Genomic DNA, 72,089 nt, shown 5'->3' with positions numbered 1-72,089 from the left:
CAATCATGTTTGTCTACTTTACAGTCTGTTGTATAAGTGTGAAACACTTTAAATAAGCTTGCTTCCTGTTCTTTACTTAGCATTGAAACTGTTCCTTTATAAACTCATTCATATTTTGTGTGACTCCCCCTTTCGAAGATATTGCTCTTCTCCCTATCTACTATCATGCCTTCTGCATTAGGGCTCCTCTGGCCTTGGAATCAAAGCAGATAAGATAACAGCAGGTCCCACCTTTCCTCCCCTGGAGAAGCACACCACCTCCTTCTCTAGCGTTGTGCTGTTTCCTTTCTCCCCAGCCTGTCTTTGAAGCCTACCTTTTATTCTCTCTCCCTCCCGCCTCCTCTGACCTTGAGGAGCCAATCATTCACCCCTCCCCATTAACCCAATAGCCTCTACACCTGGGTCTTGTCTGGCCAGTCTTGTTGGTTTCCCAGGTGTTCCTCTTTAATCATTTGCTGGCTGACTCCAGTAGATTTTCTTGGCTACCTTAGGCAGGCAGCTTGTTCTCTGGCACTTTCCCCCCCCCCTCTAAGGCCCTCTTGGCCCACAGTCATTCAATAGGACCTGACTAAGGACCAGGTAAGTAGCCCAGCTCCAGGGCCTTGGTGGAGTGGCCTAGCGTCTGGATGTTTTGTAGTTTTCATTTGCAAATGCAAAAATAAAAGCAACTTTAAACATTGCAAAGTGTGCTTTTATGTATGGCCCAAAAAAACATCCCCTGACTACATATTGAGTGGCAAAGGGAACAGACAGGAATGATTGTTGTATGTAACCATTCCTGTTGTACTTGTTGCTGCCACTGCCCCCACTCCTGTCCCTCTCCTTTTCTGGGTCACATTTATGCAGGTGCAATGAAATTGCGGTGCCTCGTTGGTCTGAAATGCCTTCTTTCCCCTCCCTCTCCCAGCTGAACTGTGCTTCAACACTTCAGTCTGGCTCAGCTGAGAAAGTTCAAAGCCTGCTAAAGGGCTAAAAAGAAAGGAATAACCTGCTCCAGGCCATTTTGGAGAATGAAGGTTAGCTCGACAGCCCTCCTCATTGCTGACACATGGATGGTTTGCCTGTAACCCCCCTGTGCTTTCCCTGATAAGGAGGTGTTTCTTTAATGTGGCTACTCAGGGAAAAATATGAGAGTCCCACAAGTCCCATGGCTTAGAGTGGTAAGCTGCAGTACTGCAGTCAAAAGCTCGCACGACCTGAGTTCAATCCCAATGGAAGTTGGTTTCAGGTAGCCAGCTCAAGGTTGACTCAGCCTTCCATCCTTCCGAGGTCGGTAAAATGAGTACCCAACTTGCTAGGGGTAAAGGGAAGATGACTGGGGAAGGCACTGGCAAACCACCCTGTAAACAAAGTCTGCCTAGGAAATGTCGGGATGTAACATCACCCCATGGGTCAGAAACAACCAGGTGCTTGCACAGGGGACCTTTACCTTTTGCACAAGTCATTCCCATTGTCCAAACAGGATAAAATCCCCATGTGGAAGCAGGCAAGCATCCCATATTCTAATATAGAACTATGAATGTTTAGACACATGTAAGTGCCTTCCGCACAGCGCTTTTGTTTCGCATTCTCTTCCCTAATACAGTGAGTTTGGTTTTGCTTTGTTTTTTGCTTTCACACAACAGAGGCTCCTGTGACATCATTCACTCTGGCTCAAAGAGAAACATCAGAGTGGCTGCAGGTGAGCATCTGTTGGACTCTTGGCCCACAGTCATTCAATAGGAGTAGCACAGCCCACAACCGGACGAGGCTCTTTATAGATATGATAAACAAGCCCTCCCCTAAAATATCCCACCAGGTTGTTTTAATATGCGCAGATACAGCATAAATCAAAACATGCACACAATATGGAAGTGTGGAAAGGGCCAGAGCTGAAACACAAATTCACTGGGGACACCGCGGACCAAACTGTCACAAAATATGAGAGAATGTCCTACAGTGTAAAATATGTTCTGTCTGTAACCCAGTATAAATAATGAGCCTCATCTGTTCTGTTGAAAGGGAGTATCCCAACACAGGCTACTTCTGAATGCGCTTAATACATGACAGGTAATTGTTGTTATGCACTGCTTTGAAGATGCAAAGCATTGCATTCTGAGAGTGCCAAAGCAGAAGTAGTAACTGAATGTGTCACACTAAACTAGAGCAAGCATGAGAGCCAGCGTGGTGTAGTGGTTAAGAGCAGTGGACTCTAATCTGGTGAACTGGGTTTGATTCTCTGCTCCTCCACAAGAAGCCTTGGGCTAGTCAAAGTTCTCTCCGAACTCTCTGAGCCCCACGGCCCCCACTTACCTCACAAGGTGTCTGTTGTGGGGTTTGAGACTCCTTGAAGGTAGAGAAAAAGTGGGGTATAAAAATCAACTCTTCTTTTTCTTCTTTAATGAACTGAACTGGAATGCAAACTTTGCTTTTACACTGGCTTGTTCTTAGAGCACCCTTCTGATTACTAGGGAGGGGCAAGGAAGGGCTCTTCCTTGTCTGATATGAAGCAAAGACTCCCAGTGAATTCAGTGTCAAACCTTTTAGCTTCAAGAGAAGAGCTGCCTCAGTAGACACGTTTGTTTAGTTCCAGCGTCTGGCCTTCAGCTTTAGACTATGCATATGGAGGAAGTCAGGCCATCTTGTGTAAGATCTTTCTGAAAGCGACCAGGAAAGGGTTACCTTATGTGAATGTGCCAACACATTATGAAACCTCAAGATTTGAATAAAATCATCCAGAGGTTTTAGCATACAGATTTTGAAACTGACAAGGAAGCCTCTGAGTAACAACTAGGTCCAATGGGGTGTTGTGGTGCAGAGGGAGGAGTTTGGCTTAACAGACTAGAAAGTCTTGTTTCTGGGAATACCTTTGAGGAGTTGCCTTCGTGAATATTTCAATCCCTCTGTGTTACTATTTCAACAAGTTGTAATTTTGTTGTGGACTAGATTTTGACCTGCCTCTGGCATTACCTGATAACACCACCCAAGCAGCGTACTGGTAAGTTCTTTGTCTAGCATTTTTCTATGTTAAACACTATTTGTTTTGTCTTTGGTGAGGGTCGTTTTGATGATTTGCTTTTTGCATTTTGTGTGAAAACAATGTGCTTTCTAAGTATTTTGTGATGAATGGTTTCCAAATTCAGCCTCTGCTGGTCTTTAATTATGTGGTAACTTAGTTATAGAAATGTGTTGCTTCCAGTTTAGCAACAATTTTTAGGGTATGTTGCTCTGCAATTTAAATTTATTGAAGAGTAATGTCTCCCAACTAAAGAATTCTGGGAACTGTAGTGTGTGAGAGAAACTGGTGATATTCAGGGGACTGTTCCCACTAAGTCCTTCTGTCCTGCATGAAGTCTTTGGATCATATTTGCTGGGAGTTCTTTGCTTCCCAGGCATGCATGGGCTTAATTTGAATTAGGGTCACTGTGATCACTGAGAAGGTGTTTCAGCCTTCCTCCTAACATAAGAACATAAGAAAGGCCCTGCTGGATCAGACCAAGGCCCATCAAGTCCAGCAGTCTGCTCACACAGTGGCCAACCAGGTGCCTCTAGGAAGCCACTAACAAGACGACTGCAGCAGCACCATCCTGCCTGTGTTCCACAGCACCCAAAATAAAAGGCATTCTCATCTGATACTAGAGAGAATAGGTATGCAGCATGACTAATATCCTTTCTAACTAACAGCCATGAATACCCCTCTCCTCCATGAATATGTCCACTCCCCTCTTAAAGCCCTCCAAGCTGGCAACCATCACCACATCCTGGGGCAGGGAGTTCCACAATTTAACTATGTGTTGTGTGAAAAAATACTTCCTTTTATCTCCTACCCTGTTTTCTTGACTGTTTTCAATGAATGGGTAACAATAAGCAAATATATAAACATTTTTATAATTAGTGTTTTATGGGGAAATATATTGCTATATTTTAACTTTTTAATCAATGTTAATCCCTTCGTATATCGACATTGCTGCTCAATGACCATAATAAATTGAATTGAATTGACTTGAAATGGCCTCAGAGAGCTGCTATTTGCTCCATTTGGGAATCTAATATATAATGATGAGTACACATAAGGTTCCCCAGTAGGGCAAATAGTGACGCCTGGGCCCATTTCAGGCCTGGAAAATGATGTGTACATAATTCCAGATGGGGTCTGTATATGCCTGCAAAGCATGGAATTCCCTGCATACGTGTGATCCAAAAGCTTCATAGCAGCCACATGGGACTTTTGTAACATGAGAATTGTTCCTAATAACAAATTCCTAGTGTCTTCACAAAGGCACAATGTCAAGGGTTCTTTGGGGAGACCCATGACAATCAAACTATTTACATTGGCTTAAATATACAGTGTACATTTTACCCCAAATAAAAAATAAAAACTGTTCCAAGGCAAAACTGAAGATGGAGTAACATGCAGCCTAATCTCATACCTATATCAATATATCTGTTTTCATCCCTCAGAACTTTTATCCCCCATCTTCTTTCTGTTGTCTTCCTCTCATATTTTTCTGGACAACCAGGTGCTAGGTCATAACCAGTAAGTTCAGATGAGAAAAGTGAGGGGTAAGCAGGGGAGACAACAATATGCAGAAGTAAATAATTGCATATGGAAAGGTCCTAGTAGCTGGCTGCCAGGATAGCATTTAATAGCTGGGAGGCACTGAGAACATGTCTGTTGCGACCAATGATGAGCAATATCAGAACTTAATCTAGTGGCAGTGGCTGTATGGCATTTCCTTTTCCCCAAAAGATCCAAATACCCGCATTCAGAGTCCTTTAAGTTCAAAATTAGCAGAGAATTTCAGACCAAGATAAAGTGTCGCACAGTATAATTTGAAACCCAAGCACATTTAAGCATGAGTTGAAGTTTACTGGTTATTAGGGAGCAAACCTGTAGTGGCTTTCACATGGTAACACTGGCTGATTTCACACAAAGGTTCTTCTCCTTTTCAGCAACTCTAATCATGTACTTTTTTTGTTTCCATATGATGATTTGTCCCAATTAGTATTGTAAATGTAAATTACCACAATGGGACACCCAGTACCTTCCAGCAATTAGCACTACCAGAGGATTCAAGTAGTATGTTATTCTGGAGCAAAAGTATGTTGTTGTTTCTTTTAAATTAGTATTGCGCTATTCTTGAACATTGCTACACCTGCATGAAAATATTTTAAAAGTGGGCAGAGATTCATGGTGTGACAACAGTGTGTGTGTTTGGGGGGGGTGCATTCCATATATGATGTGAAAGGGAAACCACGGCTGAGAAGGGTGAAAAATGAGACTACCCTGTGTTGAATCTCTGGGGCAAGTGTGAATTGAGCAACAGTTGCACTGGCAAAAGGGCTACCTTGGAAAACTTCCTTGTGTGGAATCAACTACGGTCACAGGATGATCAGCATGGCAAGGAAGTGGTGAGGGTTTCTCAGTTCTAGAGAATAAAAGCTTGAGATACAGCTACATCTGCAACTACAATATTTGGCAGAAATCCAGAAGAAATATAATGTAAGGTAGGCCTTCTTTCTGTTATAACTCATGATCCTTTGACTGAAATTGCCAAAGCACACACAGCCCCCTTTCTTCCTCTCGAATAGTTGCATCCATTCCACACCCACTGACTTCAGCGGAATTAGAAGGGTGTAACTCTGTTTAGGATTGCATTGTAGCGCCATTATGTTTTGCCTTTGTCACCGGCCCAGTTTCTCCATGTGATTCAGATAAGAATCTAGCGACTGCTGAGGCAACAAAGTCAAAAGGTATCTTTGGGTACACCCTCTCCTGAGGCACTGCAATCAGGAAATAAACTCAACAACTAGTACAACAATTAGTAACTAGCGCTTTCATATAAATTAGATGGGCAAGAACATGCTGTCTACAAGGTTCAGGACTTAATGCATCATTTCCCCCCAGTCATCATTATCTACAGTGGTAAGAAGACTGGACACAAAAGTGACTGTGAGTCATGGCAGACCAATTTGCTTCCAAAAGAACCAGGCCCGACTTTTATTTATTTAGCTAGTTGATTTCTATCTGTATCTTGTGTGGCTTACAATATGAATGAGACTAAAATACTATTTCAATAAAATAGCTCATAAAACAGAATAAAAATTAATACTCTAGTACATGATACTAAGTGCAGAAAATATTATCGTAGGCAGTAAAATTACAGTAATAAGATTCAGCCATTTCAAAAACCTCTAAAAACTCTGACAGTGCATTAAAACCTCAGTTAACCTGGAAAGATGAGTGTTTAGATTTATCTGGAAGATGAACAGGAAAGGGAGAGAGTTCTAGCTTGGGTGGGCGGGGTGGTGGTGGTACTACTTCTGAATAAGTCCTACCATGATTGTCCAGCAGGTTTGGCTTCCACAGTAGGAGCTCATTGGTGGATCACAAATCCCAGGCAGGTAGATGTGGATGGAGATGGTCATTCAGTGACCTAGGACCCAAACTGTTGAGGGCTTTAAAGGTCAACACATGTATCTTTATTTTAACCCTGAAACAGCTATTGTAATATCAGTGGAAACATGTTAATATCCTGGCCAGCATATTTTATACCAAATGATGTTTCCACATTATGTTTAAGGGCACATACACTGTAGAACAGTAGTCCAATATGAATGTTACCAAAGCTTGAATGATTGTGCTCAGATCCTCTTTCTCCAGGAATGTTTGTAATTGACAAACTGTCTGAAGCTGGTAAAATGCATTCATGTTTACTTCTATCATCTGCTTATCCAAGGACAGTGATAATTCAGCACCCTCAAGCTGTGAACCTACTTTTTCAAAGGCACCATCCAGGACAAGTTTGACACTTATTCCTGAGTCTGTGCTTTACTCCTAATCTACAGCATTTCTGTCTTGTCTGGATGGGCATCACTTTACTCTGCTCTGGTTAGACCTCACCTAGAGTATTGTGTTGTTTTGGGCTCCTCAATTTAAGAAGGATGTAGACAAGCTGGAACGTGTCCAGAGGAGGGCAACAAAGATGGTGAGGGGTCTGGAGACCAAGTCCTATGAGGAAAGGTTGAAGGAGCTAGGTATGTTTAGCCTGAAGAGGAGAAGACTGAGAGGGGATATGATAACCATCTTCAAGAACTTGAAGGGCTGTCATATAGAGGATGGTGGCAAGTTGTTTTCTGTTGCCCCAGAAGGTTGGACCAGAATCAATGGGTTGAAATTAGATCAAAAGAGTTTCTGTCTAGACATTAGGAAGAATTTTCTAACAGAGCGGTTCCTCAGTGGAACAGACTTCCTTGGGAGGTGGTAAGTGCTCCTTCCCTGGAGGTTTTTAAGCAGAGGCTAGATGGCCATCTGTCAGCAATGCTGATTCTATGACCTTAAGCAGACGATGAGAGGGAGGGCATCTTGGCCATCTTCTGGGCATGGAGTAGGGGTCACTGGGTGTGTGTGTGTGGAGGGAGGTAGTTGTGAATTTCCTGCATTGTGCAGAGGGTTGGACTAGATGACCCTGGTGGTCCCTTCCAACTGTATGAGTCTATGATTCTCTAGGAATCACCAGGAACACTATGGTTTCAGCTGGTTTGCCCTCATCACTCATCCATAGGGTTGCCAACCTCCAGGTGGTGGCAGGAGATCTCCTGCTATTACAACTGATCTCCAGCCAATAGAGATCAGTTCACCTGGAAAAAATGGGTGCTTTGGCAATTGGACTCTATGGCATTGAAGTCCCTCCCCTCCCCAAACCCTGCCCTCCTTAGGCTCCACCCCAAAAACCTTCCGCCAGTGGCAAAGAGGGACCTGGCAACCCTACTCATCCAGACTTTTATTGACTCCTGATGCTGGCCTAGAGTGGCCACTACCTCTCTAGATTTTGTTGGAAAGGAGATATAGAGTTGGGTATCCCTGATCTGCCATGAAGCTCATTGGATGCTGGCCTAGAGTGTCCACCACCTCTCTAGATTTGGATGGCCTTGGGCAAATCATTCTCTGTTTCAACTTCATCTAACTCAGTGAAGGCAAAATGGGGAAGGGAGAACACTGGGCTGGATCCTACAATATGTCAGCAGAAGGTGCTGATGGTCACAAATCTTGTCCATGTTCCCTCCCTCAAAGCAAGTGAGTTTATTTCTGGGGTTGTAGGACCCTCATAGAGTAATAGCCATGTGGGTTGGAAATCTGTAGTGAGGAGAAGGAACAGGATGGTATCCCTTGTCCTGTCTTTACTATCTGCAGAGCTCTGCTGATGGAAGAGGAACCCCCCATGAACCCTTTCTCCTTCTTTACTGCAGGCTTCAAACTCATATCACTATTTCAGAGTTTAAAAGAACTACAGGAAGAAAGGGGATATAGGAAGTCCTTGTGTCTGCAGATCAAGGTGATCTGATACCATGACGAGTATCGCCCTGAGCTCTTTGAAGGGAGGGCAGGTTAAAAATGTACTAGACGGATAGGTATCAGTCATCATACTCATGACACATCAATTCACATCCGCCCTGTGTTTTTATGTAGATGCTAAACGTCATACAAATGGAACCTTCTGAACACCCAAGGACTTTTGAATCTTGACAAGTAGAAATCAGGACACTGCCATTGGTGAGATAGAACAGGAAATGAATGAAGAGGCAGTCAAAACTATGCTGAGCTGACCTGGTTACGGAGATGCTTTATTCAATGGGCAAAAGGAGGCAGCCACCCAGAGCCCACTACTGTCAATGCCTGTAGCAATGCCCACTCCCCACCTTGTAAATTGTAGGGAATGACATTGTTGTGTGCAGTCATAGGGAGGAAGTGAACAGCTAGCTTGGTCAGCTGCTCTTGAAGCCATGTCTGTACTACCCAGAGGGCAAGATGGACTGTGACTCAGTAGACAAGACTCACTTCTGCCGTTGGAGGAAGCCTTGTCTCTCAGCAGGTTAGAACAGGAGAGCTCTGCTTCAGGAAGTAGAGCACTCTGTTGGGTCACAGTGTCCTTATACTCAAGATATATTGGTGGCTGGGAAGATGGCAAAGATACCACTTCACAGAAAAGCAGTGGGACTAGAGATTGCCCCATACCTATCATAAACTTTCCTGAAAAGGAAAGATATAGAGAAAGACAAATGCACCTCCCTTTCAGGAAGTTCTAACATATGTGGCTTTTTAAAAAAATGACTTTTAAATAGGGTTGCCAACCTCCAGGTAGTAGCTGGAGATCTCCCGCTATTACAACAGATCTCCAGCCAATAGAGATCAGTTCCCCTGGAGAAAATGGCCGCTTTGGCCATTGGACTCTATGGTACTGAAGTCCCTCCCCTCCCCAAACCACGCCCTCCTCAGCCTCCACCCCAAAACCTTCCGCCAGTGGCGAAGAGGGCCCTGGCAACCCTACTTTTAAAGTGAGACACAACCTCACCATTGGCTCTCCTGCTCATTCTTCTCCTCTCTTTCCACAAGCCACTCACCCCTCCCTTCTTTCTTCCCCAGCCATCATGCCCTCTCTCCCCTCTTGCTTTCCTCCCAGCTTCATTTGCCTCCCCCCCCCCCAAAGCCGGCTTCTTCCAAATCTCAAAATCCCTTCCCTCCCCAGACTGTTCAATCAGACCAAACACCCTTTTTACCATTCTAGTTGCAATGCCACGCCACTCTCTGCCTCTCCCTCCCCCTGCCCCCTTCCTTGTCTCTGTTCATACATGCATGGGTGGTTTTGGCATGGCCTAGCTAGGGATGAATGGACAAATCTAATTAACGTGGCTGCTGCCACTAGGAATTATTTTATTGCTTTTTATCGCATTCCCGGATTTGTATAATTGCATTGTAGCTTTCATTTCCCTGAATATTTCCCCAAGTATACACTTACCTATGCATAGGGTTGCAAACTTCCAGGTACTAGCTAGAGATCTCCTGCTATTACAACTGATCTCCAGCCAATAGGGATCAGTTCACCTGGAGAAAATGGCTGCTTTGGCAATTGGACTCTATGGCACTGAAGTCCCTCCCCTCTTCAAACCCCACCTACCTCAGGCTCTGCCCCCAAAAACCTCCTGCTGGTGGCAAAGAGAGACCTGGCAACCCTATCTATGCATAAGATCACAAACAAGGAATGAAGAGGTTTGTGCATGATGATATACATACGTCCCTTGTTTCCAGGAAACAGTTGTGAAACAATAAATTGCTATAGTGCCTGCCTTTCTGGATTGGTTGTTGATTTGGACTTGACCCCTTGCCTGCCTCCTGCCTTGTTGTTGCTGATTTGGATTTTACACCTGGTTGTGCCTGAGCTTTTGACATTGCTGATCCTGTCGCTGGCCCAGGTGATAAAAGGTTAGGATAGAATTCTCCCATTTTTGAAATCCATACGAAATATATAAGAATGGGGAGAAACAATAGTTTTATGCTGACTGAAGCACAAAGGAACTGCCCTCTTAGAAAGACTGACCTTGAAGATAACGAGACAGCATACAGTTTATCGGTTCTTGTAGGTTATCCGGGTTGTGTGACCGTGGTCTTGGTATTTTCTTTCCTGACGTTTCGCCAGCAGCTGTGGCAGGCATTTTCAGAGGAGTAACACTGAAGGACAGTGTCTGAAGGACTACTGAGAATTAAACTGCCGACAAAAAGACATTTAAATTCTCTCTGTAATGTGACATTTTATTCTGTACTATGATGTAATGAATGTTACAATGTGATGTTAAGTAAAGTGTTTTAAATCCTGCTGTAGGCAGGAACTCCTTATAAGGTAACAACTACAGAATTGCCAACTCAGGATCAGAATTAAAATCTCACATCCAAGGATCAGATAAGGAGCAAAGAGAGAAAAAGATTCTGATCTTGAAAGGTATAAAAAGAAGGAACTTTCTAGCCAAGAGTTAGAGCTCCTAACAAGTTGGTACACATACTGACTTGAATGGATCTCTCCATCCCTTACCTGGGATGTAAAGCCTTGACTCAGAGCCATGATTCTTGCATGGACTGCGGAGTCCCTATCACTTAGAAAGATTTCTCTAAGTATCTAGCCTTTATGTATGCTGGATGCTTACAGATTTCACCAACATTTACAAGTCTCCCTGTAAGATTGGAACTCCCTCAGGGGGATTCATTTCATGACAGCCAGCCCTTGCTAGGACTGGAGGTCAGAACTGAATGCCTGCAGGCTTCTCCATTCTATGAATGGAGGCTCCTAGAATCCATCAACCTTAGTATGGAGTCTAAGAGTTTGGATCTTTCCATATTTGATATGGAAACACTGAGGACTCATTGATTCTAGCAGGGATTGATGTGATCTTACTGAAAGATCTATATAGCCTAATATTGGCCTCCCAGTCTTGACAGAAAGAAGATTGTAAAAAGTATAGTCTCCTTTACACAGAACCAGGACTAATACTCTGAGCATGCATCAGAGATTTCTCTAGTTGAAAGAGAGATTTCTGAACATTGTCTGAGTAGGAGTCAGAGGGCTTCCTAACTGACAGGGGATCCTCTGCACTCAGTTCTTACACAGAACTCATTAGTCTTTACATGGATTTAGGATCTTACATTGAACTAAAGGTTCACACATAGATCTTTCTGATATTTACAAAATCAGAGAGACATCAGAACAGAGTCTTATACAGAACTCTGGAACATTTACATAAGCCTTAAGCTATCACATAACTACAGATAACTGAATAACTTCAGTAGAGCATAAGCTGTTACTTACTTTTAGCTTTGCAAACACACTCCTAATTCTTCCTGATCCTAACATAGATCAGAGGCCTTTTCATAGGCTGATAACATATAGAGGAATTCTATGAAGTTTCATGAACTTAGTCCTGGCATGGACTGGACTTCCTTAAGAGCTCATGTCTTCAGATCTGACATGAATTCATGGAACCAGAGGTTTCTCTAACATTCACACATAAACTAAAAGACATTACAATATTAAATAACATATAAAGGTTTACACATCCTTAACATGAATTGGAACTTTTCAGATCTCTCCAAGCCCTGTTGTGCTGGGGAGGTTTGTGAAGGACATGACTGAGTAAAGTATGTCTTTATAATATTTTAGATAAGATGCTTGTAACTATAACATGTTCATTGCACTAACCATATTATACAATATTTCTGTAACTGATTTATTTCCTGAATGACATATTATTACTATTTTAAGAATAGATACTCTCATATAGAGGCATGTGTGTGTAAAGTGCCTTCAAGTCGCAGCCGACTTATGGCGACCCCTTTTGGGGTTTTCATGGCAAGAGACTAACAGAGGTGGTTTGCCAGTGCCTTCCTCTGCACGGCAACCCTAGTATTCCTTGGTGGTCTCCCATCCAAATACTAACCAGGGCTGACCCTGCTTAGCTTCTGAGACCTGACGAGATCAGGCTAGCCTGGGCCATCCAGGCCAGGGCCATATAGAGGCATAGAGATTGTTAAAGACTGCTTGCAACATAAACATGTTTAAGACTTACAATGTCTGTACTTATAACAAGTTTTAGAACTTTGTAACCATCTACATGCATATATATTATGTACAATAAATTGTAAATACATTCACATTCTTTTCATAATGTATTGGGGCAATTCAAGAGAAAGCTTACTTCGCAAGAGGTAAGAAGCATTGAGTCCTGTCTAGTAGGTGTCTGAATAAGATAACATATTCCTTCTCAGGAAGGGGTCCATTCTAAGAGCATAGGCATTGAAAAGCATTGACCCGCTTCAATCCAGCTCCCTGTATTGTGAAGCTGGTTTAGCCTGACCTGGTCCCAGCTGACTCTGACAATCTGAGAGCCAAACTAGATGTAATGGTGGCCATGGGGCCAACCCATGCCCCCTGATGCCATTTTAGAGGAGAATCTAGCCATTTAAAAATTTCTGTGAGGGGCTGATCCTGGTTGAGATCTTGCCCCCTCCCCTTGTGCCTTAGGATTTCAAAAGGTGTGGAGGGGGAAGCAAGACTGCTTGTTGCAGTCATGCTGTGGCCCCAATCAGGATTGAGCTCTCACAGCAACTTTTAAAATGGCTTAATTCTCTTCTAAAATGGCATTGTTGGGCATGGGTTGACCCCATAGCAGCCGTCTACTTTGGTCCTTAGAATGGGAGAAAAGGATGAGAATGTGGACAGTCACTGTGCACAATAGTTCCCTCTTGGTTCTGGCTTCTCATCTTTTAATTCCTTATAATGGAAACTGGGTAAAACGCTGCGAAGCATCAAACAACGAGACCCTACTGCTTATTGGTGTTGCTCTTTGGGGGGGTTTTTGGTCCCTTCTCTTATATTCATTTTACCCAAGAGAAACTGAACTTGCAAAAACCACAAACAAGCAAAAAAAAAAAAAAAAAAGGCCTTAACCCAGAATATATTTTTGAGTGTCATTTCCTCTTGGTGATGAAACCAGGCAGTTTCTCCCTTCCTGCACAGCTGCATTTGTATGTAGTTATCTTTGTCTGAAAAAGGGACACAAAGCCCTATGAAGGTGTTTCTCCACAAGCAGTTTTGCTTTTCTTTGTTTAGGACATAGAATACACAGCCGAGCAACCGCATGATGAATAGGAGCTGCTCCTAAGTCAGATTTGCTGAGGAAGCTTGTGATGTGACTTCACTATATCCAGCCCAGGATGTGTGACTGATCTTCTGAGTGAGACACACTCCATATTCCCCTTTTTTGTCTTTCAGGAACCTGATTATCTTTGAAACAGAACAACAATACAAGCTTCTACGCATAGTTACTAAAGGTAAACATTGTATGTTAACATTACAGGTCAGTTGGTGGCTTTTATTACTGTTTGTTTCTGACTGGTAATGGCTTTTAACTTCAAGTACTTATTTACTCTTATCAATAGAATTTCTGTTATTTACTGTGAGGTTCCATAAAGCTGTAATGTTTAGGAAGAAGGGTCAGTTCTTTACAGCAGGAAAAGTCCCTTTAGATGTGAATCACCTGACTGCCCTTAGGCCAAAAATCATGACTATTACTGTGAGAAAAAACAGCTCAAAATTAGCTGAAGAATCTGAGCAATGTGGATTTCCAGGTGCATCCTGCATCACTAGAATGGTCTATTAAATAGGAGAAAGTTCATAAATTTGTCTTCAAGTGACTGTTTCTAGGATTGTCATAAATGGCAGGTTGGAGTGAAGGAAGAACATATTTGCTTCAACCTAAAACTGATGGTGATAGTTTGTTACAGCTGAACACCATGGACTGTTTAAGATCTAACACCAAACCATTAGGCAGTGCTATGCAAATTAGTCCTATGGTCATGTGTTCTTCACCATGCATGATATTACAAGTGATTTCTGATTTTGCCCAAACCATAGTTTGATGTTACATCTGAACCAGCAAACAATGGTTTGCTGTTCCTTACCAATCCAGGATTGGAAACAAGCATCAAGCTATGGTTTGCAACCCTGCTTTGGAGGAAAAACACAGCCTCTTCCTGCATATATATCTCTTCCTTCCATGGAAGGGCCAATGAAGTTGGAGCAGGGCTTCTAAGGTAGGATATGTGTCACTGTATGGTCATGCAGAGGGACCATCACTTAAAACCACAAGATCCATGATTTTAGCTCCTCCCACTGGTACTCATAAATCAGCCAGTGTGGTGTAGTGGTTCTAGGAAACTAAGATCAAACCCCCAGTCTGCTATGAAAGGTCACTGAATGACCTTGAGCCAATTAGCCTCTCAGCACAATATACCTCACAGGCTTATTGTTGTGAGGTTAAAATGGAGGACAAGATGATGTTATTGTAAGCTTCTCTGAATCCCTATTGGGGTGAAGATATAAATATCCAAATAAAATCCTATACCCTTGGCTTTGTTCTTACAGGGTGCTGTAGAAATTATGCCCGTAAAAATTCCCCTGCAGCATTAACCCTCTCGTTTTCACTGTTCTTATGTGGGATGGGGTCCAAAAAAGCAAATTTACCACCAAAGTTGGACTCACTTGGTAGAGAAATCACCAGAAATAAATATCAGCTGAGATATATGGTAGATGGCGATGGCATGGGGCCATGGTGCTCAGCATTAATCCAGCGATTCTCAAACTTTAGCAACTAAAGCACTCTCATTTTGGTTTAAAATCTTTCATGGATCCTCAGATGTTCCCTTTCCCCCTTGTTGGTGCCCAACATATACCCAAGATTGAAGTGCCATGTTGTCTTATAGAGTCCAATGAAGACAACTAGGAGGAGGTTAAAAAGAGCAACAGTTCTTTATTTAGCTAAACACAGACCTGGGGGTGAAATAACCCTCAAATAAGATGCAGAGTTACTCACCCGAGAAACAAAGGAAAGTCAGTATCATTTATGCATTCACATGGGGCAGGCCCATGGCTGCTGACAAGCAGATTGATACACAAAAGCACCAATGCACATTAAGTGTCTACTTCACTCTAATTAGCATAACCTATAGATACTGGCCGAAGGCTGTCTCTAAGCAAGTTCTAGTCTTGTGATCTTAGTAACTAGAAAAGGATGAAGGTAATTCAGAGCTCTCTACTGGTGAAAGGCCGTACCAAGCACAGAGAGCATGATTTGTTGGTTCATGGCTCCCGGATGCCAACTTCCCAAAGCTTCCATGTGTGTGTGTATGAATACATAGTGTTCTAAACCAGCCCTTATATCTGGGCATTACAAGATCCCCTTTTTAAAGTGCACACTGCAAGCCACTAGGAGGCCTATGTGCTCTTGCATCCTCAAAACAACACAGATAATCAAATCAGCTATTATTTAAAAGCAAGTGTAAATAAAATGTCTGTATTGTCTGTTCCTGGCCTACAAGGTCAGATATCAGAAGAGACTCTGTGCCAGGGACAGTAGGCAACTTCCTGTTTAATCTCCTAGCAAAACAGGGGTGAAAAGGGGTATGGGAAAACTTTCAGAGTCACTCATAGAAACAGGAAAAAAAACTAGTGTCATACAAAACCTGAGCCTCTGGTATTCAATTCAAAATCACCATTGGCTATAATGGTCTATGGGTGCGGTGTGGTATCTTTCTTTCTGCATGCTGACATACCACAAGATGCGGCCTTATAGTGAGTCCTGTCATTGGTCTATCAAAGATGGCATTATTATTTTTATTATTATTATTTTATTACATTTCTACCCTGCCCTCCAGAGCCAGAGGCCGGGCTCAGGGCAGCTCACAAGAATACCGCATATGATTAAAAACAGAACAAAAACATTAAAACTATAGTTAAAATAGCCCAATACAATTCTGATAAGTAAGGGAAAAAATGCCCAGTGGCACCAAAAAAGCAAATATCTGACTACAGGCAGGCGAGCAAGTGGACAAATCCCAGCATGGTCTAAAACAAGGGGGGAAGATCAGCTGGGGGGGTAGGTAAAAGGTAAAGGTCCCCTGTGCAAGCACCAGGTAAGTCCTAACCCATGGGGTGACGTCACATCCCCGACGTTTTCTAGGCAGACTTTGTTTACGGGGTGGTTTGCCAATGCCTTCCCCAGTCATCTTCCCTTTACCCCCAGCAAGCTGGGTACTCATTTTACTGACCCTGGAAGGATGGAAATCTGAGTCAACCTTGAGCCGGCTACCTGAAACCACCATCCATTGGGGGTGGGGGGTAGGGAGGCCAATATTTATAGGGAGAACAGTAGCTGGCCTCAACTATAAGCCCAGCTGGAATAGTTCCGTCTTGCAGGCCCTGCAGAATTCTTGAGGATCTGACAGGCAGTAGCTGTCTGGATTCTCAGGCAGAGGTCTTTCACATCATTTACTACCTGATCTGGAGATGTGGGGAATTGAACATGGGACCTTCTGCATGTTCTACCACTGATCAGATTTACTTCAAGCCATGGCCCACCTTTGCTGTACCTTCCATTGCCTGGAAAGGCAAATTACAAACAAGTGAAATAAAAGAATACATTACTGCTTTAGAAGAATGTATGGTTTTATAGACCACATATTACAGTTTGACATGAAATTACAGAACATCAAATGGTGAATCCGTTCCTGACCAATGCAATCCTCTGTGATCAACCTATTTGTTATTATTTGGACTAGTCAACTAAGCTTGCATTTTGCCCATTAAATGTTGACTTTAAAATACCATCTCTTTTTGGAAAACAATTATAAACTGTATCCATCAGAGAATATAATTTTAACAGCCTATCTTGGTAATTGTGGGTTGTGGCAGGCAGCTACATGGCCCCCTACTCTTCAAAAGAAGGGAAAGCCGATTCTTTCCCCTGTGGTAGAGAGTTCTTGCCCCCACTCCAAGAATGTACTTACAAAGGACTTATAGATTACCCAGATTGCCTTTGTGGACTCCAGTTTGGGAAATGCTGCTCTTGACCAGTGAAACTTCTTCACCAGTCTGTCTCCACACTGTGATGGCACCAAATAAATAAATAATATTCAGAGAAATCTAATCTTGTTCCAGGCTAGAATCTCCCCTTCTGTCCCTCCCCAAGTTCAGGAATTTGTGTTTGGTTTTTCATATTCCTTGCTCTGGACCCTTACTAGTTCTAGCTCACTTCCAATAGGGCCAATGTCAGATTCTGACATTAACTCTGAGAGGTAGGTGGGAACTTGAATAAAGCTAGGGAGCCCAATCGTTCTTCTCCAAAAACCTCTAAAACAATAAGCATAGCTCCCATCACAAATGTGTGGGGGGGACGGGGGGGGACAGGTCTCCCTTCTGTGTGTGGTGTTCTCATTATGTGTCTTAAGGCAGACTTCACATGTGATTTTTTCCCCTTATACGGAGTTTATCTGTGTGTAAAACAGCCCTTATTATTTGACTGGGCTTATTTTGGAAAATGCTCATTTCACTGCCTTCCTACATGGATCCAAAGTGAATGATAGAATAGGCTGTGCCTGTTTTGTAAACTCTCTTTATTTTTGCAGACACAGCAATGAGCAACTCAAATTCTCCTGTTCCAGTTCATTCAGAAGAATATCAAGGTACTATGAAAAAGAAAAATCAAGATACTATCTGGATAAAAGAACTATTTGTGTTGCTCAGTTTAGCACAAACTCCACACAGCAGTCCATTTGTCCCTTGAATATCTTTACCTAGTGTAAACCAAGTTAGCAAAGGCAGAGTTGACTGCTTTGTATGCTCCTCTCCCCAATGTTTTGCAGACTAGTGAAATGTCTCCTCCAGTTTTAAAAAGTGTGGCCTAGTTCACAAATGCCACTCTTCCTTGCCTCCACAGACGGAGGGGGGCTTCAACACAACATCGTTATGCAGATGTTCATCTTCTGCTTTTCCCCTGCCTCATGGCATTCCCCCCCCCCAATCTTGCTTTGGTATAATCTTTTCAGAAAGATTACTGAAAGCAGTTTTGGTCACCATGTGGACAGAAAGATGTAGATTTTGGGATTCCTCTCATTCATCAGCACAGTTAATACACAACAAGAAATTGCCCCCATGTATAAGCAGCTTTTAAGTGTTTATCAGCCCTTCTGTTGGTATGCACATTTGAAAGAGGAAGATAGTTTTAAATGTACTTATTCTAGGTTTCTGAATCTGGACATGCCTTAGAATTGATTTACAATCAAATTTCAGCTTACTGGTGTGTCACAGTGCATGTGTATCTTCAGTCTATAACCATCTATAAAATTAGTTATTCTTGATTAATGCATGTTTGTTTCAGTTTAATCAATTTTGTGAATACACCACTATTTGACTAAAGTAATGATTAAATATCCATACTGATAGCTACTCCTGCCCTCTGTTAGGGTTGCCAACCTCCAAGCGGGGCCTGAAGTTCTTCTGGAATTATGGCTGATCTACAGACCACACAGATCGATTCTGCTGGAGAAAATGGCAGCTTTGGAGAGTAGACTCTGTGGCACCACATCCCTGCTGAGCAATTTCCCCTCCCCAAACTCCACTCTCCCCAGGCTTTGCCCCCAAATCTCCAGGCATTTCCCTACATGAGCTGGCAACTCGCCCTTCTATGCACTTGACATTTAGGTGGTAAAACTAGTAAGATATCATTTTAGGTGCACAACGGAAGTCACACAATTTGCGCAGCAGAGCAATACAACGACTAGTTCTACTGCCTTGTTGTTCTTGTTTCATGAGCTATTATCATGGTTTCTGATTTTAAATAGTGCAACACATACCTTGGCCTTGAATAATTAGATAAGGAGTTTCTGCTTTCTTCTTGGCAAACTACTGAACAATATGAGTATATAAGGACACAGACACACCACCAATAATTGATGGGAATCGTAGCACTGGTTAGTATTCGTACGGTTATTAATGAGGCATTATTGTTTAATCAAGGAGCCCCAGACTTGTTGACACCATGGACACTTTTGGAATGTTGACAAAGAGTAGTGGGGCATCACCAGAAAATGGCTGTCCTGGGACTGGGAAACTGGACTGAATACAAAATGGTCACTGTGGAAGGGAGAGCAATAATAAAAAGCTGGTAGTTTCTAAGTCAATGATGGAGTGTTTTTCGAATGAAGTACTCCCTGCAGATCTGAAGGTGATGCTTCCTGGGGTCTTCTAAAGGTCTTCAGTGAGGTGGAGAAAGCCAGGGCTGGTCCTTTGGAGGAGAAGCAAGTGGACACCCACCAATACTTTGGTAGGCACCATGGTATCCACAGGTTGACTCAATAAAGGAAGCCATAGCCTTCAATTTGCAAGATCTGAGCAAGGCTGTCAAAGATAGGACATTTTGGAGGACTTTCATTCATAGGGTCGCCATGAGTCGGAAGCGACTTGATGGCACTTAACACACACACACACACACACAGGTGCCACAGTAGGGATCTCTGGTTTAAAGCAACAGCTCAGTTAACAGCAGATGTGGGAGTACCTTCCTTGCTCAGTGCTCTGTGTTCACCTGCACAAACCTTTAATTAACCACCGATGGTATAATTTCTTTCTATAATTTTACAGATGGGAAACGAAAACGAATTAAAAAACCGAAATCTCAAGCAGGCAGTGAAGATGAAAGTTCTGCGGAGGAGCTGGCAACGCAGAGTCAACCACAAGGTAGCAAAAAACTACTTTTATTTGTCCAAGGAATATGGGGCCAACCTAGATGATTGCCTCCTGATTATAGGGTTGCCAACATCCAGGTGAGGCTTGGAGATGGTGTCAGGGATGCTCTAGGCTGATCCTCCATTGAGCAGGGGGTTGGACTAGATGGCTTGTATGGCCCCTTCCAACTCTATGATTCTGTCTCTAGGAATTACACCTGATCTCCAGAGATCAGTTTCCCTAGGGAAAATGACTGCTGTGAAGGAAGAACTCCATGGCATTATATCCTGCTTAGGTCCCTCCCAAACCCATCTTCCCCATGATCCACCCCCAAATCTCTAGGGATTTCCTAACCCTGAGCTGGTAACCCTTCTTGTGGCTTAACAATAAATTTGAAATGCAGCATTAGAGACTGGGATTGGATGCAGAAAAAAATGGTAGGGGTCCCCCTTCCTTCATTTTTCCTATCAAAGTTTTTCTCTCCTGCTTTCTAGGGTTGCCACTATTTCTGAGTTCAATTAAATAACTGTTTCTTGTTTGATTTTCAGCCCATTCCTCAAAGCCACCACGGCCGGGAATGGCTTGGCTGTGGCAGTGCCATGGTGCCTCCAAAGAGGTTTGGCGACTGCCGCAGCAAGGAAAAAGGGCTTTTGTTAAGGTTAAAAAATAAAAAATGGGAGGAAAGCCCCATAGCAAACAGCGAGGCTGTGCCAACAAAAACCTGGAGCAGCACCACTGCTACTGAAGGGGGCATTTCTGATCTGAAAGGGGTTAGGCAGCTGCCTACCGGCAGCTCTGCTCCCCAAAACGCCCTCAACCCTGGGACTCCGGTATGAGGATTTGCCCTGGCAGGACGCTGGCGGGAGACCTAGCTGGCATCCCTGGCTGTGCTGCTGCAGCAGTGCCGGGGGGCTGGCATTAGTGTCCCAACGCTTAGTGCCCATGCCAGTCTTGGTGGTGCAGGTGGCACAGGTGCTGGCACAAGTAGCACGGATGGTGGTGTGGCCCTTCTGCACCTCCTAAGCACTTTCAGCCATGAAGCTCAGGAATGGGCTGTTTGTTGATAAACCAAGTCCAGTTTCTCTTCCCAGTCTGTTAAGGTGCTGGATACTTTGAATTCACGCTACTTGCAAAAGAAACCCAGTTTCAGCAGCACACTGGATAACCCAAGTTCAGCAGTAACTGGATTATAATTTGCCATTTAAAAGACATTGCCCCACACTAATAGCACAATTATTGTTTTTTAACTTTGTGATTTGTACAGTTTTAATGGATTTTATATTATACCTGCCTTGGGTCCTGAGTTAGTCAGGAGAAAGGCTAGCATATAAATATTTAAAATAAAGAATACAAATAATAATAAATCTAATTTTCTCCGCTATAGATATATAGAGGTGGCAAGAGCCCAGAAATCCCATCCCTGACCTGCTGCCTCTCCACTTGGTGATTCTGCTCCTGCTTAGCAAAATCTGGTAGTTTCTGAGTCTCCCAGCTAGCCAACTGAGAGACGACGTGAGATTTAATACTCATAGCACACCACTGAAAGATCTTCCAGGAGAAATCCTTTTTCACAGAACCTCCTCCTGCACGTTGATATAATAGTAGCAGAGAGTCCAGGTGCTATTTCTCAACAACATACCTTGAAAAGGTTTCCTTGCTTTTTACCAGAAGCAGGACAGAATACTAAACAAATGAATATTGTTAACTGTTCTGTATTTGTGCATCATTTTAGATTCATCCAAAGAAGTTATTCCATACTGTGGATCAGGTATGTACTCGGAAAGAACATTTGTAGCAACCTAATTCTAACCAAGCACTAACAGAGGCCAAACACTGGTTTTAAAGCTGGATGGAGAACAGTTTGGAGGACAGAACTGGCAGGCTTGAAGGGGCAAGACACCTCCTTCCCTGATGTGCTTTTCTTCTATAACAAAGCCTTGTGGGGAAGGGGACACCATTACATAGGTCTGTGTGTAAGTTAATACTTATCCCCTAAAAGATACATATAAAGTAGTAAAAAAACCTATAAAAACATATTACTTTCTAAATAATCACTCTCTTTATGATCCACCAGGTTTTATAAGTACTGGTCGATGTTTGTTTGTTTGTTAAGAAGGTGGTTTTTTAATGTTGTATTATTGTAAATTTTATATATACACACACATATACACACACACACACACACACACACACACATAAAAATAAAGTAGTAAAAGTCAGTATGAGAACAAAATGTTGGGATGCTCAGTGAAAATGTTTAATGCGTGTATTCACAATTTATCATTAAGTTCAGTACCAGGCTTAATGCTGTGGGAGTTCTAAAAAAGAACATAGACTCAACTTTCAGCCCTGATTGGTCAACTGTTTAAATAAAAGTTTAAGTCATTGTTATTTTATTTATTTATTTAAAACATTTATTAGCCACCTTTCTTCCTTACAGCGCTCAAGGCTGCTTACAAGCTACCTATTACCCAACAACACCTGAATAAGTTAAAGAAATAGGGTGGACCATATCATATACTGCTTTCCCACACATACAAAATGTTTTCCTTGTACACTTATCACTTATGTGTACCATACAGATACATGTACCATCTCACCAGGATTAGCTAAGAGATCCCTGCCTCTTGTACGTGCATTGGTGAAATACATTTGCTGACATGTAATGTATGAAGCACCTGTGACTGCAGTGTTCCAAAACACAAATAGCTATATCGAGAAATAAAAAAGAAATGAAGCTTGAATGAGGCATCTACATTTTTCTTGCTGCTTTTTGACATTTTAGTCTTTTGTTGCTCCCTCTGGTGGTCACTGAAACTTATTTTCAGTCTTTGTCGAATACTGGGGATTAGATAAATAAATCACTTGCTAGGAAGGTTTGATGAGTGAGGAGGAAACGTTTGGCAATACTCTGATATTTGTTTCTGGGGGGGGGGAAATCTCTCTCCTTCTGTGCCTTGTCATAAATATGACAAATGTCACTGAAGCTTTTTACCCCAAGGAGATGCCTTTGTTTGTAATAGAATATTGTGTTGTTCTTTTTCAGAGGTTATGGGCAGAGATGATGCAACTGCAGATGGTAAATATAAATTGCAGAGTGCAAAGATGTGTTTTGTTAATAACATGTACCTTTTAATTTTCATATGAATATTATTGCCAGTTATTGGTCTGGAATATGAAAGCGTAAACATCGAGCCATCTGCCTTGTAGTGACTCATTTTATCTCCTTTCAGAAAGGATTCCAAATATAAAAACAAAACCTGTAATGATCCTACACTGGATGTTTACAAAGGGAAGTCTCATTGATCATATTCTCACACTGGACTGGGCAACTAAGTCATGCTTGTCTTTGTGATGGACCCTTCCCCTTTCTCCAAATAAGTCAACATTCACTTTGTTGTCTCATGGAGAAATGCCTGCAATTTTGGAAACCAGTAGTCTTGTTTGCTTACCCCAGTTCAGATCCAGTTGTCTTCAGAGTCAAGTCAGGGGTTAAATAAGCTCCATCCAATATGTGTCCTTTACTCCTTGTAAAGAGCCCTCAGTGAGCAAACTTAACAGACAGGCTATGTACCACTGTTAGTCATACAACGTGCTGCAAATGGTTAGAAAAGGGGTATCAGAGGGGCCTAACGCACTCAGTATATACCACTTTTTAAAAAACGTGTTATCCAGGTTAGAGCGCACCTCCGACCTCCCATTTCGGCTTGGAAATGCTTTGGAAGCACCAGACATCTGTTTTTCCCCAAAATGCCTATACCACGATGTATTTCGTTATGTCGTTTCAAAACCGGCAATCCAAGGGGTGCGTTCAGTTACATTCACTATTCAGTTCTCCTCCCCTCTTTTTGCAACACCCAATGAAAAGCCTTTCTCCTCCCATCCCACCTTCCCCCTCCCCTCCCGTTTGCATCCACCAATCATTATTGTTACTTAATCTCCCCCCCCCCATAAATGCTTGAGGTCTTACAAAGGAACACGGGAACGTTGGAACATTAGATCAACCATTTTTATTTGTGCAGGGTCCCAATCAAACATTTCCCTCATATGGAATGTCTTTGAAGTGGATTTTGTAAACGGTCCATGGGCTTGAGGGGAAAGGAATGCAGAGGAGGGCGAGGGCTGGAAAAGTAGTGAAATTGCTGCGAGCGGCAGATGGGGGAGGGGGAAGCAGCAGGAGGAGGAAGGGAGAGAGACTGAGGGATAGAGAGAGTGCCCACACACACACACAAGTCAGGGCTCTCCGGCTGGCACAGAGTTTCTCCCCGCCTGTTCCTCTCTTTCTCCCGTTGCCGGGGTTGAGTGTGCCTCCCTGCTCTCAAAAAAAATTTTTTATGTGCTCGTCCCAACGAAAAAATGCAAGATTGTTGGACCAACGCCCCAAAAGATGGCATCTCTGTGATTAGCACTGTGCAAGGAACGGCTCATTTTGGTTTTTTTGTGGGGGGGAGGAATGCCTGCATAGGTTGTGATTAGGGTTTCTCTGCCGTGCAAATGAGGCAATTCTTAATGGCGTACAGCGCTCCTTCGGATCAATGATATTGCGCATGCTTGGGGAAAAAAGGGGGAGGGGAGGCGGGGAAGGATCAGCGACGTAGACATGATGCAGTGCTCCCCCCATGCTCCTCCTGTCAGCTTTTCCGACTATTACTTTGAAGGTGCGATATGACGATAAACCGTCTTGGGAGCAGTCTTAACAGGCACGATGCGATCGGAAATGAAGAATACGCATCCGAAACACACACACTGAGCACGATGATAATATGCTGTAAATTGTTGGTGCGTCAAGCCCCAGAGTGTGTGCTTCAAACACTAGTATTATGCCATGTAACACTGGGAGACAACAGGGAGCTAGCTGTCTTATGCCCATCATACGCCCATCATAGTTTATTTGATTCTTCAACAGATTTTAGAATTGGATGATTTACTCACAGAGTATTGTTGTTATTATATGAGAAATGTCTGGCCTGTTATGGTTACTGAATAATGGTCTTCAGCCAGTAGCCCCTGGACCAAATCAGGTGGTCAGCTGAAAAACAACCCACCTTCACCTTTCCAAATTACTGTCTGCACCCAAATGGTTCTCCTTCACTTAATTATTAGCCAAACAGGTAAGTGAAAGATAACTAGGATATCTGGAGCCCAAATACAGGGTTAGACCTAGAAGATGGGAAGGGGATGTTTAGAAATGGGTATGAAGTGGTATGTTGATGTACAACATTTATATTTAGCCTCAGATTGGCTGAGGGCAAATGTAGCTGCTACCAAGCTCTCAAAGAAAACTAGCCAAATAATCAGTTGATCACATTGACATGTTGCAACTTCAATCCATGTACTTAAGTTAAAATCATTTATAGCTCTGCCAGGCTATTATTTTTAATTCAAATTTAATTTTCTGTAGTGCCTGAAACGGGTACCTGCCACTTGACTGAACATCCAAGATGGTGGATACGAAAAGATGGTAAGAATTTAACTGCCTCCAAACTTAAGATGGAAACCTTGCTCAATACAAACCATAGCTAAATCACAGAGATCTGTTTAAAATATTCAGCCCTGGAATTCTAAAGTAAGTGAAGAGCATGTATAGAGTGCTTTGCTATTACCATTATATAATCAAACGTAGATCATAGACTAAGTATTTCCAGATAGGAAGTCTTTAGTAAATGAACACTAAATATGCTATACTGTTCTTAGCAATTAACCTCTGAATATGCTCTTAACTTGGCATCTCTAACCATGTGTAAATAAAGCATATTCCCCTATGTTAAATAATATATATGGCTAAGAGGTTTGCTGATTCAGTATTCCAGCCTAGAAGTTAATGCATCTGGAAAAGATACATAAATCATTTATTTTGAGTGCTGTTAGCAGCATGTGCCTTTATTCCCTAAACTACTTGGATGATGAGAGCCTCCATTCTTCCCCAAAAGGAAAGCTTTATGTGTTCATGTATTTTTTGAGGTTTCAGTCATTAAATTGTGTCTTTGTTTTAGATGTTGCCATTTAATTTTTTTGTGTTTTTCCCCAGATGAATTCTTTCATTTTGTCATTGTTTGCTTTGCGGTTGGAACCTTATTAGTTTGCTTTTACAAATATAAAGGTAAGTGAAAACTGTAATGTAGTGATTACAATTCTGGTGAACAATGAACAAAATTTACCATTTACATGTTCTAATTTTTAGACTGGACAGTTTCTGTTGGTGTTGGTTTGATTACCTTTGCAGCCCTGGAAACAACTGGAATATATTTTGGCCTAGGTACGTTTTTTTAATATTCCGTATTATATAGCAAACTAAGCTACTGATGTCTGAGGGCCAGACTAGATGTGATGGTGTCCATGGGTCTGACCTGTGAATGTTGTGAGATTCCCAATCCTGATCAAGCGCCCCCCCCCCCTCCGCCTGCCTTTTCAAGTGCCAAAACTGTGGGAAGGGTGCAGCCATTTTGGCACTTGAAAAGAACACCTCATCCTGATCAGGATTGGGCCCTCACAGGATTTTTAAAATCTCTTTAAAATGGCATCACATTAGGCTGGCCCTGGGGCTTCACTTTTTAAGAGATTGATCATAATAGAGCAAAGCTCTGTTTTATTCCATTTGTTTTCTTCTGTTCAGCCAGACTGGCATCCAAGGTGGTTTACTTTTTAACCTACAACGTAAATAATGGCAAAACAGTGGAAAGCTGTCTGACAGATGGGAGGAGCAGAATTTCACTTTTAGAGTGAAGAGAGCCTTTTGCCTTTGCTAGGATGAGACGCAAGCAAGGAGGGTTAGGGTTAGGGGAAGACAATGGTGGCACTTGTCTCGCTAAGCCTTCTATTGACCCTATCATGGGTGATCTAATTGAATAACTCAAAAATGTAACATTCTGGTGGTGATGATTTGTACTACTCATGTTTTTCTTCCTGGTTATGTAAAAACCCTCAACTAATTCATTTTGTTTTTGTTTTTTCTATTAGTGTGTCGTATTCGTGCTCTCATGGATACTTTTATGCCCCTGCTTAGGAGAGTCAGACTACCTGGTAATAAGATATTCTTATTGTGCTTTCACCCAATTCCACAATACATCTGAGGATTCAGATTTAATGGTTATTTTTACAATTAATTTTTAAAAGCTCTCCGTCTGATCTTGAGAAGAAGGGAGGGTGATGAAGAGGCAGGGAAAAGACAAACTCAGAGGGAAAAGGAGAAACTCAGAGGGAAAAATGAGAATGCAAAAAGATTGCTTCCGGGAGTGGAGTTCCAACTCCATTCCTCATGGCAGCTCTCAGGATCCTAAGAGTGTTGTATGACATGCATACACCTGCAAGGTCCCACCCAGTTTAAATATTTATGGTGTTCTAGCTTGCTAACGCACCGGGACAAACAAATGTAGGAAATGAGATTCAGGCAGTGGAGAAACTGATGGTCATCACACACAGTTCTCGTACTGTCTCTTGCTCAGGTGTAGGCATGTGAGAGAATTGGTACAGCAAAAGGCTGTATTTGATCACTCTCCTCTTCACTCTGCAAACACTGTGAGGTTAGTTCCACACAGAGGTTGTGCTCTGGTTTGGCATACAAACTTGAGGGCATTGACATGACGTTACCGTTCAATTGTCCACTTTGTTTTGTCCTTCCTTTGATGCTTTCTGTCACCTGGTTTGATAGATGGCAGTCAAAGTGACTTTGCATACCATTGTGGATGGGAAGGTGCACATTTTTAAGGATCTCACCCACATTGGGGCCATTTTCCTTGCCTCAGCCTCCCACAACCACCACTTCACCCACAACCACCAGGACCTCTGAACACTGGGAATTCAGGAGGTGGTAGATCATTGCAGTAGATTTTTGTAATATTGTTGTACTGATCTAATAATTGCTGATCATTTTAAAAGTTTGATAAAAGCCCTCTCGTGATGAGGGTTAGTGGGGAACTGCCAGCCAGGGGGGCAAGGAAAGTGTGGGGAAAACTGCCAAGTGGAAGCTCTGTTGGCCCTGTGATTGACCACTGCTAAGAAACAGCCTGAATTAAAAATGACACATGAAGCCACAGTAGCCTTACACTTGTTTACATACATGCATGCGTACACAAGCACTCTTATGAAAGCAGCAAAGAGAGATCTGGAATAGCCAGAATAGAAGATCAGGTCTTTTCAGTGGTGGTGGTCTCAAAATTACATGCGTTCAATCCATTCTAGTAGTACTTTTAAAACAGGCAACTTCCATCTTAATGTTAAACTGGTGTGGCGTAGCAACCAAGCATGTGAGCTCGGAAACTCCTTCAAATGTCACTGAAGTCCCTGTTCTTTCAGGCTGCATTCAGACAGCAAACGAAGAAACAAACTCCCTCGTTCCTTCCCATGTAGATTGAACATGGAAGTCTTTTTAATTCTAATTAGTTCTGATCCCCTAATATAGATGCCTGACTTACCAGGGTTAGTTTTCTTCCCAATAAACCAAGATTCTAAACTACAGTTGAATCCTGTTTAAGATTTCCTTACTGAGAAGGAAATTAACCCAATTAGTCCAGCTGCTTCACATTTACATAGAAGACTAATAGGGAGAACATCTGTCATCAAGGGCAGTGTACTTTGCAAGAGGAGGTAGGGTGAGGATATGATCTTGGCTATTAGCAAGGAGGACAGGAAGGCAGCATGGTATAGCCGGATCTCGTCAGATCTCGGAAGCTAAGCAGGGTCAGCCCTGGTTAGTATTTGGATGGGAGACCATCAAGGAATCAGGGTTGCCATGCAGAGGGAGGGAATGGCAAACCACCTCAGGTTAGTCTCTTGCCTTGGAAACCCCACAAGGGGTTGCCATAAGTTGGCTGCGAGTTGACGGCACTTTAAACACACATTAGTAAGGATCTTCCTCAATGCAAACCAAGACTTTTCTGTGGCATCTAAATGCAGCCAGCCTCAGCCTTTCCATCTCACAGACGGGGAAATACTGCCAACTTTATACTGCATGTGTATTGACCATGAGAAAATATCCACACACACGTATAAATAAAAACTGGGGATAGCTGTAATGAAGACAGGACACATGGACCTTTTTCATGCATTAAATGCATATTTAAACATTGTGATGTGTGAGCTGTTATTAGACAACTAAAAAATAACTGTTTTTCACTGTGCTGCCAAAAGCCCCGATTGTTTCCTTTAAGCATCTAAATTGGAGTCCCGAGTCCAAGCTTCTCAAACATTGACCCTCTACTGATGATGCCACAAAAGTTTTGATTTTGTAATTTCATCCTCTTTTTTCTTTTATTAAAAATAAGAAAACAATAGGGTTAAAGATACGCTCATATTTCCACAAAACATATTTATTTGTAATAGTGATACAGCCATTAAACAAGGTGGTAGCACTGCATTACCAAACAGTTGAAATTAAGCTTATGACAAGACTTTTTCCTTCTTTCGGTTTTTACCATGTAGGTTTCAAGAAAATGAACTGAAGATTTCAAGAGAGCTGAAATAAATGTCTGGGCTTAACGCTAACAAGGTGTTTGAAAAGCTGTCATAATGGCTAATATACAACAACTGTGTATTAAACATACAGATGTGGTTTTCTGTCACTTGGGGAGAAGAAAAACAGCACTCCGATGGCCTTCTCCTTGGTGTAGAATGTGATAAAGAGATAATTACTAGGTCTAAAAATTTCATTCCTTTTTTTGTTTTATAGATGGTCTGGTTCCACATAAAGTCTACTTTCTTCAATGTAGCTGACATTTATTAGACCCTTAGTAGCCTATCTCAGCATAGTTTCACAAACAAACCTTTGACTGTCATGTCATTCCTGTGTTACACCTAAAATCTCCCCTCATCCAAATACTTGCACAAGAGGGTCAGTTTGAGTGAGGGCTATCAAACAGAGGTGGCTTTAGAGTGTTATGTGAGGCAGCTATTTTTACACCAATGACGTAGACCATTTTCTTAGCCGTTTGGGCTCTTGTGGAAATAAATCAGCCAATCCACAAACTGAGCCAATAGAGCAGCCCACCATATATGACCCTTGGAGAAAATGGCCTCCACTTGCTTTTAGTGTCTATTGATTGAAGTACAGATTCTTCTACTATGCTTTATGATATGGGGGCAGGGGCAGGCTAGGTTTCATATACTCCATCATCTATTTTCTCAGAACCCACCATGAAAAGATTCAACCTTCCAGACTATCAACCACAGAGGATATGGTGTAGGAGTAACTAGCAACAACAGCCACCACTGCACGTTATAGCCAAGGCCTACATTGCAGGAATTTTATTTGAAAGGGGAAGCTATATTAAGCAGTTTCTTGAAGTTTTGTTCGTTTCAGGAGCGTTATGGATGTAGCTACTTGTGCTGCAAACATTAGGGCTTACCAATCTAAAAATCAGTGCTCTGACAGTTTTGTAGCACAAAGTAGACTGGTGTACCCACATGTTTACAAGAGTCAGGTGAAGGTTAATCCCTGAACACTAGATCACAGCATGTATAAATCAAAATCAGATAAAAAGGCACATCAAATGCTATGCTATTCATATAAAAAAATTAATGTCCTTTTATCCAATCTCACATCTCCTAAATCAGTAGGTATTATGCTGTGGGTGTGGCAAGGCATCCAAATGAATTATCCTGATTGCCTTACCCTGAACTTCTGACTTGTTGACATTCTTGTAGATCTTCTTTTTTTAGTCAGAAGTCAGCAGACTGCACCCAAACTGCATTCACCCATGGTCAGGGGCTGCTAATCTTAACGTTTTAAGTGTAAGGTTAATTTTGTAAAATTTGCTAAAGATACTCAAGAAAGAAAATTGAATTTAAAAATTGCTTTCATTGCTCCAGTACACGAGAAATAAAATGCTCACCTAAATGAAGGCTGCAGAGTTTGTTTGTTTTTAAAAAAGGAACTAATACTTATTATGTTAAATTGTGGAAAATGGATACTAGTCCTGATGCATACCTATTCTCTCCAGGATCAGAGGAGCATGCCTATTAAGTGCTGTGGAACACAGGGAGGATGGTGCTGTTGCAATTGTCTTGTTTGTGGGCTTCCTAGAGGCACCTGGTTGGCCACTGTGTGAACAGACTGCTGGACTTGATGGACCTTGGTCTGATCCAGCATGGCCTTTCTTATGTTCTATGTTACATTGAGAAGTGTATGAAACTGAATTAGTATTAATTGTATGGACCTTGCCCTGCAAAAAAAGAAATATTGCTTTCCTCTGACTGATAGTTTGCCAAGTGGCTGTCTGTGCAATCAAATGCATAGGATTCCCATGCAGAATCAGCTTAACAGCTTTCTAAAACCCTAGCCGGTCAAATTGCCACTGGATCCTCTTCTCTATGCATTCTGGTTCTTCTCACCTCCCTATGCCATGTAAAGAAAAAGTGATGTGCCTCCAAGGGCAGGTCTAACAATTGAAAACAGCAGATACATTAGTTTGCCAAAAGACAGAAATTCTCTGTGGGGAAAACCAGATTCGTAGCCACCTGTAGTAGCTAGTGGGTAACCCTCCTGGTGGGCACCAGACTTGTGTCCTTCAGCCCTCACATAGATGGGGGCACACACATACAGAAACTAAGCAGGCCAGGCTTTGGATGGGAGACCCCTAGGAATCATACATAAAGCTGGTTGGAGAAAAACCAGGATGTAATGAATAATAATGAGCTCTCATTATTATTATCTCATGAACTCTGCATAATTCCTGCCTCTCCCAGTACTTGAGACTGTACCCTCCTTCTTGCTCCAAGCATGTAGGGACAGGCTAGGAACAAACACGAAGGCTCAGAAACACCCAAGGACATATTGTCTATGGGGAAGGCTTGCTTTAAATCAGAGCTGGCTGAGCCAGACTGCAAGTCCGGATATTCCAGCTGACCGCACTGATGTCAAACAAGCAGGGCCCAGAATGAAAACAAGGCCCTTCTTGGCTTTTCTACACCAGCATGTTTTGTTACGCTCAATTTGCACAGAAAGTGTGCACAGTTCAGCATTCAGAGGAAAAAGGCAGGAACTGCCTGCATGGGAGAAAAGGGAATTAAGAAAATATGGAGCTAGAGCAACAGTGGAGGAAGGGCACAGAAGGAAAACAGTCTTGCTGTGAAATACATCAAATTGGACGAAAATACATGTGAAGGAAGAACCAAATTGTAATTTTCTTTACAGAAATGTGACAAACACTTTGGATTGGATCCAGCGTGAGGACCATGCAAGGACTGCTGATCTCTCTGGCTTCCCTGCACACACACTCAGTGATTTCAGACCACCATGGAGTAGCAGCCACACGAATCAGAAGATGGCAAAATCACTCCTTTTTTCCTCAACTGTGAGCGAAGCTCTTCTCTCACAAGAGGCAAGAAGGAGCGATTTCACTCTCTCCCTCCTCCCCACTGCAGCCTCCCAACCCACATGGCTAGTACTCCATGCGCATCCTGTGACACCAGGAATAAACTTAGAAATGGTTGATGGATGGGAAACCAAAGAAGACCAAGAGCCATTATCACCTTCTGATGATGGATTGCAGGAGCAAATCATTTATCTCAAGTGGTGTATGTGAATTCTTCAAAATGAAGTGTGTGTTTAGAATGGGAAATGAAGTTGCACCAAAAGACACATCTTGTTTGAGGTAGGTAGGAGAACCAACTCAAACACAATTCTCAAGGATACTGAGCTGCAGTGGTCAGTGTTCTAAGTCTGAATGCAGGAGAACCAGGTTCAAATCCCTGCATTTGACTCACAAAACTCACATGGGCTTGAGGAAGTCACTACCTAACAGCCTCATCTACCTGTCAGATGACTGTTTGGATAACAGAAAAGAATTGTAAAGAATTTGCAAATGCTGAATAGTGTCCTTGAAGTCTGGCAATTAGAAATTCCGGGGGGTGGGAGAGAATCCTGAAAACTGTGATGTGGCTGTTTTGTCCCTTGTGTCAGTGTAAGCGTGTAGCTTTCTAAATATCCCTCCACTCCAGTCCAAAACAGCTAGCAAAATGAGCAAGCACTATTTGTCTCCCGAAACTTTAATTTTTTATTCAAATTCTCTGTCATTAAAACTCTGCATTATCATTTTAAACATGTGTTTGAAACTTAGCAGTACTTCTGCCCCACCCCAAACACTGCTCCAGCATAGCATGGCGGGCCTACAATTGAAACTACTCCGCATTTCTTGATTTGGACACTGCCATCTTCACAGCCTGAATAATGGCCTCCTTATCGATGCCAAACATCCTGAGCAGCTCAGCTGGCTTTCCGCTTCTTGGTATGTGGGACACTGCCAAGCGACTGACGGTGATCCCAGGTTCTCCAACTACAGCGGCACAGACGGCATCTCCAATGCCACCTAAGGAAAGATGATGTCCAACAGATAAGTCCAGATTCTTGGTAAGCAGCTTAATGCTGCTGTTTTAAAAAAACGAATCAGTTTGAAAGGCTCAGAAAGCACAGTTGCTTGCTCCTGTAAGAAGCTATTCCTTAAACCAATCTTTCTTCTAAGAATAAGATTAATGCTTCAGAGACCCAATCTTGAGTGATAATCTTCATGAATCCATGTAGGGCCTTAGGACACAAGAGCTGTCAGAGAAGATTTAGTGCCCTAAAAAAAATAGTGTAATATGCTTCCAACCTTAAAATACTTGGCTGTATTTTTTTTAAAATGCTGATGGGATGCTCCATCCACTAAAGTAGGATAGATGGTTGCACAGATGTATGGAGGATAGATTTATCAATACATCTAATTCTCAAAACAGCCCCTTCTGTGGGCACTTAAATCCCGAGACTGGGGCCATGAACAGACCAGACAGATCTGTCTATAAACCTGAGAGAAGCCCCAGGTTTGTGGAAAAATCTAAGAACACACACTGGGGAGGGGGGAATTAAAACCCCCTCCAAATTATAAAAACAGTGCCTGCAGCTTTAATAAAAGAATGCCCTCTGTGGCCACCTCTAGGCAACCACAACAGTAATGCAAGCCTTCAAGAGGAATTTTTGGGCCTCTGAGGGAGGACTCATTAGGGGCAGGCCCAGCAGCAACAACTGGGCAACTTCCTACCACACGACTTGCATGACTCAGCCAGGCCCAACTGCTTGCTACTGTTCAAGAGTGGCCACCGCATGAAAGCCAGAGTGGTGTTGTATTAAAGTTTCAAACTAGAATCTGGGAGACCCAAGTTCAAAGTACCACTCTGCCATGGCTCAACTGGGCCCAGTCCTGGTAGCCAGCACTGCAAAACTAGGCCCAGTGGCTGGCACTATGCAACATGGCCAGAGATTTCCCAGCTGCCAGGAGAAGGGCAGGACAGAAACCTGAAGATGGGAGATAGACAAAGGTAGGTTGACTGATGGATGAGAAGGAAACCGGGAAAGAGGAACTAGTGGAGGAGGAAAAATGAGATGCCCTCACAAGTCTTTGCAGGTTCCCCATGATAGCCAAATAGAACTTCAAAGTTCAGAGGCAGAATGGGGACTGTTTTCTGCAGGCCTTGCTTGTGGGCTCCCCCATGGCATCTGATAGTCTATTGTTGGAAACAAGATGCTGAACTAAATGGATTATTAATCAGATCTAGCATGGTGGCTCTTATGTTCTTGTTTTCATGAACAGAGCCACATAACCCACTTGTGCTTGGATGTCTCTATGTCTCCCCCAATCCCTTGCTAATATGATACAACACACATGTGTTGTACTATATTAGTGGAGTTACAGAACTGCAAGTTACCTGTACCTATGGATTTATATACTGAAAATACCTTGTTTTGTTTGTTGGCTTACCTTCATAATAATGGTCTTCCACAGTGATAATTCTGCCTTTGGTTGCTCTTGCATTTTCAAGTATGGTTTTTTTATCCAAAGGTTTTATAGTGAATGGGTCAACTACTCTGATGGAAATTCGCTCTGGAAAAGGGGAGTAGAAAGCTTATTATGTAGTAGGCTCATCAAAATAGGTTAGGAAAACAGGAAACAATTGAAAAACCTATAACATTCAACCTTTCATATAAATACTTATTTCATGTATTCTCTTGGAAACGTGAATATTTGGGTTCTAATGATGACAGTATGGACAAAATCTGGGTTGGAGAACCTAGAAAGCAGCTCATAGTATCATGAGGACATCGTTACGAGCCTGCTAAAAGGAGAGCTGTCCATTAATTTACCCAAAACAATAATTGTATTTATATTTATTATTTATTTAGCACTGTGTTTTGTAATCATCTTTTTCTAATAGGCTACTGTCCTGTGGACTTTCCCTGGAGAGAATTTCTAACAATTCAGCAAAGGGCATCTTCTGTTATGTTAGTGAATGTGAGGAAAAGACATAGCTTGCACTCTGTACTGTGCTAGTATTGTATCATGAATGACAGCTTGCACACACTTCTCAAAGCAGTTCAATATGCTTAAGAGTCTATTTACCCTTCTTCAGTTGTTCAGCTGCAGCAAGCGCCTCGTGCAGAGTCACTCCTGCTCCGATCACTGTAACCTGATCATCCTTGCTCTTGAATACTACCTGAAAACAAATGTTAAAGACAAATTAGTGGTAGTTCCAGGGTGATTTTTTTAGGTTGGTTAGAGAACTTAATGATAAAGGTATTCTTGCAAAAAAGTATTTCATTGATTTTCGAGAACAGATGGTATTCACCTTGGCTTGTCCAACATGAAAGTCCTCATTGCTGCTGTAAATCACTGCATTTTCTGGACGACTGGTCCTTATGAAACATATGCCCTGTTTTTTTAAAAAAGATCACAGGATGGATATCAAGAGGAGTCGTACTAGACACCAAACAGAACTTCCAAATCAATCTTTTCCCATTCAGCTTGTACCTCAATAGCAAAAAACACATGATTTAGTTCTTCTGGGAAACAGCATGTTTGAATATGCCCTCCCCCCAAAATTCCAAATTTGTGGAAAAGCAGAGTCATAAAGAAGAGTCCTAGCCTCATCTTCTACAAAAAAGGATAGTTTTATTAAAACAGAGCATCCAAATGTTCATTTCCCCTGCAAGCTGCAGTCCCAGAAGTATACAAGTTGGATCCTGCAGGTTTTTCTGCCCATTAAAGAGGGAAAAGGGGTCCCTTTTAACCACCACAAAGACTATGCCATGGTTTATCAGACCTGCATGGACAAAAGGCAGATCGGTCAGGAGTTACAGTGACAGAAAGCTGAAAACCAGTAAGGTCCAACCCAAACACTAGTATACCATAGTTTGCTTTAACTACACAGATGGTTATTTTCTAATTGCATTTTTACGAACTGCCACTGGAAAATTCATGAATTTAGATACTGTTTGTGGATGCACACATAACTTTAATGGAGAATCTTAGGATGCCAAATATTGTTCCACGTATTGTTTATTCTTTCAACAAATTTGTAGAAGAGGATAAAATTAATTGCCCTGAATATATTCTAAGGAAATGCAATTTCATAGTTCTTTCTACAAAAATCATACAGTAACCTTCTAAGTAGAGTTCACAGGAAAAAAACAAGAGATAAGGGCCTTGGGGAACAGGCAGGGAAAAGGGGGATAGAAGACCAGGAGAGGTCACTGAGCTTGTCCTGCTGCCTTCCAGAAGAAGCGGAAAGCTTAAGAGGTGTGATGTTTAATCTCAAAATGGGAAACCTGGCTCCTAGGTTTTGAACTTGACAGGTTCAGTCTACGTTAAATAATGAAGCGAAGACGGAAGTCAGACCATGCCCTGAAAGAGGCAAAAGTGTTTCTTGAAAAATTAAACTTCAGTAGGGTTACAGCAACTGGCATCCGAAGAGGAAGAACTGGCCTTATTCCCATTCAGAAGATGTTCAGTGATTCTATCATCTGAACTGCAAGTTTAGCACACCTTTCAATCCATTCACCTCAAGTCAGAACATGGATTTTTTGCACACCATTTTGAAAGGCCTTGAATATAATGACTTCAACAGCACAATCTTAAGAACACTTTCCTGGGAGTAAGCCCACCAAGTAGACCTAATTAGGATTGCACAGTAAACCTTTTTACGTTAATGCACTTGCAAACAGTTTCAGACCTTAGTATTTGCAGCCAGTTCAACTGCCTTTTCGGTAGATACAGCATCACTAGGGTAGAAGACCGTTGAATTAGGAACGGTACGAAACATGCCCAGATCTTCCAGAGCCATCTGTGAAGGTCCATCCTCACCTAGAGAGTCATGGTTGAGAAAATGTCAATATAAAATTGAACTGATGCCTCCTTGGGGTACTACATAAAGCAAATAGTATCTAAAACAAAGAATAAGGCACTCACTGGCATGGAAGACTACCTACCATCTTCTCCTTAAACTTGGAACTCTCTAAATAGCAAAGAAAGAAGATAGAAGGAAACTAAAAAGAAAGAAAACTAGGGTTATAAAGAAAAATCAAAAAGAATGCAACAGTAAAACAATAACTAAAACAAAGAGTACAGAGCCAAAAGAAGAAAACATAATGGGAGGTAGGTGAACATATACACATAAGAACATAAGAAAAGCCATGCTGGATCAGACCAAGGCCCATCAAGTCCAGCAGTCTGCTCACACCATGGCCAACCAGGGATATGCAAGTACATGTTTTATACTATGCAGTCAAATGACAAAAAGTGTGAAATAACAGTGTGTCAATCCTATGAAGAGCATAGATGAATTTGGAATTCAGTATGCCCTAATACAGCCAGAGGGCACCAAACATCCTGTGTGCTTTACAATGCAAGAGAACAGTACCAAGTCGGATGGACTAGTAACCCCTTCCACCCAGTCTGCCAACCCCAGAAAGCCACTTCTAGCCAAGGCTTGCAATCTGGAGCCTTTTCTCAGGCTTGCTATCTTTTATTATTTATTTTAATAATTAGTACCCTACTCTCTCCTGCAGAGGTTCTCAGGATTGCTTGCAGGAAATTAAAACTAACATAAAACCAAACATATCAACAAAATGCCTTGTGATCTAGCATGTCTCTACTGGAGATGATACTCTTCAAAATGTTAACGATTTAACCTGGATCTCCTTCCAATGGTAAAAGGTCAAGGTAGTCCCCTGTGCAAGCAATGGGTCAATACTGACCCATGGGGTGATGTCACATCCCAACGTTTACTAGGCAGACTTTGTTTACGGGGTGGTTTGCCAGTGCCTCCCCCAGTCGTTTATACTTCCAATGAAGAACACAGAATTAACTGATAGTCCCCCTGCTGGTTGTCCTGATTGCTGCATGAATTCTATAGAAGCGAAAAAGCAAGTCACAGGTTTACCTCGGAGAATTATACCATGCAGCAACCCCATGCAGTTAAAATAAGTCATCACTGCACATTACACTACAAAATAAATGCCAGAAAGTTACTATGCTTAAAAAAAAAGAATCTACAGCTAGCAGACAGAGCAAGCAACCTGAAATACTACAGCAGCAACAGCAAAGCAAAATCCACAATCAAAATTCTTGAATGGGAGCCAGTCAGTTCAGGCTTTGCCAAGGCATCTGTCTGTGTTTGCAATGCACATATTAACTTCCCAATTAAAAAAAGAAATGTCCACTGAACTCCATAAAGCTTAAATTGAATCTACTTTTTTTGGGAGGATTTTTATTACTATTTACAAATACAAAACCACATGTCCTTGAAAAAGCTATTTAGTCTATGCTGCTCACAAAGGCTTCGAGATTGAGGCCATTTATGCAGACATCTGTTACATAAAAGTGTTCACAGTATACACACAAATACATTCGTGAAAGACTATGCTTTGCTGTATTGGTTTTCAGTACAGTCAAAGCATCCTGCACATGACAGTTTCTAGAACATGATGGAATACACTTGGATGCATTAAGTCTCTAATCCGCTATTGGTTTGCCTCCAGCCTATAAGAGGCTATTGAGTCGCAAGGTTTTTTGCATTTTTGATCTGGGGCATATGGTGGCTTGCCTGTCAGAAACATATTTTTCAAACTGCAGAGGAAGAAGTGTCTCCCCCTCCCCCTGCAAACAAAACCTGCATATACGGCCCTGGTATCTCAGGATAAGCAGCAGCAACAATCAACACGCTGTCTCCCTTTAAGGTTGCGTAACTAGCTGCAGGAGCCTTGAAGGGACAAAGAGGCAGCTAAACTTACTACTTGCCATGGCACCGCTCAGTGACCAGTTCTTGCTGTGTCAAGAAGTTATAAAATTATAGAGTTCCTTTTCCTTTTATCCCTTAGAAGCTCCTTGATCAATTGATCTTGAGCAGCATATATCTAGTGTTGGAAGGATATAAGGACTGAAACAAATCTTGCCACTGACAATGTAGCCTTGGGGTCCCTATCGCTTAGTAAAAAAAGGCATTATGTCAGTCACAGAAGCATTGGATTTGTATATTAAAAGGGGGGAAATATAGTGCGATCGAAGTTCCTCGTAAAAGTGGCATTCCAAAAGGGCATGGGCTAATGTGTCAATAGAGCCAGAAAAGCAAGGGCAGATTCTGTCTGAGTATGGTATATTCAGAATTCTGCCCTGCATTACCATAGAAGGGTTAGCATTCAATCTAGCCAAGCAAAAAGCTCTACAGAGACGAGGAGTTGTCAGATAATATGTATAGGCAGGCAGACCACGTGGAGGGGGTATTCCGAAGAACTGGGATGAACAGACGCGATGAGCACGAAAAGTAGTGCTGTTAGAATCAAGCTCTTTAATGCACTTTTTAATTTTGGTAAAAGCTTCAGTTTTCCCAAGATCTAATAACATATCCTGCAAGAAGCCCAACAAGGACAGTTTCTCATCTAAGATTTTTTGCCATGAGGATTTAAAAGGGTCATGCTTCAGAGAAGCTAGGAACCCCTCAGTGCTAAAGCACAGTTTAAGGTGTCGTTTAAAGGCGGCCAACCACGCCCTAGCTTCAAGTGACATTTGGCCAAACTCGGAACGAAGAGTAACGCCAGCAACACATCGAGGGGCATTTAGGAGTTTTCGTAGGAACTGAAGCAGTGGACAATCTATAGATTCATTGATGACTGTTATCCAGATGGCAACACCAAAGAGGATAATTGGGGTAATTTTCAGGTTAAAAACCTGAATAGCCCCTGGAATATATTTGCCACCTTTGGTGTGAAAAAAGTTGACAATAGCACCAACCCCAGGTTTAATTTTGTTGGACACTGCTTTTTGATGGGCATTCCAATTTAGGTTATGGGAAAACAGAATGCCAAGGTAAACAAACTCCTTAACTTGGTCAACCTCAAAGCCAACTAATACCCAGCGAAAAAGAGGCATTTTTCTCCTCTTAGTGAAGATATAATCTAGATTTATGATGGTTTATTTTAAGACCTTCCCTAGAGCAGTACTCAGAAAAAGTTTGCAAAGACCTTTTCAAACCAATTCTTGTGTGGGACAGGAGAACTGCATCGTCAGCATAGAGTAGAATTGGGGTGGGATGGCTTGCAAGCTTTGGGGGGTGGCAAAACTCTGAGAAATTGGTTGCCATATCATTCAGGTAGAGATTAAACAAGAGAGGAGCAAGGAGGCAACCTTGTCTAACTCCCTTGACCAGTTCAAAGGGCTCGGTTAGTTCTTGGTTGCCACAGCGAACCTGAGCTGTGAGGTCAGTATGAAATTGCTGAATAAGCCATAGTAACCTCCTATCCATAGTAGGATGTGATAGTTTCAACCATAGCCTCTCCCTCGGGATGGTATCAAAAGCTCCCTTAAGATCCATAAAACCCGCATAAAGGGTGCCATTTCGGGGGGAGGAATATTTCCCAGCTAGATGGGAGAGCACTAAACAGTGGTCCGTGACAGTCCAACCCCTTCTAAAGCCAATCTGTTCCCAGCCAAGGATGTCATTACTCTCAACCCAGTCCAACAGCCTCTTTAATAAGTAGGAGGAATACAATTTGCCTAAGCAAGACAAAAGGCTGATTGGACGATAACAGCTTGGGTCAGAGCGGTGACCCTTTTTAAAGATTGGGACGATAATAGTATGTCTCCAAGATTTTGGAATGGCTCCTGATGCATTAATTTGTGTAAATACAGGAGCAACACCATTCGCTGTTGACTTTAAAAAGTTCGTAGGAATTTAGATCAGGACCTGGGGCTTTGCCTGAGCATAGGCGATCAATGAACGGTTTAATTTCCTTAGGAGACACATCTGGCCACACACACCCAGTGACCCCTACTCCATGCCCAGAAGATGGCCAAGATGCCCTCCCTCTCATGAACTGCCTAAGGTCACAGAATCAGCATTGTAGCCTTTAACGGGCTAGCAAACCTTCAAGGCTTGAAGAGGACGACCACATTGCATGTCTCAACAGTTTACCACTCGGGTGCTCGCCCAGGGGCAATTCATATATTATACTCAAGGAAAGCTACTAAGTAGCAAAAAAGTGATCTATCACACATGAAATATTTCACAAGAGCATCTTCTGTCTTTTTTTTTTTTACACTGCAACTGGCCAGCCAATTTACACAGGGGTTGTCTGATCCATGTATTTGCAGAATATCAGTTCTTGAGCCATACTTTTAAATGTGACTGTGCATCATCTCCTTTGCCATCCCCTAGTTCTAGATTATATCTATGCAGGAAAAATACTTCTGTATCTGGGCAGGGAAAATAGACCAACTTATATACACGCACTTTTCGATAGTGCAAGTTATGCGGCCTGCACTGCATTTGTGCCCTGCTGCTAGAATGCTCTGCCTTTTAGCCTTCTTTGCCATTCTTAACACTATACTAACCTACCAAGTATTGGCAAATTGCATTCAATGTATGAAAAATGGCCTCATCCTCTTTCTGAACTCTAAATACTGTGCATGACTTAGTATTTACACAAGGTACTCAACTATTCAATAGCTGGCTGAAACCAGGAAGAACACATATTCCTGGTTTTCTAGGTAAAAATAATACTATTAGGTTTAAAGAATAAATATTATAATTATGCAATAATGACATCATACAGAAAGCTGGAAGAATTCAATATGCCTATCATGCTAATAATTTTAAAAGGGATTATTTCACAGAACATTCTGATATCACTTTCATTTACAGGTCTACTTGTCAGACAGGCAAAGCGAAGCGAAGAGATTTTAAGAGGCTTTTTAGGTTTTCTGAATTCATACAGTAATAAACGTGGATCACTTGTGTCAGAGGAGTGAGTGGTATGCTTATAAATTTAAGTTGCTTCAACGTCTGGAAGACCAGATGGGACACTAGTAGATGCTGCAATGGATCTCAAGAACCTTAAAAAAATTAATTAGATGCTTGCTTGGTACATGCTTTTCCCCACCATCCATAGGGAAAATAGAAGCTTGGAATGGGGGTGGGTTATTTAGGAAAGTGAGATTGGTGAAAATGATTTTTAAAAAACCTGATTCCCTGTCCACACGCTCATTGCTTTTAAAAAATAAAGGAACAACAGAAGAACAGAAACACAGCAGCCGTTTCATCCTGTTTGGCTCTCGGAAAAGTATGTTTAAAAACACTTACCAATGGAAACACCACAGTGAGATCCACAGAGATTGATGTTGCTCTCAGAAATGGCTGCCATGCGGATCTGATCAAAGGCCCTAGTGAAAAATGTGGCAAAGGTGCTAGCAAAGACAACGTTTCTGTCACGAGTAGCGCAACCAACGGCAACGCTCACCTGTTAAGGAGAGAAAAATGTTGGTCAGCTAAGGCTTTAGGTTGGATTCAAAAAATGGGACTGGATCCAAAATGTACCTTTGGCTCCAACCCAAGGTTTCTAGGACAAAAGCTTATACTAGAAAAATGTGTGCACCAATAATTGATAATTGTATATGAGCTGCATTACTGAACATCTAAGTCTGATTCTACTTGGGCCTGAAGAAATTATGTTTTGAAATATCAGCCTATTAGCCGGAACACCTTATTTAAACATGATACTGGAAAAGAACAAACCCATGCAATTCTTCACATGTCCAGCATCTTATTTAAACTGGGATGTAAGGGTTTACCTGTGCAAAGCAATGCATACTTAATTATCAGGCAAAAGATAATGCCTAACCTTGTAAGGGTTTACAGTGGGGAGTCAGGGTTATGGGGGTTTTTTCCTCCTAAGTCCCTACCTCTCCTTCAACATCTCATATCTCTTCTTGACTTCCCACACCAAAAGCTCCCAGTTCTGTGAGAACAAAGTCAACTAAAACCACAAAGTTTGGGTTTTCAGGCTGACAACACGTTATTAAATAAATCACTTATGTTCCTTTACTGTTTGGTTCACTGCTGAGCCAATCCTTTCTAGATCTTCCCATCTAAACAGAGAGGACAAGAGAGCTTTAGTAGAGAAAGAAAAATAGCCTAATCTGGGCATACCGAAATAACTTCTTGTCAATTGCAATACTACATTTATTTACCATTAACCCTAGTTATACCATCCTAGCCACTTTATAAATAAAACAGCCCAACACTTTGGTCCTGGAGGTCAGATTTATCTGAAAAGGAATTTTCTGTAGTTCAGAACAATGTGTTTTCCAAAAGAACTTACCATGTTCTGTTCAGCAATGTAACACTCAATAAATCGGCTGGGGTGTTCCTTTTTGAACAGCTCAGAGAAAGTGGAATTTTTTGTATCCCCATCCAAAGCAACCACCCGGTCAGATGCATGGCCTAGTTTTGCAAGAGCCAGGCCATAAGCTTTGCGAGTAGCTATCTGTGAAGAGGGAAAAAACACATACTGTATCTCTTCTAAAATAATTTGTACTGAAATCTTTTACAGAGGCTAATTCTCTCCCTGACCCAGAGCTGGTAAAAGGAATGAGAATTCAGTCTGGGTCTAAAAAGGACAACTCAGAACCTCAGTTTCGTGTACCTAGCTTTCCTTCTCTTTCTCTCGTCAGCCTAAAAAAATTATACTCTCAACTTCCAGGAGCCTTCCAGTGAGAACTCTAAAGAAGAAATTCAGGACAGAACTGCAGTATGCTTTTGACATTCCAAAACAGCACCCCCATTGAGATACTTTGTGTAGTCATGATGACTGCTGAGGATATCCACAAGTCCCATATTTGGACATTATGTTACCCTAAGTAGGCAGTGTCCACTTTAGATGGGGGAATTAGCTGGAGACAGTGAGCAAGAGGGGATAACTGGAATCAATAACCTATGTATACCAGGATAGTCCTGGGTGAAAACTCTCAAATGAGCAGGCAACTGTATAATTAAAATTGGTTTTATTACAGAATAAAATAATAAAAACAAGAAATATATTTTAAGGGAGGTGTGCCTGGCCCCTCACTATCTATAGGAGTCAGTTTTATTCATGACTGCATTTGATTAGTTTTTCTGCCTACTGGCAGTTTTAAATTATTGATTTTAACTAATGGCTTTTAATTATTTTATTGCATTTTATTATTATTTACACTGTAAGCTGCCTTGCGTCCCTAAAGGCAGTTAATAAATGTTGTATATAAATAATACATAAATAAAACGGTGCCTCCCAGTCCCAGTCAAGAAAGGAGGTCCAGAAGGATACTATAATTAATGGTAATTGAAAGCTGCTGAGAGATCCGGAAGAATCAACAGATTTGAACTCCCTCTGTCCATCTCCCAGTATAAGCCACCACCAGGGAGACCAAGGCTGTTTCAGTCCCAAATCCAGGCCTAAAGCCAGACTGAAAAGGATCTTTTCACCTCATTCAGTAAAGCCTGAAATTGTTCAGCCACTACCTGTTCCATCACCTTGGCTCAAGAATGGAGTATTTGAGACTAGTTGATAGTTACTGAGATCTCCTGGGTCCAGGTTAGCCTTCTTAGGCAGTGGATGCACAACGAGGCTGGGACAACCACTCCCTCTCTCAAGGAGGAATTAACTACCTCTCGGACCCAGTCAGCCAGCCCCCTCCCATCAGATTTAAGTAGCCAGGAAGGGCAGGGTCATATACAGATGTTTGCTATTGAGCATCACTTGATGTTGGACTACATTTACTCAGTGGTTTTATTATTTTGGTTGTCATTCTTTGGCTTAGATCTAGAGCAATTTCCACAAGCACAAATGATTTCCACTGACAGAGCACAATTTTCTCACCTTCCCCCCCGCTCTTGTGGCAGCCTGTTCCCCCAAGAACAGAATGGGGGGGTATTTTGGGCTGCTGAGGGAGCAGTAGGAAGGGAAAATCATGTTCTGTGGGTGGAAACCCTTCTGCCCACGGAAATGTTAATCTACATCCAACGGTTTCTGTTGTACTTTGTCATGTCCAGTGGCCAAAACAAAGAAACTGAATCGAGTGTTTTGACTGCAGTCTGCTGCTATGAAGAATTAATTACAATTGACACTTCCCCTGCAGCTGGCTTCTGAAAGACATGCAGAACATTTAAACAAATGTCTCATGGAAGCTTTATATTCCCATTACCTTGCCACATAAAATGTACAGTCCCCAGACAGCAAAGCTGTTTTTTCCTCTATCACCAATACGAAATATTAAACCAGACTTGATAATGTTTCTGAGCAAAGCCACATTGATGGGAAATATCACATTATACCTTCTCTCCCATCTTGTAATTGGGTGGGGAGGGCATCCTAATATTTCTGATGTTAACAATTGGTGCATCCTCTTGTGGGTAAGCTGGAGAAAGCTTCTTTTTGTTCTGGATCCTGTCGTCAATCTCCTGAATGACTTGCTCAGCCATGTTTTTGGGAAGAGGCTTGCCGTGCCAGTTTTCCTTATCTTCAATGCCTAATAGATTATTAAACATTGTTTTTTAAAAAAGAGGTTAAACTACAATCCACGTTGACAAATTGCTGAAATCAGTGGGAGTTCAGAGTTAATGCCACACCAGTTTGGCTTACATGGGTCTATTTGCAAACAGGGTGATACTAAACAAAGGCCCCACCTGGGATCCAATGTCAGTGGGGTCTTCCATGTGATCTGTCTCATTCCAGATACTACCTTGGGCAGCTAGACAATCTCCCTGATAAGCTTATACTCCAGCAGCCCAATTTTTCCCTTCCCCTATGCAATTTCTCTTTTCTCACTGCTAGAGATTCTCCTTCTAGCACTAATTCCACTAGCCCAAACTCTATAGCATTCACTGGTTACATTAAATTTGGCAAGATGGAGAGCCAGCGTGGTGTAGTGCTTAAGAGTGGGGGTTTGGAGCAGTGGACTCTAATCTGGAGAATCGGGTTTGATTCCCCACTCCTCCACATAAGCTGTGGAGGCTAATCTGGAGAACCAGGTAGGTTTCCCCAATCCTACACATGAAGCCAGCTGGGTGACCTTGGGCTAGTCACAGCTCTCTTAGAGCTCTCTCAGCCCCACCTACCTCACAGGGTGTCTGTTGTGGGGAGAAGGAAGAGAAGGTGATTGTAAGCCGGTTTGATTCTCCCTTAAGTGGTAGAGAAATTCGGCATATAAAAACCAACTCCTCTTCTTCAAAAGTTTCTTTTCTTTCAGACGCTTAGACCCAGATTTTTTTCCCCTTCACAATAAATGTGAAGCTGTCACCCATCTTTTGTAAGGCAGCCAAATGATGTTTTTGCTGCTAATATGACTCTTCTGAAGAAGCGGGTTTTCCTTCCAGTAGATATTTGTTGATAGGGAAGATACAGTTCCTGCCCCCACAAATGTGTGTTACAGGAAGGCAGAAATAATGTAAAGAAACACCTGTGTGGAAAGAGGTTGTTTGCGAAATCATCTGATGCCAGCTGGTTGGCCACTGTGTGAGACAGGATGCTGGACTAGATGGACCATGGGTCTGATCCTGCAGGGCTCTTCTTACATTATGAATGATGTAAGTTCCTCCTGTAGCGACTGATTTGACAACCCTTTCAAAAGGCTGTGTGCTCCTCCTTAACAGCGGTGGAGCGCACATCACCCCCAATTTATATCTTTTAAAGGCCAAAAGGCAGGTTCTCCCTGACCTCCACCACTAGTCCACATGATACACGTCAGTATAATGCAACAGAACCCTAGAACTGTGGAGACTGGGGTTCAAATTGCCAAGGAGCTCACAGAATGAGCTTGGGTTGGCGACCTATTCCCTGCTTAAGCTACCTTGCAATCTTTTGTGAAGATAGAATGAAGAAGAGAACCATGGATGCCACACTGGAGGAAGGGAAGGGTGGGATATAAACGAGAGCTAGAACGTGGGGACGTTAACATACCAATGACATTGGATCCCAGATGTAACACTAAGTAGTCCACAATGGTCCCTGGGAAAGGCTCTTACAGGGGCCTCTTCTTTTCTCTGGCACGCCCTCTCTTTTTGCTCTATCTTTACCTCTTACACACTTTGGCTCACTTTTTTCTGGCCCTGCAAAAATCCCCAATATAACTACAACATAAACACTCATCTGCGTCCATTCAATCAGAAGATACTTGTCTTTCTAGCTGTTCTCCCACCTTTGCCTCTCAGTGTCAGCTTTTTGCAAAAACGGCCGTCATATCTGACTCCTGCGAAAATGCGACCAGCTCTGAACCTTTAGAACAGGGTGGGCTATAAATCTGAGATAAATGAATAAATCAAGTCAGCAAATCAATAGTCTCGACTGCAATAATGACATGCTAGGTATGCTATAATGAAGGACCTGAGTTAGCAGGCACTCTGTGCAAGCACGAAACGTCTCTCTGCTGCAGGGAAGAGCATCAGACAGACTGAGCTCTCAGTAACAGGATCTAAATAGCGGATTCTTTTTCGCCATACAGAAGTCTCACAGAGTGGCAGCAGCCCAGTTAAACAGCATTTGTTCCTGAAAAATGACAAATATCCTAAGTTTATTTAGCTGTTTTTGAACAGACTTAGGCCAGCTGATGGATGCACAAGATTTAAAAAGAATACATAATGGGGACAAAATAAACATACAAATGTTTGGCACAACACAACTACTTCTGCATTCTTGCCCAGGTTTCTGCCAAGCCTGTATTCAATCTAAAAGGAATACAGATCTTTGTGCATATTCAAATTCAGGACTGTGATTCTCAGCTTCAATTTTTAGTGGGCTCAACATGCCAAACAGGCAGGAAAAGCACAAAGAGCTGTCTTGTTTAAGATAACTGAAAGTTTAATACGTCCAGCCACTTGTGACAAACTTGTAATTCACACTGGGGAGCAGAGTGGGCTATCTACTCAAAAATGTCACATTATGTAACATGGACAGTGGATGAGAACAAAATAGATTTTAACAGCTACCTCAAACTCTAACACTACACAATGTAGCGAGAATCTATTCCAAGTTTAACAACTATGAACTAATGTTTTAACAATTATCTGAGTTTTCTCAAAGCACCACATTAAACTATAATTTAAATACTCTATGTTGCCCTTCACCTTACATGTCTGAATTTGTGGGGTTACAGTCATTCCCTTGTCTATGTGCAAGTCCACAGAACAGATGGAACAGGCACACACAGACATTTTTCTTTGTATCAGCTCATCGTCCCCCTTACATCCCTTCCCAGGTTAATTCTCAACTTCTATTTTATTCAGCTTAAAAAAAAAATACTTAGCAAAACTGTCATTTGTATAACACATTTTTTTTCTGTGCAGCAAACAGCTTACAAACATGAACACAGGCACATTCACAACAAGCTCTTACATTTTTACTATCTACGCTTAATATTCCATTCCACATTTGCCCACATTTTATATAATTTGTGAGACAGATTATTTAAGCACTGAGACAATTAATTGTATGTTAACAGTGAAATAGGGAGTACGTTCATCTCAAGATTGAGCTACAAGTAAGGCCAAGGGTTAGGATTCAGATTTAAGTTTTCCCTTGCTAAAAAACCATCATGGGACCCAATATAAGGTGCCAACCATATTGCACCTATAATCAGTTGCCAAGTGGAACTGGAAAACATGCCTTCAGCTTCAAAAAGGAACTGCCTTTAAAGAGAGGAAATCAAAGCTTTTTTAAAAAAAAAAAACAGTCAGGTCTGGTTACAGAGGTTTGTAAAGAGATCACTAATCAATAGGGTTGCCAATCTCCAAGGGGTGGCTGGAGCTCTCCAGGCAACAGAGATCAGTTCACCTGCAGAAAATGGCCACTTCGGAAGGTGGACTCTATGGCATTATACCCTGTTGAAATCCCTCTCCTCTCCAAACCCCACCTTCCTCAGGCTTCATCCCCAAAATCTCCAGGTCTTTCTCAACCCAAGGCAGGCAACCCTACTAATTGAACTGGGTTTTACATGTATAATCTGGCTAATAGTGTTGATAGAAATATGCCTAACAAATAAATGACAGTAGTAGCTACTATTCAATTAATTAGGATATATTACCTGTTATTCCTTTGCCTTTGTAAGTCTTGGCAATAATTGCAGTTGGTTGATGTTTGGCCTGGCCAAAAGCTTTACAAAGCTCCTCCACGCTGTGCCCATCAACAATGATAGCGTGCCAGCTAGGAATGTAAACAAATTAGCCTTAAAAGGATTTACGAAAGTAAAGCTTTTTTACAAGCGCTCCTAGCCAAATAGTCAACAGCAGCCACTAGTCAGTATAACACAGTAAGAACAAAGCTATAAATGTGTCTGTATCTATAATAGTCAAGCGCTATGCAATAACAATTTTTGCCGCAAAAGGTTCACAGTAGCCAGGATACAAAGATCCACTTAGTGTAACCAAGGGCTTAGGGATGAACTGTAGAATTTTTCACTTCTTTTCCCCCTTTGAGAAGCTGGCTCCAATGCCATGTCACAAATTATTTTGGACAGCTTCTTAATTTTCAAAATCAATTTGGCATGCACAGCTGCTGTTTGAGAACCAGCACGCTCACATTTCTTTTGAACATGTGCACTGAGCAGTGTGGGGATTTACACATAAAAAAATTAATTCGGTCAATTCAGATTGGCAGGGGGGAAAATTCTATCTGGATTAACTGCTTTCCCAAGATCTCCTGACTTTATGGGGACTGGAAACTCAACTGCATTTACATAGACTCCTTTACTGGGAAACAAGATCCATACGTTTCAGAGAAATCTACTTCTAAGTAATTATGCTAAACAATGTAGCACTGGCCTCCTATATCTGAGAGAACAATCTTAAGCAGGTCTACTCAGAATCCTATTCAAGTCTGTTCAATAGGAGTTACTCCCAGGAAAGTGTTCTTAGGATGGCACTGTAACCTACTAACCATATATGTATACCATTGTTTTATATAAACCAGTAGCTGACAATATTAAGGAAAAAATGTGTCTTTAACCCAATTAAGCTACGTTCCATAATTGTGATGCAAGAGATTAAATATTTGTATACGACTGACTTTCTCAGCAGTATACAGTGACAGGCAGCCTTGGCCAAGCTGCAGGCAAGAGAATCAGCTCAAATCTCATGTATTTTAATGGATCTCAGGACTTCTGTATGTAGCTGTAACTGAGGTAGAAAGTCGTCACTGATCCCAACTGCTGAAAAGTCATGCTGGCAAATGCCCAATGGCCCTTCCCAGCCATTTATATTTCTGAAATGCAAGAAAAGAATTTGATCCTGAAAAACTAAACATTAATCTGCACTTGCTTTTATTTCACTAGCTTTGTTATCTATTTATATTAACCACCATTGCTTTGGGTTGAACATCCAAACACAATGCACAGATTAAAAAACAGTACGCAGCATGAATGAAATGTCTCCCAAAGACATACATACCCAAAGGCTTCACAACGTTTTTGGTAGATTTCAACATGATGCTGCAGAGGAGCAGGATCACTTTGTCCCAGTCGGTTAATGTCCAGAATAGCAATCAAATTATCCAGTTTGTAGAACCCCGCAAATGCCATCGCCTCCCAAACAGAGCCTTCAGACAGTTCTCCATCCCCCAGAATGCAATAAACTCGGTAGCTTTTAATGAAAACAAAAAGGGGATTCATTTATACCCCCAATGAAAGTTTATGTGAAAGATACAGTCCACCATGCTTCTATGCAAAACTCATATGTATGCACAAAACACAACATTCAAAATAGCAGCTATTGCCAGTACTACAATAATTCTAGATGTGCTTGGCTAATTTAACAGTTCTAGCAGGTGAGGAAACTTTGATCTCAAGACCTTGATAAATACAATGAAACTGCCTGATAAACTCTAGCTCAACCATTTCACATTGGAGTCCTCTTCCTGAACTTTTTGTTGTTGAGGTGACTTTCAGCTCTGCATTAGAGCATTCTTGAACACTGTGATCTGATAGCTTCACTGATGGCCCGCTTTTTTCTGGACACAAGTTAAGGTGTTTCCTTTAAAGCCCTTCGTGGCTTAGGACCTGCATATTTAATAGACCACCTTTCCCATATGATCCCATGTACCAGCTAAGGTCTAACTTCTGATGGTACCCTTCTGTTTGGGAGGTCCATTCAGGTACAACCCGTGCATGCTCATTTTCAGTGGCTGATCCCACACTTTGGAACAATCTGCCAGATGTGGTACAAAAAGGTCCTCATTCCATAAGAAATGCAAAGTGGAATTAGTTTGATGAGCCTTTATTTGAAATAATGAATTAATGTCTCCAGCAGCTGGAAGAGGCAACGTCGCAGTTTTAACTTGATGTATTTTAATTCAGGTGCTTATGTTTTTATTTATGTTTATATTTTGTAAGCCACCTTGGGAACTGTGGAAAGGTGAGATATAAACATTTTAAATACATTTTAAATTACGATCACAATTGGTAGCTGTGTTAGTCTGTCACTAGCAGTATAAAGGAGCAAGAGTCCAGTAGCACCTTAAAGACTAACAAAATTTCTGGCAGGGTATGAGCTTTCGTGAGCCACAGCTCACTTCTTCAGATCATACCCTGCCAAAAATGTTGTTAATCTTTAAGGTGCTACTGGACTCTTGCTCTTTTCTAACTTTCAAATACATTCCTCAAAAGAGAACATTAATCTTGATTTTCAAAGCTTATCTAACCAGAAAACTACCAGCAACTTTTATTAAATTGATCTAGGTTTTTTTTATTGCTGCTCTATTGAGCAATGTACAGGACTGGATGGTCATAAAATAAAATTTATGAATAAAAGAACTGATGCTGATGTTAGCTTTGAAAGCCAACCTGGGACCTTCATATCTGAAGGACTGCCTCCACACATACATGCCCATGGCAGCTCCAATCATCAGACCAGGAACTGTTAGTAGTTCCTCCAGTCAGGTTAATGAAAACCATATCTGCTTGGGTTTCTCAGTGGATATACCATGCTCTGGAATCAGCTTTCCAAAGCTACAAGGAAGGCCCCAACTTTGCAGAGATTTTGGAAGCTCTGTAAAGCAGAGCTTTTCCAACATGGTTTTGATGGCTTGTGCGGGGAAGCTGCAGTCACCTTCTTTTTTACTTGTATATCTGTGATTATATTTGTATTTAATTTGATGTAAGTCACTTCAGGAGAAAAAGCAACATATAAATATTTTAAACAAAGAAATAAACTTAAACAAATTTAAATCAGAATTGTCCATCCAGTCCCAATATTGTTTCTTAGAGCAAGCCTGCAAATATCTCTAGAAAGAGCCATTATCATAATGCATGAGAAAGCTGATTTTAAAAATGGTCATCCCTTTTTGAAAGCAAGAAGAAAATATAATTTTTTATTTCTGTTAAACCAGTCAGAAGAATCTTACATATATGAATACAAAAACTTTAAGCCAGCTATGCATCCTTTCTTACAGGTTAAAAAAGCACTAAAAGCAACACCAAAGAATTCTGGTGTGCATTTGAGTTACTGCAGGGCCTCTCAAGTCCTGCACTTGAAGTGACTGCAGCAGGTAATGAAAACTTTAAGCATCTGAGGGATTTAGAATCTCTTGATTATAGTTGCTGCCCATGGTTTTATCCACTGAACCCATTTATTCTGTGAACTAAAACTGCTTTAGTTGTTTTTTTGCTGTCAAGTCACATCTGACTTATGGTGACCCCTTGTGGTGTTTTGGGGGCAAGAGACATTCAGAGGCGGTTGGTCATTGCCTGCCTCCGTGTCAAGACCCTGGTATTCCTTGGAGGTCTCCCATCCAAATCTTAGCCAGGGCTGACCCTGCTTAGCTTCTGAGATCTGACAAGATCAGGCTAGCCTGGGGCTATCCAGGTCAGGGCTAAGTTGTTATTACTTCTCCCCTAAAGAATCCTGGTAATTGCTATTCTGGTGCAGGCCCTAATATCTTAAGTTTTCAGCACCTCCAAGGCGGCAGATCTTATGTATCCATGGGCGACAAAAACTGGTTTTCAGTTTATAATGCAATGTTCCCTCAGTGGAAAACTGACCAGCTTCATATCCAATTTGGCCAGCAAGAGAAACAGGTCTGATTCCAACACTATTCAATTCTACTATATTGTAGATTATTAAAAACCAAATTCAAGCTTTCTTTAAAAAAAAAAAGTTAAAAACGAACTTCATTACTACATAATAAACTGTTTAACAGGGTTGACAATTTTAATGTAAGCCCTAGAAATCATTTGAACACAATAAGAGAATTCTTAAGGCCCACAAGAATAGTCAAGCATAGTTTATTCAGCTTAAAAAACAACCTCCCCTCTTCAATAAGCAAACCAAATGAGTAATTAAAGGGAGGATATAACATATTAGTGGCAATTACTATATAATAAAAATGTAACAGTGGCAAGGAAGGTGTTCTAAACAATGGATCTTACAGTAAAAACTGGAATGAACATGCCTGTTCACTGTGACTCAGCACGATCACTGACAAAGCACAGCTCTTACTTAAGGAGTGCTGCTTATTTCCCTGTCAGAAATCCCCATTTGTGTTAGTCTTGCTAAATGAGGAAGTTCTCATTTCTGAGAAGTGACTCTTTAGTTTAGCGGCAGGCAAGAATTGGCACATCATCCATTGGACACATTTAAGTCCAAACACTGAACTCCTAAAAAGCAAAATTAACCTATTTGAAATGAAAAAAGATTGTCCCCTCACTAAGAGACCAGCCACGTCCTCTGAGGCATTACAGGCAGGCCCCACTAAAGCATAGCGGAGAAAGAGCTTACACGTCAATGTTTCTTAATGGTACCGTTGCAAATGTTTAGTCAATTAATTATTACAATACAAAACTACACTAGCTTTTAAAAGAATATTCCGTTATTTTTACTGTAAGTACTTAAAAAATTGCAGAGGGCAGGTGTCACATTAGAAGAGGCATTCGCCGCCGCCCCCTTCACACACAGGGCACAGAAGGAGGAATGGCTTTCATAAGGTGGTGCCTACAGCAAGGTTACTCAGATTTAATCAGTTAATCTCATACTGTCAATCAGATAAGATTTCTTCAATCAGGCGGCAGCCCCACATTTGGGGAAAAGCTAGCTGGATGGATTTCTTTCATGCTTAAGGACTGATAAACTGCCACATCCTAGCTTACTGTCATTAGGCATTTGGAGGTAATCTGCTCCACTGGACTTTGCTTTCTCCCTGCCCGTGGCACAACATAGTTTGTACTGTGCTACTTACTGGCACAGAAGATGGCGACAGCAGGGATAGGTGAGTTGTCCTGGGACTTTGGGGAGCAGGGGAGGAGAGGGAGAAATGATACAAATTCCATTTTTTCCTGGCATAATTCCTATGCCAGACAAGCTGAAATTTAACAGGCAAAGTGTGTCCCATCATGTGCTGAGGAAAACATGTTAACTAACTGTTAGAGGTAACCCTAGCTGGGGATGAGGTCATCCCCCAGCCTTAAAGTAAAGGTAAAGGTAGTCCCCTGTGCAAGCACTGGGTCATTACTGACCCATGGGGTGACGTCACATCATGACGTTTACTAGACAGACTATGTTTATGGAGTGGCTTGCTAGTGCCCTCACCGGTCGTCTACGCTTTACCCTCAGCATGCTGGGTACTTATTTTACCGACCTCAGAAGGATGGAAGGCTGAGTCAACCTTGAGCCGGCTACCTGAAACTGATTCCATCGGGATCGAACTCAGGTCGTGAGCCAATCCAATCCCAAGTGAGAGTAGTTCCTTCTGATCTAGCTTTTAACGCAGTACCTACTTTCTGGAAAGATTTTATGGATGGCTGCACTGTTTCTGGGCAGATAAGTCTATTTGCCTAAACATCAAAACTGTACACACTGGGAGGAGGGGGAGTGAATAAACCTGAAGAAAGAAAGGTGGCAGGAAAAAATAAATACTAATTTGAGCAGTTTGCACTATCACATGAATACTATTCGTGTTAGATGACAAATGCACAAACTTGATTATTTGCTTAACTAAATTACAATTTTACAAAGTGCTGGCTATTCTCCATAGAGCGACACAGAACAGCTAGCAAGCTCCAACAATAAACTGCAGAGATAAGGTCTGCCTATGAAAACCATCTGTCAGACTGCATTAAAATCTCCTAGCCATCGTACACAGAAATGCTTTCAAGCAAGTCAAGTGTACAATTTAAAATTACATTTACTCAGCAACCCAGATTTTCATGCACCAATACTGTCACGTAAAATACATCAACTTCCCCAACAAAGACATGCCTTTGGATATCCATTTTTCTTTAACACCACATAAAGATTTTCATGCCAGTTCCAACAGGACTGCAATTTAGTTGCTGGATTTATGACCAAACACTGTTTCCCCAACCAATCTAAGGGTTGCACAGCAAGGTACTCTGGCATTATTCTCCACAGTCCTCTTTGTTCTACGATGTCATGTTGCCATAACAACCTCTGAACAAAACTCACTTCACACACTCAAAATTACTCTCATATAAGGCATTTCCCCCCACCATGAATAGAAACAGTTATACAGAAATATGGAGATTCTCATGTACACAGGACAAAGAACAGGTTACCACTGCAATTCCAAATATTCTGGATAGTGCACATTTTGTCATCTGGTTCGGTCATAACCAATGTTTGAGCAGATGCATATATTCCACAGTTCCAATCATATTTGATATTGAAAGTTGACTGTGTAAGGAAATTAGTCAGATGGCAGTGCTATTTGTTTTTCTTAATATTTTCCTCGCATACAGACTATGAAACCTAGACATGTCATCAAAATTACCTGGCTTTGTCAAAGTATTTCCCAGTATAGGCCATACCACAGGCAGCACCCAACCCTTGACCAAGTGATCCAGTTGCTACATCAGTGAATGCTTGTTTCTGAAAAGAAAAAGGCAACAGTATATAAGAAACAGAAAGGAACATTGGCACTTACTATGAGGGCTCTTTCTGCTCTGAGGAAGGGAAGGCATCTTGACACGGGTGACTACCATCTGTCCATCAAAGAGGCAGAATTATAATTGTAGACTTCCAGAGTTACCCATTCTCTTCTGTTCGGTATCTCCTGAAGCAGTATCTATACTAAAATACTGAGTAAACCATTCAACATTTCAGGAAACATGTTAGGACAGGAAATAAGAAGGCAATAATGTGGAAAATAGTTTTTCATCCCCCTTTAAATCAGGGTGGGACAAGATGCCCTCCCTTCCACAGAGCAGAACGAACCCACATGGTGCCGATGTTCCTTTATCGCCCTGAGGGGGGAGGGCATCTTGACATGGGACATCCAACAGCAGTAGTATCCCGTGTTGTGTGGGGAAAATCAGTCTACCTGCACCACTTGCTGTAATACCCTTCTTCTGAAAGCTGCATTAGTTGCGGCAAGGGTATCCATTTTGCAGTGTCTGACCAACATCAATAGAGATGACCACATGGCTGCCTGACAGACTGTCTCTACGGACGCTTCAGTGTTCAATGCTACATTAGTCACAGCACTACAAAAGGAGGTGTAATTCCAGGTGGTACCTGGATCCAGCGTGTGAGATGTACAGCCTCAAAGACTTACTCATCACCTCTCTAGACATTTTCAGTCCCTTGTTGAGCGGGCTCACGGAGATGGAGAGTCCATTTTATGAATTGATGCTTTGCGCCTGATGTAGATCCTCAGGGCTCTCTGAAGATCTAGTGTGTGCCACTGCTTTTCCTTTGGGTAGGAAGTTTTTGGGCAGAATGAAGGCAATGGTATTTCTTGAGAGCGGTGGAAGGAAGGATTGACCTTCAGACTGAATACTGGATCTGCTCTTAGAAACACTTTGTCCTTATGAAAAACACACTGACCTTTCCTAGTAGAAAGGGCTCCTAATTCCAAAAGGCTTCTGACTGAAGTCATAACTGTCAGAAACAGGACCTTTATTCTCAATCATTTTAGTGGATTTAGGTTTAAATGGAGACTGAATGAGCTCTGACAGGACTATGTGCAGTTTCCAAGAAGGAAATGTATGGAAACCAGAGGGTTGACATGAGCTATTCCTTTGAGAAAGTTTTGGTTGACACCATCCTGCAGGAATTCCAGGATCTGGTGTAATGTGGAGGCAAATGGGTCTAAGGTGTTTCCGTTTGCACCACCTGGCATATGCCTTTCATGAAGAGTTATAAATTCTCAATGGAGAAACTCTTCTAGAACCTAGCATGGTGCTTTTGAAATTAGCAAAATTATTATTATACAGGGCACATCTGAATTAATGTAAACCATGTAAATACTTGCCAGTTCAGAGGTTCTGTTACACATAAGATATACAGGTATATCACATATTATATACAGGAATATAATACTCACTGGCACTGGGTGTCCTTCCAAAATGGAATCAATTTTTCTCAGGTTTAACAATTCTGATTCATGGAGGAAACCTGCTTCTGCCCAAACAGCATACAAGATTGGTGCTGCATGACCCTAGCATGAAATCACAAAAGAACATTTATTAAAGGAGTCTTTCAAAAGCATCTCAGAAAAAGGAAGGAAAGTAGCACGCAAAGCTGTGAAAATCTCGTTTAGTTATTGAGGACAACACACTAGATACTTTTCTGTTTAGTAACACAGTTCCCAGGGGTCTTTCTAGAGTAAAAGAGGGGACACTAGACACTTACATAACAGGAGAAGAAAAATGTGGCTTGATGGAACATGGGGTTGGGCTGTATTCTGAATGAAAGACATCACAAAAACGTATCGTGGGAGATACAGCATCCAGGGCAAGAGCTTGTCTGGGTCTTGAAATAAAGGATCCCTTTGGGCCATGCAATCTAGAACCTACACAATCTCCTGGTGCAGTCTGTTTTCTCCACATACGAAGCCCACGTCTCCTCTCCTTGAAGAAGTGGCCTGAACAGGCCCCAAAGGTTCAATCAAGAAGTAGTCAGTACAGAGATCTTGAAAGGAGAGTTGCAGAGATGCTCAATTTTTCACATTCTAGTGTGACAGCCCTGCCCTGGATGGCCCAGGCTAGCCTGATCTCGTCAGATCTCAGAAGCTAAGCAGGGTCAGCCCTGGTTAATATTTGGATGAGAGACCACCAAGGAATACCTGGCTTGCTGTGCAGAGGAAGGCACTGGCAAACCACCTCTGTTAGTCTCTTGCCATGAAAACCCCAAAAGGGGCCGCCATAAGTCGACTGCGACTTGACGGCACTTTACACACAGTGTGACCGTTACGCTGAGGAAACTCGTTAACAATCATGTGGAAGAAAACAACTGCTGGCTGAGTTTTTAAAAAACCCAGAGTACTCTATTTGAATTAACCTATGGAGTTAACCATTGCAGTTAACCTGCATGATAAGATCTTGCTCTTACCTTAGAAAGAACAAATCGGTCATTGTTAACATTTCTGGGGTCCTGTGGCTTGTACCTCATGGTATGGAAAAACAGCACAGACATAATTTCTGCAGCACTGCAACATGATGTAGGGTGGCTGCAAGTCAAAGCACATGGAACATTATAACTACAGCCCCTCGTGTCAGGTCACATTCCTATCAGCAAAATACCGGTGGAGCCATCTTTCAGCATTCAATGAGGAAATAACATGCCGTTAGAAACATGTATGAGAATTCCTATCATCTGCCTTTATCCTAGTGTCAATTAGCGGTATCCAGCCAAGAGACTAGATGTCATATCGTCTTCTCCAAAGCAGACATTAAAACATACATTTTAGCAACAGGACAGCCTGAGTAGCCTTTACTCCACCCTAATATCAGGCAAAGTCATCAGAATTGGCAGCTGTTGTGCCAATGGAGTCTATGCAGCACACATCTGAAACTGCTTTTTATTCATTTCTAATTAGGGAAAAGCTTCATCTCACATAGAGGCATAAGCAGATACATTGGCTCTGACAATGCTCTGAGGCAATTCGCAAAGGGAGGAAAGACACAGGCGAGGGCTTATGTGACCTACATAATTCATAGAATTTTTAGAACACAGCAGAGGACTAGAGATTAAATTTTAAATCCGTTCTTACCAAACACTTAAAAACTACAGGCTGTAAAAGTGGAAATAATACATTGACACAAACCTAATATTTTCATTGATTTACTTTAAAAATATTAGATTACTGCTATTGGAAGGAGCCATGTTTTCCCCCTTGGATGGTAAACTAGTTAGAAAACATAAAGCGATATTCTGTATTGTAGATGCCAGACAGCACATCCCTTATACAAACAGAAGAGGAGAAGTGACAGGTTCAGATTCGTAGGGAAAATTGTTGGGGTATTCCAGGGCATGAAAGAATAAGATTTTGTTTAGCAGAAGTCATGTTAGGCTTAGCACCAAATATCAAACATTTTGGTTTGTCCTCCCGCACATGCTAGACCATTTCCACACAGGTTATCTGCCCATGAGTTCAATACAGTTGGGAAGTGGTTTGTTTCCTGATTCTCTACAACAGCATCGTGCATTTGTGCATCTCCTGGGGTTTGCTCTGGAGTTTTGGGGGAAATCGCAGAAAAGCAAGGATGGCTGCTGTGTGGGTAAGAAAATGCCGGTAGCAGCCATTTTCCCTAACCTTCTTTCTGTGACGGCCATTTCCTTCCTTGCCTTCACAGAGCTTTGTTTTTTAAAGAAATAGGCCTTAGAATATCATTATATCAACTTAATGTTATAACAGTGTGTGATCCGGGTTCTCAGAATTCCCAGCTTTCGTGGGGTTTTTAAAAAAAATTAAGTCTCTAGCTAGCCCCTTCCATTGCAAAGATATAAGAGGAAAGGTATATCTCTGCAATGGAAGGAGCTAGAAACATTTATTTTAAAGGAAGCTGGAAATTCAGAGACACCAATACATGTATTGGTTTAGCAATATATTGATATAACTTAATTCTAGGGCCATTTTTTTTTAAATTTCAAAAGCTCCTGTAGCCCAGGAGAGGGGGTGGGCACAGCTGGGGGACTGGGGCAGGGAAACCTGCCATGTAGAAGCCCTGCTGCTGCTACACTTTATCAGCAACTGCACCAGCAACAGGGAAACTGTGCAAGCCCATCCCTTTGTGGAAATTACCATTCTATGACCTAACAACCATTTGTTTTTTCTTGCTCACAGAAACTAGGGTTCAACCTGACACCGAATGTGCTTTATATCTAGGTTGCCAACCTCCAGGTACTAGCTGGAGATCTCCTGCTATTACAACTAATCTCCAGCTGTTAGCGATCAGTTCACCTGGAGAAAATGGCCGCTTTGGCAATTGGACTCTATGGCATTGAAGTCCCTCCCCTCCCCAAACCCTCCCCTCCTCAGGCTCTGCCACAGAACCTCCCACTGATAGTGAAGAGGGACCTAGCAACCCTATTATATCTGCTTAGCTGCCAGCATTAAGTACAGGAATACTGTCAAGAACAGGCCTCCAAATCATGGTCTGAAAATCTCCCCCCCCCCCCCCAACATCCAGCCTATGGAAGAACTCTAGTGAACGCAAAAGCTTGCACACTGCTTTGTGTGATTTTGTTTGGTCCTAATAAAAAGTATTATGTGAATTGTGCTTTGGATTTTAATTTTGGACCAGCATAGCTGCAAGCAACTTTTGTGTTCAGCTTTAAAATCACCATCTTTAGATCTGCAAAAGACCAAACCTGATTATTTTTATACTATTTTTAAAATACGGTCTGTTTTTTGTTGCTGGAGTGGGATTCTAAGCATTCTTCCCCTTCCCACTCTGACTCTGCCATAATTCTGCCTATATTTAACATCTCTTTTAAACTCTTGCCACTTTGTACTTTCAACATCTACATTTCCAGGAATTCCCTAGTATAGAATCCTCATTTTAAAAAAAAGCACAATTAGCCACTCATTGTTAAAGGTAATTTGGCTAACCTGATGTTATACTTCAGTGGAACAAAGATATAAGACAGTTGTAGTAGTTTATATTATGAGCCAGCTGCTTTAGCAAAATATTTAACAGGGAAATCCCTGCTTATAGAGTACACTTGCTTGAATAGGTCCTATGGCCAAATTCTCTTCCATTTTTCTAATTCCTATATTTATCATGCAGGTTAACTCTTTAAAACAAATAATGTGAAATCAATGCAACATCAATGGAACTCATGTCGTATTTCTGAACAAGGTACTAATTAAATATCACTTCTCATTCCCAATCCAAATTCTTTAGAAACAGTACTTTTGTTAACACTCTCTTAAAATACATGCAACATGTGATGTAAAGGATTAGTGTTCATCCCTTAGTAAGTACTTACACTTTAGGAATTAAAACGATTAGGTTTAAGTCATGACTCAAACTTGTATTAGTAAATATTTATACGTCAGTTAATCAATAAGCCTTACATGCTTGCTTAAGGCTTTCATTTGTTAAATCTTAGAAAGTTTATACTTAACCATCTCGCTAAAGAACTGCATCTCTGGGAAAAAAGACTTACATAAACCTATTGATGAACACACAGAAAATTAAAAAAATTAAAAACAAAGCAACATTTGAAGAAACACAATGAAAAAATATTTTTCAGCAAAATAGAACAGAAATGGTTCTCAGCTTAACATGCATGATTTTGTTTTGTACATTACAGAATACTTCTATAATTTTGTTAACATTTTAAACATAAGACACTGGACTGATAGGCTTAAATTGCATTAACAAAATGGGCTACATTGTGTAGGAAAATCAGTACTGTGCTTTGAACTGCAGCCATGGTATGCGCAATTGGCTTCAGAGGGTTGGGTTTTCTCAATTACAATCAGAATGCAAATTACTGAATGCTGTAAAACACTAATGTGGCTGCCATACAATAGCCAATGATTTCAATGGGACATGTGGAAGCCTTTAGGAAAGTGTTCAAAATATTGGTGGTATTTCAGTAGCTAAGCTTAGCAAAGCACATCTTTGCTAAAGTTTAGATTCCTTTCATAACTGGCAATCGGTTTACAAGCCAAGCCACACTACAATTTAGTGCATTATATTTGCTTTTCTATTAACCTGAGGATTTAGTAGTTTTTGGTCATTTGCAACGCATGATTCAATCTTTTTCCTATGCATTTGTAAATGGTATTGCTAAGGATTTAAAATACGTTTTTAAAAACTCCATGCAAGCAAAATAAAGACTAAAGCCCTTCTTGCAGCTTATCGTCAAAGAGAAGTATTCCTCCAAAAGCCACAGCAGTCAGTCTTTCTTCCTTTTGAAAATCAAATCTCTCTTCTTCCAATGGTCAAATTCTATTAGTTCTAGTCAAACTGTTTGCACAGCAGCCCTTTTACCCACCCAAAACAAACAGAGCTGGGCTATAAAGATGCCAGCTCAGCGTGTATAGCTGATTGAGTAAATAGGCACCAGGTGGAGGGGAAATAACTATGCAAAGGCAAAGATGGCCAAAAGGCATGGATAATAATTACTTCCAGTTATGCCACATGGCTCTCCAGAAAGCATACAATAACTTAAACTCAGTTTCAATACTGGGAAGAGGCATTTGTGAATTGCTTCATCACCATCTAAATTGATCATAAGATGAGAGCAACTAATTCCAGGCACTGGCAAAACAAACGAACAAACTGAAGATGGGCTAGCTGATGCACTACTTTCAGGCATTTGGACCAGGAAAAATCACAGAGATTGGTGCATAGGCCTGCTGGGATGCCACAGTCTAGGGTTGCCAACCTCCAGGTACTAGCTGGAGATCTCCTGCTATTACAACTGATCTCCAGCTGATAGAGATCAGTTCACCTGGAGAAAACAGCTGCTTTGACCATTGGACTCTATGACATTGAAGTCTCTCCTCATACCCCGTCCTTCTCAGGCTCCACCCCAAAAACCTCCCACTGGTGGCAAAGAGGGACCTGGCAACCCTACCACAGCCTCCAACTGCCAAGGAAACCTCTATATTTGGGCTAAAGGCAGCTGGAATTAATATGTAATGCAATGCAGCAGAAAATAGGGATACGTTTTCACATAGGACCAAAATCCCTATTTAGCCGTGACATACTGGCTCACTGTGTAGACTCATCATATGTATGTCTGACATGGGTTTAGGCAGTCTTTGAATTTTCATCACATCAATACAGTGATGTAGTTGGCTATTTGTACTTTTCTGAGATACACCTTGTGTCTGATTCTAGCAATGACTGATAGGGTCATCTGCCCGCTATCCTGTCCCTCACTAGATTAACCTATCTTGTAGCAGTGGATTGGACTAGAAGATGGCTTTCCGACTGCGATTTTGAGGAATGTGTGCTTGAAATTCAGCCCCTAATCTCAAACTTTCTAGCCAAATTTACTGCCAGAAATGGAGAAACCATTAGGTACGTTAGCAGGGTACTGGAAAATACAGGAGTCTGCTGCTAAATATTTATCTGGAAAGACCTAGCTCTGGCTTCTTTGGGGGGAAGGGATTAAAATGTTAGTAACCAATGCAGCACAAGGGCAGTGCGACTATGAGATATACCACAGTATGACAGAGGAATGCTTGGCTTCATATCCTTTGCTACCTTTAAGGTAATATGGGCACATGGAATAGAGAGAGAGGCAGCCTCTGACTGTGGCGAGGTTGCATAGGGCCATCCAAATTGCTGATTCTATTGCGATTACTTTCAGCCGCTAGGAAAGGCAGTTATACAAAAGATACAGGAGCTACTGGTAAAGGCTTAGACCTTACTGCAGTTCCAACTCTATTTCCATTTTCACTATTTAAATACTGAATCTGCATGTTGAAGTAGCATATTGCAGACCTATCAGCTGTCAACGTAGCACTCTTGTATCATGCATTAAGCAGGGGGTTGGACTAGATGGCCTGTATGGCCCTTCCTACTCTTATGATTCTATGACTTCAGATCACACCTCTTAACTGCCCAGCTTATCCTTCTGAAATATTGGTCTTCATTTCCTCCTTCATACAATATTGCCATTGACTACATCAAGAATTTGAAGTAGGAAAATAAAACAGGAACCCCCTTGATGTTGTAAAAGAGTAAAGCCAGTTGTTGCAACATGGTTACAGGTGGACAGCAAGCTTACTTCCTTCAGTGGAGTAATGTGGTTTTGCTTTATGGTAGGGCGCAGCTATTTCAAGAATTTCCTTATTTTTTTCTCTTTCCTCATAGCATTTATTAGGTAAGAGCTTCATTAAAATAGTTGGGGTCATCTGTGACACAGCCACATTTTAATCTGCAACAAAAATCTATATAGTCCTCAAGAGTGGTGACCAAGATCAAGTAAAGATACTTGCACTCAAACCAGAAGAAAAATGCAAAGAAACCAAATGGATCTAAACTGCCTTAACCTGTTTATCATCTACTCAGGACCAAACTAGATGTGACAAGTATCCATAAGCCTAAATTGTGGACAACAACACCATTTTAAAGGGATTTAAAAATCAAGATTGGACCCTAGTGGCATTTTAAAATTCCTTTAAAACCATCACGGCATCCATGGGTTAGACCCACTGACACCAACATGTACGGCCCTCAGCCTAGCCTTTGTTTGCAGAGAAACCTGGATCTGAGATGGTGGCGGAAGATGGTACTGACTACAGGCATAGTTTCTCTAACAGAACATCTTGGTAACAGTGACTACTAGAGCTTTTTTATCTGCTTTTTGAACTCCCTTCTAGAGAATCAGGATCTTACCAAATAAAACAGAAGTCCAGTGGCAAAGACCAACAGAATTTATTCCAGCATAAGTTTTAGTGAGTTAAAGCCCACTTCATCAGACACAAAAGATGCATTAAAGGTAGAAATATAAGACACTAGCGCCACCAGCAAGTGAGCAATCCAACATATTTGGGGGAGAGGAAATTGTTTTGAATTAACAAATTCTAATTCAGTAAATTTTGTATTGTATCCTCATATATAAGTTCTTACATAGGGAAACTACGTTTATTACATGGGCAGAAAAATGCCCTGGAAGATTAAAATGCTCACTCATCAGATTCCGAATATTGTGACTTTAATTCCACAGCTGATTCTACTTTTTGTTTTGCCTAAAGGCTGGGTTGTTTATCAAGAGCAGAGACTAAAAAGCCATTGTTGGCACAGGATGGTATACAGTACATTGGAGGATGAGCAACTGAATGGGCCCAAGATAGTATGGCTAATGTAACTAGGTCCAACTTCTGGTTAAGAAGGCGAAGTAATCAAAAGCAACTCTGTACTGCTCCTGACTCTTATGCATATCATGCTTTGATTTGGACCTGTTTTGTTTGATACAGTGGCTATTCACTCCCACTTTATCATTCTATTTTTGTTTGTTACAATTTCTTCCAATGGGTGGGCTTATACTTTCAAAACTATGAACTGTAAAGGAAAAGAAACTAAGACAGCTACTGAACCTTCTGCCACCGACAGTCAAAAAGAGGTAATTCTCTGCCACCCAGGGCCTGAGAGAGAGAGAGAGAAGTATCACTATCCAATACAGGCTTCAGATAATTAATAATGTTTTGGAATGGTTTGATCTAAGTTGTAAGTGACAACCAGGGTATTCTACCAGTATGAGTGTGGCAAGTTAGCCTAAATTACTATAAAAGTGTCAAAATCTCAGCATCAGACAGAAGAAACCTGCCAGATCAGAGCAGTGGTCCATCTAGTCCACATCTTGTCTCTCACAGTGGCCCACCAATTATTCTGGAAGGCCAAAACAGGCATAGAGGCCAAGGGCTTCCCCTGATGTTGCCTCCTTGTAGTGGTATTCAGAGGTTTACCTTTTTAGTCAGCAATTGATTGAAATGTGGAATTCACTGCCAGAGGATGTTGTGATGGCCATAGGCATAGACAAGTTTAAAAGAGGATTAGATAGAGACCATGAATCTGTCAAATTTGCCCATGAATCTATCAGTGGCTACTAATCATCACAACTGAAGGGAACTTCCTTCATTGGATTCCCCCCAAGTTCACTATTTTGAGAGAGAGAGAAGACTTTCTCTGTTCCCTCCCTCTGTGTAAGTGTTAAGTGCCATCAAGTCATTTCAGACTTATGGTAACCCAGTGAATTAATGACCTCTAAAGTATCCTATCATTAACAGCCTTGCTCAGATCTTGCAAACTGAGGGCCGTGGCTTCCATGATTGAGTCAATTCATCTCATGCTGGGTCTCCCTCTTTTCCTGCTGCCTTCAACTTTTCCTAGCATGATTGTATTTTCCAGTGACTCTTGTCATCTCATAATGTGACCAAAGTACGATAGCCTCAGCTTGGTCATTTTAGCTTCTAGGGAGAGTTCAGGCTTGATTTGATCTAGAACCCACTAATTTGTGTTTTTGGCAGTCCATGGTACCTGTAAAACTCTTCTTCAACACCACAGTTCACATGAATCAACTTTCCTCCTGTCAGCTTTCTTCAGTGTCCAACTTTCACACCCATACATAGTAACGGGCAGTACTATGGCATGAATTATCTTGATCTAGGTCACCAGTGACACATCTTTACACTTACGATTCTCGTCAAGCTCCTGCATGGCTGCCCTCCCCAGTAACCTCTTCTACCTGTGCAAAATTTTCTAAACCTCTATCATGTCCCCCCTTAGTTGTCTCTTTTTCAAATTGAAAAGTCCCAGACTCCTCGGCCTTTCCTAATAGAAAAGGTGTTCCAACCCCTTACTCATCTGAGTTGCCCTCTGTACTTTTTCCTACTCAGCAATAGCCTTTTTGAGATACAATGGCCAGAACTGCACACAGTATTCCAAATGAGGCCACATTGTAGATTTATATGGGGCATGATATTGGCTGTTTTGTTTCTAATCTCTTTCGTAATAATCCTCAGCACAGCGTTTGCCTTTTTCATTGTCACGTTACAATGGGTTGACATTTATTGAGTTATCCACTATGACCCAAGGTCTTTTTCCCCTCTCAGTCTCAGCAAGTTCAGACCCCATTAGTGTGTATTTAAACTTGGGGGTTTTTTGTTTCAATATGTATCAACTAATCAATCTCTGCTTTCAAATTACTGAATTAAATAAAAGATTAAGATCCAAGAAACATTAGATGTATATGTAACTGAAAATGTTTTATTTCTGTATTTATGTGTATTTGTACAATATTTATATGTATGTGTACATACATGTGGGGGGTTTGCGGATATATTTAAAAAACATAGTAATCAAATAATCATATAAACACACACAACAGGAAGGAGGGCTAAAAAGAAAGAGTGAGGGGATGTCAAACAAAACAAAAAAGTCTTGTATACGAATGCCAAGGATACATCCATGTGTTCAGCACAAACATATGTGACCGCATATGCAGTGTGTGTGGGAGTGCTGCCTAGTTCAGATTTTCTCATGAAACCATTATATCACTTACCACTGTTCAGCTTGAGATGCAAAATTCCATACTATGTTGTTAGCTCTGTTATTCTTTCGCTTGCCCATCTCCTACCCAAAGACATACAGGTTCCACATTGCCCCGCCGCAAAAGAATATAATGTGTGCTGCCACATTATCCTGGACCAGTTAGCTCTAGTCTTGCATGTTGTGTAGCCTATTTTTTTATTTTCTGACAATCTCTGGAGCATTCTCCTTCCTCTTTTCCACAATTTACTTCACAGTCCTCTATGACAGAACACTAGCATAAAACATCAGCATGCATTTCTCCCCCTTTGGTACTACTCCATTCCTCTATGCCAGACCAATGTGCAGCTGCATCCACCTATCAGACAGATGGAGACAGATACTCAAAACTTCCTCTGGAATATTGTAATATTCTGTAATCTCTGTGCTGCCCAACTCATATTCCATGGAACTGACCTACATACAGTGCCCCCAGCCACCCAGAATTTCCTAACTCTGCTATAGTGAGTCTACAGCACTTTGAAATTTCACTCAGTTTCCTGCACAGTTTGCCCTTTCTTTTCTGTTTCCCCCCAAATTTTTCACGTGTCTCCAATTCTGAAGACATGAACAAGCCTAGTGAATTTCACTGATCCCTACTGTATACCTGTGCAATAAAAAGGAGCATGAACAGTAAACCAGGGAATTCAACAGCATATTGTCAAGAACAAATACCTCAGATCCTTAAAATGTTAACAAATGTAAAAATCCTAAAGCGCCCCTTGCATAACCAATATATTGTGCTCAATTTGTGCCAGGGTTTGTCAGGATTGATCCCAAAATCTAGCCATAGTGCTGGGGATCAACCTTTGAACATATTAAGGTTTGCTTCAGCAAGGTCCAATGCACATTCTTTACCAGTAAGATATGATATAGACCCTGAACAATTGAATATTGGGGCAAGGGCTTCTAAACCAGAGGGAAACATTCCAAGATTTTTTTTAAAAAAAGATGCAGGGGCCCAAATCTATCAAGAGGATGCATTCCATCGCTGAGTTCTTTCAGGTCGCAAATTTAATTTAATTCTATATGCATTTGCTGGAGAGGAAATGACAGAGGATATGGATAATAACCCTCCCATTCACAACTAGACTGCTTTAGGTGCTCAGGTAGCAATGTTACCCACACAAACTTTAGAATAACTCATCCATTGCCTCCTTATGCTTTAAGTGGCAAATGTTTTAAATTCATAGTTTATTCTTCTGTTATATAAAATATAAAGGAGTCCTCATTCAAAGTCAATTCTATACAAAAAGATGGAACTCAAAAGTCAGCCATTCATTTTGTGTTCCATTGAAAATGTGATTAGTGTGAAAAAGGCTTGATTTTTCCAGAAGGAGATGTGGAGAAGTTTCTCTTCTCATCTGAGAAGTATATCCAAAACCCTGGCAAATTCTGGAGACTGCATTCAGCAGAGCTTAAAATAAACCCTGTCCAGAAGCTTGAATAAACTGCCCATTGGAGACCACTTGGGCTAAGTTGAAATTCTGTAGACAATTAGTTATGACTGATGGAAACAAAATGAAAAAATATTTTAGCCTCAGGCATAAATACTTTAGCTCTGCCTCAGCTTAGCATTCCTGGGTTTTTCTTTCCTTCATATACTATACTACCTTACCACCTGTGTTCAAATAAATTTTCAACACGATTTCCTTCATGCCTTCTCAACCCCTTTCATTTAGGTGCTCAAAGCTACACATATGATCAAAAGGGACAGAAGCATTGTGGTAAAGGGAACTCTTCATCCACTCTACCCTCAGCTAATCAAAAGCATCTGCATGTGTGCGCACATGCACGTAGCACTCAGGAAAAGCCCTTATAATTAGGAATAAGCTACACTGCTCTCTGTTAGAAATCAGCTCGTGAACCAATAGTAAAAGCATTTTCTGACATTACTTATGTACAGTGAGCCCTATTCCCAAACAACATGCATATAAATAGACTGAACTGTATAAACAAACATTATAAATGTATAACAATTATTCATTTACATAATCCAATACATGGTTCATAATTATTCCCTTTTTATATTCAAGGGAATTTATGGAAGATAAGAGCACAAAGGATTTTCAGCCAGTTTTCCAAATTTAAAGCCACTTCAGCCAGTGATAAAGAATATGCTTCGTTCCCTGGAGTTACCAACAAAGAAAAACAAACATAAACCCTCCTCTCTAGTTTGCCTACAGAAGAAACTTAAGAAGGTCCATAGCAAAAGAAATAAACTATCTTGGATTAGATACAATATAAGGGTACACATTCTAAACTGATTTATAAAGGCTAAACTTTCAACCCAAAGACAATTGGACAAACAGGTTACTGTTGAAACTGACAGCTTGAAATTTCCTCATCAGATTTGTTCACTGCAGGAATTACAAAACTTAACTGGCATCTAAAAGTTGTTTCAAAACTACATTTCAAAACCTTGTCTTGAAGGCATCCTTTAATTTCTTATGCAATTCAAAATTCAAGCCCCTCTAGTGAAAGCAAAATCTTCTGTTCTGATAATACATTTTTCCATTTAGTTTTAGAAAAAAGAAGGCAGCTAATTGACATCGCAGAAATTGGGTTACATTCTAGCCTCTTTTAAAAGAAACTACAACCAGGTTAAGCTGCAGCATATTTAGTGATTGTTCCCACAGCCACACCCCACAAAGTCAAACTTCAGTGTTTAGTTAACAGTGCAGAAACATTCAGCTTGAAAGATGACACATAGCTCAATGGTTTTCAATAATCAGATTCCCTGAAGTAATCTCCTGCTACTCAAACTTGCCAAGGGGCATACGAGTTTGGAAAAAATGGAGAGTGAGTGGAAAGACCGCTCCCAGTTATCTGCCCTGACCTGGATGGCTCAGGCTAGCCTGATCTTGTCAGATCTTGGGAGCTAAACAGGGTCAGTCCTGGTTAGTACTTGGATGAGAGACCACCAAAGAAGTCTGAGGTTGCAATGCAGAGGCAGGCAAGGACAAACCACCTCTGAACATCTCTTGCCTTGAAAACCCCTAAGGGGTTGACACTTGACAGCACATTCCACCACCACCCAGTTAATCTCCTTATTTGCAGGAGGGCCAGACAGCTAGCAAAACAATTTTTTTTCAAGCTAAATCGAGGGGACAGTGCAAGACAGAAAGACTCAGGGGCAGGACCTAGTCTTATAGAGTACAGTTTTACAGAGTACAGAAAGTGGAGTGGAGATATGGGAACGTTTCACGAACACACTAACTCTGTTGGCACTTTCACCCATGCCAAATAATGCACTTCCAATCCACTTCCAGCGCACATTGCAGCTGGATTTCACTGTGTGAAATGGCCAAATCCACTTGCAAACGATCGTTAAAGGGCATTGCAAGTGGATCGAAAGTGCACTATTCAGCACGTGTGAAAGCGCCCTGTGTTTCACTAACCCAGAGCAAGCTGGTGGTCCCATCTACAAATGGTACAAGTTTACCTGTCCACACGGGTGGCAAAGGATGCACTGGAATAGGCATCGTCTGCCTGGAAAGTGGCAAAGAACTACCGTAGGGAGCTCAAACAAGCAGCTTGAGGAGGAGTGGCAGGGGGCCCACACCTACAGCAAAGGTGCTGTAGTTTCACATGCTAGCCGTATCTGAAGAAGCGAGCTGTGGCTCCCGAAAGCTCATACACCCTGCCAGAAAATATTCTTGTTCGTCTTTAAGGTGCTCCTGGACTCTGACCTGAAGAAGTGAGCTGTGGCTCCCGAAAGCTCCTACCCTACCAGAAAATATTTTTGTTAAGTCTTTAAGGTGCTCCTGGACTCTGGCCCTTTTCTACTCCTGCAGACAGACTAACACGGCGACCCACTGGGAAGGTGCAGCCGGCCGGTGCTCCCTTTCCCACGTGCCCATATCGATGGGGAGGAGGCCGGCAAACGGCTGTAGGCCAGCGGAGGGCGTCCATCGTTCAGACAGCCCGGCGGCGGCGGCAGAAGCCCGCTTCCCGGCAGGGGTGAACGAGCGCTTCCCCCTGGTTTCCCTCCCTCCCTCGCCCAGCCCCGCTGGGCTCACCCAGAGCCGGCCGCAGTGGTCGCCTTGATGGAGCTGATGCGGAGCCGGTTCGCCGTGTCCTTCAGGGCCTGCAGCGCCTGCTGGTCGGGCTTGTGGTAATCCTCCATGGAGACGGCTGGCGGCGGGCTCGAGTGACAGGCGGCGGCGGCGAGTGAGGGCGGGCAGGCCTCGGCTCGGCGACTGAGGAAGGGGAGCGGGAGCCGCCCGGCCAAGCTCCGCCATCGGAGGAGGAGCCCAACGCCGGGCCTGCCCCCGTGGCCAGGGCCGAGGGACTGGGCCGCTCCCGCCCCGGCCTAGCCCCTGCCTGCCTTCCCCGCCCCTCGAGTGGCGGGAAGGCGGCCGGGCGGGGCCCTGGCGGCGGCGAGGAAGGAGGGCGCCTTTCCGAAGAGGAAGCGTCGCGAGGCCTCAGTGCTGGAAGTGGTTGACTCAGTAGTAGTAGAAAGGAGCAAGAGTCCAGTAGCACCTTGTGTGTGTGTGTGTGTGTAGTCGCAGCCGACTTCTGGCGACCCCTTATGGGGTTTTCATGGCAAGAGACTAACAGAGGTGGTTTCCCAGTGCCTTCCTCTGCACAGCAACCCTGGTCTTCCTTGGTGGTCCCCCATCCAAATACTAACCAGGCTGACCCTGCTTAGCTTCTGAGATCTGACGAGATCAGGCTAGCCTGGGCCATCCAGGTCAGGGCCCAGGAGTACCTTAAAGACTAACAAGAATATTTTCTGGCAGGGTCGGAGCTTTCTTGAGCCACAGCTCACTTCTTCAGATACAGCTAGAATGTAAATCCATCTGTCTTCAAGTAGAGTAGGGTGAACTCAGACAAGCATTAGTATGAATGATTTTATTATTACGGCAATAGCCAGACAAACTACAAACCT

At 41.9% G+C, this 72,089-nt stretch overlaps 2 protein-coding genes across 2 annotated transcripts; one reads left to right on the top strand and one right to left on the bottom strand.

Moving 5' to 3' along the window:
* Nucleotides 1-17,775: 17,775 nt before the first annotated feature.
* Nucleotides 17,776-26,935, top strand: TMEM40 (transmembrane protein 40). The gene is made up of 8 exons (XM_056847040.1): nt 17,776-17,824; nt 19,782-19,877; nt 21,598-21,633; nt 22,912-22,944; nt 25,267-25,326; nt 25,894-25,965; nt 26,047-26,121; nt 26,823-26,935. The coding sequence occupies exons 1-8, from the start codon at nt 17,776-17,778 to the stop codon at nt 26,933-26,935; spliced, it is 534 nt and encodes a 177-aa protein (XP_056703018.1).
* Nucleotides 26,936-32,755: 5,820 nt separating this feature from the next.
* TKT (transketolase) lies at nt 32,756-71,324 on the bottom strand. The gene is made up of 14 exons (XM_056854702.1): nt 71,218-71,324; nt 58,248-58,365; nt 57,241-57,354; nt 55,687-55,784; nt 50,355-50,546; nt 48,995-49,113; nt 45,252-45,445; nt 43,261-43,425; nt 42,243-42,399; nt 36,840-36,970; nt 35,457-35,540; nt 35,231-35,324; nt 34,592-34,714; nt 32,756-33,166 (listed from the first exon to the last, which is right to left on the bottom strand). The coding sequence occupies exons 1-14, from the start codon at nt 71,322-71,324 to the stop codon at nt 32,979-32,981; spliced, it is 1,884 nt and encodes a 627-aa protein (XP_056710680.1). The 3' UTR covers nt 32,756-32,978.
* Between the last annotated feature and the right edge of the window lie 765 nt (nt 71,325-72,089).

Source organism: Euleptes europaea, chromosome 1 (genome assembly GCF_029931775.1).
Source record: "Euleptes europaea isolate rEulEur1 chromosome 1, rEulEur1.hap1, whole genome shotgun sequence".
Taxonomy (NCBI): Eukaryota; Metazoa; Chordata; class Lepidosauria; order Squamata; family Sphaerodactylidae; genus Euleptes; species Euleptes europaea.
The sequence above is the reverse complement of the archived record's forward strand: the minus strand, read 5'-3'. Positions and strand labels throughout refer to the sequence as shown.

Excerpts from the sequence above, each read along its gene's own strand:
- TKT (XM_056854702.1), bottom strand. The coding sequence starts at position 71,324 with ATGGAGGATTACCACAAGCCCGACCAGCAGGCGCTGCAGGCCCTGAAG. Across the intron at positions 57,355-58,247 it reads ACCGATTTGTTCTTTCTAAG|GGTCATGCAGCACCAATCTT; the intron begins GTAAGAGCAAGA and ends ATTTCATGCTAG. Across the intron at positions 34,715-35,230 it reads AGCTGAACAACTGAAGAAGG|AGCGAATTTCCATCAGAGTA; the intron begins GTAAATAGACTC and ends CCCCTTTTCCAG.
- TMEM40 (XM_056847040.1), top strand. The coding sequence starts at position 17,776 with ATGAGCAACTCAAATTCTCCTGTTCCAGTTCATTCAGAAGAATATCAA. Across the intron at positions 19,878-21,597 it reads AACGCAGAGTCAACCACAAG|ATTCATCCAAAGAAGTTATT; the intron begins GTAGCAAAAAAC and ends GCATCATTTTAG. Across the intron at positions 25,327-25,893 it reads ATGGTGGATACGAAAAGATG|ATGAATTCTTTCATTTTGTC; the intron begins GTAAGAATTTAA and ends GTTTTTCCCCAG.